This window comes from Pelobates fuscus, chromosome 5, assembly GCF_036172605.1.
Source record: "Pelobates fuscus isolate aPelFus1 chromosome 5, aPelFus1.pri, whole genome shotgun sequence".
Lineage (NCBI taxonomy): Eukaryota > Metazoa > Chordata > Amphibia > Anura > Pelobatidae > Pelobates > Pelobates fuscus.
The window spans coordinates 14,697,686-14,769,774 of record NC_086321.1 but is presented as its reverse complement, the minus strand read 5'-3'; the positions used below and the strand labels follow the sequence as shown (position 1 = coordinate 14,769,774).

At 40.7% G+C, this 72,089-nt stretch overlaps 1 protein-coding gene across 1 annotated transcript; it reads right to left on the bottom strand.

The window, feature by feature from the left end:
- Positions 1-25,743: 25,743 nt before the first annotated feature.
- Positions 25,744-51,543, bottom strand: TBCA (tubulin folding cofactor A). The gene is made up of 4 exons (XM_063456713.1): positions 51,394-51,543; positions 33,446-33,551; positions 26,922-27,008; positions 25,744-26,010 (listed from the first exon to the last, which is right to left on the bottom strand). Exons 1-4 carry the CDS (start codon positions 51,444-51,446, stop codon positions 25,930-25,932), a joined length of 327 nt encoding a protein of 108 aa, XP_063312783.1. The 5' UTR covers positions 51,447-51,543; the 3' UTR covers positions 25,744-25,929.
- Between the last annotated feature and the right edge of the window lie 20,546 nt (positions 51,544-72,089).

Sequence of the window (72,089 nt, the reverse complement as noted above, 5' to 3'; positions counted from 1 at the left end):
ACAAAGAACTGAGATCTTTGTATCTTCTTACATAGATTAATAAATTCATCCTGATGCCGTTCAGAGTTTAGCAAATGTCTGAATCCCTGTGCATTACATGCAAATACAGTGTTAAAATGTGTTAAAAATACCCAAACTGGATGAATTCCCTCCGTCAGCTATGCTACCAGTTCAGGTACGCTGGCTTTAAATTCAAAATTCACTTTGTATTCTCACAGTAGAAAACAAACAAACCTGCAAATCAAATGTTGGCTGATCTAATTTGTATCCAATTAAGCTTAGTAAATAACACAATGTAAATTCAGACATAATCTTAACATTCTATCAATATTATAGTGAACTACCCCACGATATCATAAAAAAATTCACAATTAATCCAAGACTTCAAATGAGCTCAAACAGTTACCAAGTCATTCACTAAAGTGAAAGATGTTGCGAATTCTGATCAAATTCAAAGTAAAAATAGACCAGCTGAACTGGATGAAGTCAGCTATGCTTCCAGTTTCCAATCTAAATAATTGCAATTTTACAGAAACTGCCATGATTACCTTGCAGGACTAAGACTGCCTCAAGTGGCTGTCAATCAGACAGCCACTGGAGACACTTCCTGGATCCTAACTGACTACAGGTCTGCTAACTGACAGTCACCATGAGGATCAGTATCAGTGGAATCCCGATATATACTTACATAGCTAAAAAGAGACTTGCGTCCATCAAGTTCAGCCTTCCTTACATATGTTTTTGCTGTTGGTCCAAAGGAAGGCAGAAAACCCCGCCTGAAGGGCTTCCAATTTTGCAACAAACTAGGAAAAAAATTCCTTCTTGACCCTAAAATGGCAGTCATTGGATCAAGCAGCTATTACCCCATTAATTAGAGATTATATCCCTGTATTAACAGATTTACATTCTTTAACGTTTCTTCATAACTAAAATGCTCCATTTCTTTTGATCAATTTTGTAGCTCGTCTCTGCACTTTTTCTAATGCCATGATATCCTTCTTTAGAACAGGTGCCCAAAATTGCACAGCATATTCAAGGTGTGGTCTTACCAGCGATTTATAAAGAGGCAAAATTATATTTTCATCTCGAGAATTTATGCCCCTATTTATACATGACAAAATCTTACTGGCCTTAGCAACAGCAGATTGACATTGCATATTGCTACCTAATTTTTTGTCTATAACAATTCCCAAATCCTTCTCGTGTGTGGTTATCCCTAGTTCACTACCATTTAGGGTGTAAATTGTTTGTGCATTCTTGACCCCGAAGTGCATAACGTTGCATTTCTCTACATTAAATTTCATCTGCCATTTTAGTGCCCAGTCCCCCAATCTATCCAAATCCCTCTGCAGCAAGGCAATATCCTGCTCACATTTTATTACTTTACAAAGTTTTGTGTCATCTGCAAACACTGATACATGGCTTTCAATGCCCATTTCAAGATCATTTATAAATATGTTAAATAGAAGCGGTCCCAAAACAGAACCCTGAGGGACACCACTTACAACTTTTGTCCAGCCTGAAAATTTACCATTAATGACAGCTCGTTGTACTCTATCCTTAAGCCAATGTTCTACCTAAGAACAAGAGTATTCATCTAGACCAATTTCTTTTAGTTTGAAGACTAACCTAACGTATCAAATGTCTTGACAAAATCCAAGTAGATCACATCCACTGCAACACCCTGATCTATACTTCTACTTACTTCTCCGTAGAACGCAATCAGGTTAGTTTGGCATGATCTATGTTTCATAAAAGCATGCTGATTTTTGCTAATAACAAAGTTCTTCCCAATTAATTCCTAAATATTATCTCTTAATAGCCCTTCAAATATTTTCTCAGTCACAGAAGTTAAGCTCACAGGTCTATAATTTCCAGGCAAGGATTTTTAACCCTTTTTAAATATAGGAACAACATCTGCCTTCCTCCAATCCTCCGGTACAATACCTGAAAGAAAAGAATCTTGAAAGATTAAATACAGAGGTTCAATTATTTACCCACTTAGCTCCTTAAGAACTCATGGGTGAATACTGTCATGCCCGGAGCTTTATTTACATTAATTTTTGAATCAATGCCTACCTATGTGGAGGGCCTAATGCGTTCGCAATGCTCACCATGCATGCACATTAGGTCCCCGTCAGATGACATCAGAAGAGGTGGAGTGTGATCCAGATCTGAGGGAGATTGGGGCTGGTTATGGGGTAGTAAATGAAGGGTTATTTAACCCTTTATATGCCACGTGGGAGGAGGTGTGAGGGAGGGGGACCAAAGGACACTATAGTGTTAGGAGTACAGATTTGAATTCCTAACACTATAGATCCTCTTTAAATTATGAACTCTAAAGTTACACAATTCTGCTTTGACTTAAAGCAGTCAGATTCTTTATGGAACATTGTTTGCTCTTCTCAACTGTTAATTAATTTGTGAAGAATAGTCTAATTATTAAGTTCTTGTAAAAATTAAAAACTAAATGACATTTTAAATATTTCGATTTCTAAAAAATATTATATTAGGCATATGACTCATTTGACATGATTTGAAAAATAATTACTATTGCGCAAAACATTTTAGCTAATGTAATGCGTTCTATATTAAAAAGTTCATTTTGGTACGTCTATCACGGTTTGCACTAATCATGCCAGCACAGAATGTTTTATCCTCCCTTGTTCAAAGATGAATTTTAAAAAAGTATATAGATTACTATGTTTTAATCCGTCAGATGGAATATGTTTTTAACGGTTTTTCAAAAAATAGTTTTTAGGTTTTTGCAGTAAAACCTTGCTTTAAAAAAAAATAAAATGTTTTATCATAGAATCCACCAGACAAGGGATTAAGAAATCGTACAATTAGATCCCAAGTGTAGGAGTGGACTGAAAGAGCATGAAATTAGGGACAGGATTCTAGGATGTATCCAGTAGCACAGGAACAAAAACAAAAGAAACGGACCATCACATCCAATAAGGCTTTAGCAATCGTAGTCACCTGACCATGTTTCAATTGTATTATTGATAAGGTTGAAAGAAAAATAAAATGTCATCATATCTAACCCTTCTAAACAGTCAAACCCACAGGACAAATATTGCTTTTCCAAATGCAATATCTCAAAAAAGTAAAAAAAAACATGTATCAATCCATAATCAGACTTTCCTGTATCTGTATGTTAACAGCAAACTCAACATCTAAACCGCTCCAATGATTTACTATAACAATTCGATGACTGACAGGCAGGTTGGAGCATGCCACACAACCGTCCCGATTTCAGGAGGATAGTCCGTGTTTTTTGGGCCGTGTCCCATCATCCTGACTTTATTCACTGAAACAGAGCTCCCTGCATGTTCTGTGAACTGAAACAAAGCTCCCTGCATGGTCCTTACAGTAAAACAGAGCTCCCTGCCGTTGGTTCGCCAGCATACTTTATTGTAGTCTTGGATGCATTCACAGGCTGATATGTCAATTCTATAGGTAGGTCCAAATGTTTTTGCAGTTGACATATGAATAGTTTTTCAACAGAAAAATACTATGGTTTGCATTTAAACACAAAATAAGTAGGCTAGTGTATTTCTACTCTATTTAGGAACTTAAATAAAGCCTCATTACCCTCATTTATACCCCAAGAATGATTACTAGCTTGTATGGAAACCATTTCACTACCAGGAACCCATTCCACCCATTTAATGTCTGCAAATGTCTTGAACACAGCCTCCTCTCCTGTCTAACAGTAAAGGAAGCTTCAAAGAGCATATCATTCCTACAGGGAGGGGGAGGAGTGAATAAGATTTCTCATATTTCTCTTATGATTACAGAGATTGCTATGAAAGGTTTTAAAAACCTACATTATGTTGCCATTTTCAGTAAGTTATACTGAGCAATGCCCTCAAGGTCCTAAGAAATACTTACAACAAGTTACTTGACCATTTTTATTTATCTATGTTTGTCAAGGCTACTGTGAAAAAATATATTTTTGCTTAAGCTTTTCATTCCCTCTATAGCCCAATTAAGGAACAGATAAATCAACCATAAAAATGGTGTACATTTGCATAATTGTATTTATATTTGTCCGAACAGCAATTTGTAATCAACATTGCTGTATTATCATACATTTACGTGTTGACTGTGCATCCCATGTTTAAAATAAATGTTATGATATATGATATAAGAATTTTTTTTTCCAAACAAAAATGACTTGGTAGTAAAAGGGTGTAAGACTGCTTTATGGAGATTGGTAAGCTTTAGCCAACTAAGAGTGGTAATCCCTAGAGTAGACTTATAAGAGACAGGTAATAAATGGTTGGTGGATGGGGTGGGGGGAGGAGCTGATAGGCATTTGTCCCCAATCCACATAACTCTCTCAACCAAAAGCTTTAGATTTGTATGAAGCAGTTGCCTCACTCTGCAGGCAGACAAAAAGAAAGAAAATAGTATTTTATTTTAATATTTACTTGCTTATTTTTTCACATGTTTTCCACACCACCTCCAGGAGGGACATTAACCTGACCAATCAGTGTCCTATCCCTAGGAATGCTGGAAACGTGCATTTGGCATGCCTGACAGATTTACACATGTGCAGTTGCAAGATCTCTTCACCTTGCAACATCCTGACAGTGGGAAAAGAGAGGGAGTCTGATCGGTATGATGAGGCAGGGCAGGCACCAGTGTCGGGTTTCTCTCTCCTGCGGTTGCACAATGATGCCCTGTTTCTTTCATTAGTGGACTGGTCTGAAACTGATAATGAGTGAAAAAGGAGGGGACGTGGCTTTACTAAATGAATGAAACAGCTGTCCTGCAGTTGCCCAGCAAGCTTGTAAGAATATAAATATTCGCCAAAACGGCGTTCCAGTTTTTACCTCTTTAAATACAGATGCACCCCCATCTCATAATTGCTGAAATTGTGGTGGTCCAACCACTTGAATAAGTAAGTTAAACCTGTAGACAGCAATATCGAGATAAGATATACAATTTCTTCACTTCCTTTGTTCTCCCACGTGTGGGTATAAAAATCTTGCAGCATCCTTCAGAATACAGGGTTTGCCGATCACAGATGTAGCAGCAGCTTATGAGTTTCGTACCTCAGTATTTTACCAGACTACTGGTTAAGCGGAAGAAACTCCCCTAGCTGAGAGGCGTGCCCAACAATGCAATTTGACCAAGTTTATAGTACGTTTACAAACAATTATCACATACTTTTCAAAGTTTTTCTTTCTTTTTTTTTTTTGGTTCGTATATTTAATTTAAAAGTGTTTGCTTGCTGGTTTAAAAAATATTTACCACGTGATGCATGTCTCTTTAGAATAAGAGGAGATGGGTTGGGATGTTTTAACTTAGCACTGCAGGATTAGGGCAGGGGGCAGGATATGTGCATATCTTTGCAAGTTCAGCACTTTATAGGTTTGTGCACGGGTTGGTGGCCAATAACCTTGATATTGTCCAGTCCAGGACTTGCTGTCAGGGTACCTGTGGTCTCTACCTCCGAAAGAGGTAGAGACTTAGCTGTTCCTCCATCCAGACGGTCTGATGGCTCCCTTCCCCGCGGTCTATCCGGTCATGCTAGGCCGGCCGCGAGGGAGTGACTGCCTTTTACAGCATCTAGGCAGGAAGTAGTCATCAGGACACTCCCCCAGAACAACCTGTCAGTCAATGGCTGCAGGACCAATCAGGACGCCTTGGGGGCGTGGTTACTGCTCTGAACAGGGTATTTAACAGAGCTTCTTTCATTAGCTCATTGCCCTGTCGTGGTTCTAGCTTGTTCTAGTCACTCAGTGCTTGTGTATTCTATTATCCCTTTTGGTTTTGACCCGGCTTGTTTACCTTACTCTGCTTATCTCTGTTACCCTTGATTCGGCTTGTCTCTCGCTTACCTGTCTTCTGTTACCCTCGACCTCGGCTTGTCTTTGACCATTCTATACTGTACTACTTACGTTAGTCCGGCCATTCTAAGGTCCGGTATACGTATCTGGCTACTGTTTGTACTCTGCGTGTTGGATCCCTGTCCCGATCCTGACATTACGACAGGGCCAATGGATCCTGCAAGTACAAACAGTCAGCTGGCTGCTCCTGATCCTAGGTTTGAAGCCATGGATCACAGAATGGATCAGATGGCGCTTGCGCTACAGGCTCTATTAGCTTGTGCCAATAAACCACCAGAGGAGATACGTAATACCCCTGTTTCTCCTGTCGGTTCAGGTCTAGAGGTAGCCACAGTGGGTGCTTCTTCTCACATTACCCCCCCAGTACGCTATGGTGGGGCTCCTGAGAAGTGTCGTGGTTTTTTAAACCAAATTAGTATCCACTTTGAATTGCAACCTCGCTCTTATCCTACAGATAGGGCAAAAGTAGGATTTATTATCACCCTACTCATTGAGAAAGCTCTGAGATGGGCCAACCCACTATGGGAGAACGATAATCCATTAGTTTATAACTATAACGCATTTGTAGCTGCTTTTAGAAGAACATTTGACCCTCCAGGTAGAAAGGTTAATGCAGCCAGATTACTGTTGCGCCTGAGACAGGAGAACCGAACACTGGTGGATTATGCACTAGAGTTCAGGTCTCTGGCGGCAGAAATCAAGTGGAATGAGCAGGCGTATATGGATGTATTTTTGAATGGCCTATCTGATGTAATCCTTGATGAGGTTGCTACCAGAGAACTCCCTGAGAATTTAGAGGATTTAATTTCGTTCATCTCTCGTATAGATGAACGTCTAAGAGAGAGACAGAACACTCGAGAGGGGAACCAGAGACCTTCTTTTAGGTTAGCTCCCGCTGTTCCAAGTCCTGACTCCACGATATCTTTGCTTACTGAACCTATGCAGAAAGGGTATACCCGCCTCTCTGAGGAGGAAAGACAGCACAGGAGAAGAGAGGGTTTGTGTATGTATTGTGGAGCCAAGGGTCATTTACTCTCGAACTGTTCTAACCGCCCGGGAAACGCTCGCACCTAAGTCTCTCTAGAGGACAGGCCTTGGGTGTTTCTATTTTGTCCTCTACTCCTGATTATAAAGATCACAGGCTTCTGCTACCAGTTTCCTTAACTTGGGGGAAGGAAGTAGTAAGGGCTATGGCATTGATAGATTCCGGTGCTGCTGAGAATTTTATCGACCAAGCCTTTGCTAGTAAGAACAATTTCCCATCCCAGCTAAGGGAGACACCTTTGGCCGTTGAGGCCATAGATGGTAGACCACTACTAGACCCTGTTATCTTTCGTGAGACCATACCCATTAATTTAAATGTGGGTATCCTACACGTGGAGAATTTATCTCTTCTGCTCATTTCGTCTCCTTCCGTTCCCATAGTTCTGGGGTACCCATGGTTGAAAAAACATAACCCTATTATCGATTGGGAGTTAGGAGAGATACTCTCGTGGGGCCAGGGCTGCCAAGATCGGTGTTTGTGCAAGGTTTCTCCATTAGCTAATATTAACATACCGGAGAATCCTACTCAGTCCACAGAAAGACAAATACCAGACCTTTACCTAGACTTAAGGGCAGTGTTTGACAAGAAGAATGCCGATTCTTTGCCTCCACACAGGTCATTTGACTGTAAGATTAAGCTTCTACCCGGCACTATGCCTCCGAGGGGCCATGTATATCCTTTGTCTGTTCAGGAAAACTCGGTTCTAGAGGAGTATATTCGGGAGAATTTAGAAAAGGGATTCATCAGGAGGTCTTCTTCTCCGGCCGGGGCTGGGTTCTTTTTCATTAAGAAGAAGGATGGCACGCTGAGACCTTGTATCGATTACCGAGGCTTGAATAAAATAACTGTCAGAAATGCCTATCCTATCCCACTGATTACCGAGTTATTTGATCGTCTTAAGGGCTCCAAAATCTTCACCAAGTTAGATCTCAGAGGGGCTTACAATTTGGTGAGAATCCAGCAAGGTCACGAGTGGATGACGGCATTCAATACCCGGTATGGCCATTACGAATACACTGTTATGCCATTTGGACTATGCAATGCTCCTGCAGTATTTCAAGATTTGATTAATGAGGTACTTAGGGAGTTTCAGCATGATTGTGTTATTGTTTACCTGGACGACATACTAATACACTCTAAGGAGATTGAGACTCACCATAGACAGGTCAGAAAGGTATTACACAAGCTGCTGCAACATGGTCTATATTGCAAATTGGAGAAGTGCAGTTTTGATCAGTCTCAGGTAGACTTTCTTGGATACGTGATTTCTGGGGAGGGTTTTAAAATGGATCCTGTAAAACTTCAATCTATTTTAGACTGGCCCTTGCCCAAAGGACTCAAGGCTATCCAAAGGTTTATTGGTTTTTCCAACTACTATAGGCGCTTCATTAAAGGATACTCCTCTATCATTGCGCCTATTACCAATATGACCAAACAAGGGGCTGATACCAAGTTCTGGTCTAAGGAAGCTCTGGGTGCTTTCAAGACTCTCAAGGAACTTTTTGCCTCGGCTCCCATTCTAGTCCATCCTGATACGACTCTGCCTTTCTTGCTCGAGGTCGATGCCTCTGAGACAGCAGTTGGGGCTGTTCTGTCTCAAAGGTTAGGGGTGGATAAACCGTTACACCCTTGTGGTTTCTTCTCTAAGAAATTTTCTGGGCCTGAGAGCAGATATGACATCGGGGAAAGGGAACTGTTAGCAGTCATTAAAGCCTTAAAGGAGTGGAGACATTTGTTGGAGGGGACCCTACACCCTATTACGATTTTGACGGACCACAAAAACTTGTCCTATATTGGGGAGGCTAAGCGCTTATCCTCTAGACAAGCTCGTTGGTCCTTATTCCTGACTCACTTCAATTATGTACTGACTTACAGACCTGGTTCTAAAAACTCTAAAGCCGATGCATTATCTCGCCAATATGAACCTTCTACTGTACCTGAACCAGTTCTTTCTTCTATAGTTCCGAAATGCAATATCATTGCTAATACGAATCTCAGGATTCATTCTCCATTACTGGCCGAGATCATTAAGTTGCAACATCTAGCACCTAAACAGACTCCTGCGGGCCGTCATTTCGTTCCTCCTGCTCTTCAACTGGAACTTTTACAGTGTTTACATAATAGCAAGATGGCGGGACATCCTGGTATCCGCAAAACTTACGCGTTGATCTCTAAGGACTTCTGGTGGCCTGCTTTACGGAGGGACATTGAGGAGTTCATCGCTGCATGTGAAGTTTGTACTAAAACCAAACAACCCCATACGCTTCCATGTGGATTCCTGCAACCCTTGGAGGTTCCAGAAAAACCATGGTCCTGTTTGGCCATGGACTTTATTGTCGATCTACCTATCTCTAAAAGACAGACTGTTATCCTCACCGTGGTTGACAGGTTTACTAAGATGGCACACTTCATTCCCCTGCCTAAACTCCCGTCTTCTCCCGAATTGGCAGAGATATTCGCTAAGGAGATTTTTCGCCTACATGGGATACCCTCTCAAATTGTATCGGACAGAGGCTCCCAATTTGTTTCCCGCTTTTGGAGGTCCTTCTGCTCTCAACTTGGTATTAAATTAAACTTTTCTTCTGCCTATCATCCTCAGTCTAACGGAGCTGCTGAACGTACCAACCAGAAAATTGAACAATATTTACGATGCTTTGTTTCTGAACACCAGGATGATTGGGTCGGTTTGATTCCTTGGGCGGAGTTTGCACACAACAATCTCGTTTGCGATTCTACTCATTCAAGCCCCTTCTTCATGAATTATGGTTTTCATCCGTCTATTCTTCCTTCGGATTCCCCTTCCCAGGGGGTGCCGTCGGTTGATGTTCATGTTGCCAATTTGAGGAAGTTGTGGGATCAAACTCGACAAATCCTTGTGCACAACTCTATGTTGGTCAAGAAACACGCTGATAAACGTAGAAGGGCGGCTCCGGTCTTTGTTCCAGGTGATAGGGTATGGCTGAGCACGAGGAACATCCGTTTAAAAGTGCCCTCCATGAAGTTCGCTCCTCGTTATATTGGACCCTACAGGGTGCTGACCCGTATCAATCCAGTTGCGTATCGTTTAGCTCTTCCTAATACCTTACGCATCCCGAACTCGTTTCACGTTTCATTGCTGAAACCACTCATATGTAACAGATTTTCCTCCACAATAGCCCCTCCTCGCCCCGTTCAGGTGGAGGGTCAGGAGGAGTATGAGGTTAACTCTATTATTGATTCTCGAATCTCCCGGGGGAGAGTACAATATCTGGTTGATTGGAAGGGATATGGTCCTGAGGAGAGGAGTTGGGTACCTCAGGAGGATGTTCATGCTCCCCGTCTCCGCAGGGCGTATCACTCTCGCTTCCCATCTCGTCCCGGTTCATTCCGCCCGGTGGGCGTATCTGAGAGGGGGGGTACTGTCAGGGTACCTGTGGTCTCTACCTCCGAAAGAGGTAGAGACTTAGCTGTTCCTCCATCCAGACGGTCTGATGGCTCCCTTCCCCGCGGTCTATCCGGTCATGCTAGGCCGGCCGCGAGGGAGTGACTGCCTTTTACAGCATCTAGGCAGGAAGTAGTCATCAGGACACTCCCCCAGAACAACCTGTCAGTCAATGGCTGCAGGACCAATCAGGACGCCTTGGGGGCGTGGTTACTGCTCTGAACAGGGTATTTAACAGAGCTTCTTTCATTAGCTCATTGCCCTGTCGTGGTTCTAGCTTGTTCTAGTCACTCAGTGCTTGTGTATTCTATTATCCCTTTTGGTTTTGACCCGGCTTGTTTACCTTACTCTGCTTATCTCTGTTACCCTTGATTCGGCTTGTCTCTCGCTTACCTGTCTTCTGTTACCCTCGACCTCGGCTTGTCTTTGACCATTCTATACTGTACTACTTACGTTAGTCCGGCCATTCTAAGGTCCGGTATACGTATCTGGCTACTGTTTGTACTCTGCGTGTTGGATCCCTGTCCCGATCCTGACACTTGCCCAGTATGATATTTCTGGTAGTTTTTAATTTACGGGGCCAATCACTCTTCCGGACTATGATAAGTATGTATGATGCCCCTGATGCAAAATGCATGTCGGCTGTCAGTCGTGGGAACAAAGTCATGGGTAGCAATCCGCATCATGCAGATGCAGTTGTTGGGAATGGTCCATCATAATGATGTTGCAAGGTGTCTCTTTAACTCCAGCAGGTTGTCCAACCATATTTAACATGTCCAACATGAGTTGGGGGTATATACACTGAGATCTGTGAGATTCGTGGGCAAAAACGGCCAAATGTTGTCAGCTCTCCAAAGGAAGGCACAATGCATAAAGGAGGTCAGCAGGAAAAAATATTTACTAATTAATTATAATACGTAATACATAATTGAACACTTGAGGTACTTATTTACGTATTTCGCATACATTTATCTGACATGCCTTTATGGTACTCCAAATAACTTCCCATTTTTTTTTTTGTTAATTAAATTCTAGAATCTTAATTGTAGTAATGGCCACATTGCAAAGGCAGTTTTTTTTTTAGTAATGGGCAATCCTAGAGCCCACGCCATCTATATAATATAAAAATGACCTGCATAAGCTAACACAACATTGCTACTTCATAGGGATGTGCATGGGCAAAAAATTTGGTTCGGTTTGGCACTTCCCAAATTTGGGACTTTGGCAATTCGGCACTTCCGTAATTCTGGACTTCGGGAATCCTGGACTTCGCAATTCTATAACCCTACCCCTAACCCATAACCCTACCTCTACCCCTAACCCTTACCCTAACCCTACCCCTAACACTACCCCTACCCCTAACTCTAACCCTTACCCCAACCTTCCTCTAACCTTACCCCTAACCAAACCTCTACCCCTAACCCTGTGCCTAACCCTACCTCTACCCCTAACCCTACTCCTAACCCTACCCGGGTTAGAGGAAGGTTGGAGTAAGGGTTACGGTTAGGTGTAGCGTTAGGGGTCGATCTAGGGGTAGGGTTAGATTCCTGTCATCATTCCCTTTAAATTTACCTCCCTCTCTTGTTTTGTCACTTTTCAGAAAACCGAAGCACTTCGGCACTTCCGCAATTTGGCAATTTGGCAATTTGGTTCAGATCGGCACTTCGGGACTTCGGCAATTCGGGACTTCGGTTCAGTTCGGCACTTCCAAAATTCGGCACTTCCATAGAAACCTAGAAACATAGAATGTGACGGCAGATAAGAACCATTCGGCCCATCTTTCTAAATACTTTCATTAGACCAGTCTGCCCAATTTTCTAAATACTTTCATTAGTCCCTGGCCTTATCTTATAGTTAGGATAGCCTTATGCCTATCCCATGCATACTTAAACTCCTTTACTGTGTTAACCTCTACCACTTCAGCTGGAAGGCTTTTCCATGCATCCACTACCCTCTCAGTAAAGTATGTCCTCTTGTTGTGGTAGTTTTTCTTCTTTTAAATATAGTCTCCTCCTTTACTGTGTTGATTCCCTTTATGTATTTAAATGTTTCTATCATATCCCCCCTGTCTCGTCTTTCCTCCAAGCTTTACATGTTAAGATCCTTTAACCTTTCCTGGTAAGTTTTATCTTGCAATCCATGAACCAGTTTATTAGCCCTTCTCTGAACTCTCTCTAAGGTATCAATATCCTTCTGAAGATACGGTCTCCAGTACTGCGTACAATACTCCAAGTGAGGTCTCACCAGTGTTCTGTACAATGGCATGAGCACTTCCCTCTTTCTACTGCTAATACCTCTCCCTATACAACCAAGCATTCTGCTAGCCTTTCCTGCTGCTCTATTACATTGTCTGCCTACCTTTAAGTCCTCAGAAATAATCACCCCTAAATCCCTTTCCTCAGATGTTGAGGTTAGGACTCTATCAAATATTCTGTACTCTGCCCTTGGGTTTTTACGTCCAAGATGCATTATCTTGCACTTATCCACATTAAATGTCAGCTGCCACAACTCTGACCATTTTTCTAGTTTACCTAAATCATTTGCCATTTGGCTTATCCCTCCTGGAACATCAAGCCTGTTACATATCTTAGTATCATCCGCAAAAAGACACACCTTACCATCAAAACCTTCTGCAATATCACTAATAAAAATATTAAAGAGAATGGGTCCAAGTACAGATGACCGAGGTACCCCACTGGTGACAAGCCCAAGCTTCGAAATTCCAAAATTCGGCACTTCGGAAATTCGGCAATTCGTCCATTCTGAAGCATCCGAATGTCCGAATTGCTGAAATTCGTCCAAATTTAAATTCGTGCCGAAACAAATTGCACATGTCTACTACTTCATGTCCTTCTCCTCTGTTACCCTCGAGTCGTTTCGGACGCTTGCAGTTCCCCCCTTTTCATGATGTTACATCTTGCTTCACTCTTGCAATGTCAGTGCAGATAAGATCATTTTGTGTAAGTGCATCATGGTATCTGGGAGTAGCCAGAATGTTCCAGTTTCCAAAACAGTACTTAAATCCCTGTGCAGCTTAGAATTGTGTCCACTGACGGTTCGAAAAACATGAAAGGGTATTTATTACTGTTTTCTTCTTTTTTTTTTTATTGCCTAATATTTGACGTTCTTGTTCCTCCCCTGATCCATGTTTCAAGTTTGGAGAATAACCTTTGCTGGATATATGCTACATTTGCCTGTTTGTAGGTTTTTGTCTTTCCTAGCTTATGAGGCATTGCATCCACTCCAGCCTAAATCGAAAATAAGCACCGGTAATACTGTATGTCACTCTTCCCTCTCTAGCTGCGCCATTCTTTATGGTAAAGGGATACTATAGGCACTAAACAACTTTAGCTTAATAAAGCAATTTTGATGCATAGCTCATGCATCTGCAGTTTTACTGCTCAATTCTCTGCCATTTAGGAGTCCAATCACATCTTCCCTGGCTGTGACTCTCACAGCCTGCATGAAAAAATGGTTTCATTTTCAATCAGACCTTAACTTTCTTTAACTTTGTACTCTGTAAATTAAATTTCAATCACACACAGGTGCCTTCTACAAGGTCTAGTAGGCTATTAACAGTGCAGGAGAAAATACATTCTAAAATGAACATAATGTGCAATAAACAAAGTTTAAACATTAGATGTCACTTAACAGGAAGTGTTTAGAAAAGCTATGGAAGTCACATGCAGGAAGGTGTGGCTAGGGTTGCATAAAAAAAGTTATTTAACTCCTAAATGGCAGTGAGCAGTGAGACTGCTTCATTAAGCTAAAGTTGTTTTGGTGACTGTAGTGTCCCATTAAGATCTTACTTATACTTAAAGGAATATACATTTAGGGGATAATAATAAATAAATAAAGGAAGCCTATACGACTTGCAAAGGGTTGTGATAATGCAGCAGACAATAATGTGAACCCAACAAATGTGAAATGTGTGTACGGGAGTGCTGCAGTTGTCAAGGTGGGAGATATATTCCTTGTGAACAGATCTGCCTTTTTTCTATGAAGTCACGTTTATCACATAAACCACATTCATGCTACATCACTGATGAGTCTAACGCTAGTTCCATTAAAAGGACGATTATTTCACTCCAACACATCGCTGATAAAATACAGTGTGCGTGTGACTTCGCATATGCGAAAGGTGAAATTCTGATAACATTTTCCAAACATATGGCATTTTTATTCCCGCCAAAGGCTTGCGTAAATTATAAATGCTTTAAAAAACTATTCTAAGTAAGAGAAATTGCCACACTTAACTTATTTACTGCATAATTACGTTTTTACACCTTCACCTTGTTTGTTGCAAAAATTTAATGCCTGCATTTTAAATGTTCAAACAATTCAATTTCAGAAATCCCTTGTAAAGCTACACACTCAGTAACATCTAAATTATTTATTGCAGACCACAGCCAACCATCTCTCTGAATATTTAAAAATTCTCGCCCTCAGACGCCAAAAAATTACAGGAATCATTTATATGTTTATTGTGCCATCTGTCAGCAGAAACCTTGTTTGCATTTGGACCGTAATCAACTTTTAAACCAGATTTTTCTTGCCTGCACTTTTAATGTACAGAGGAGAAATCTCTAAATCAGGGATAGCTTACAGTTTTGTGACATCAAAGGTTCTTGTGTGATTTTGATTGACTAAGGTTAAAAAATGCCAAAAAAAAAAAAGACCCCCACACAGTTGTGTGTATAAAATATATAATGCTCGGAGTATACTATACACTAACAGGCAATGGGATAAAGCTTAACAGCTTGTTATATTCACTTATCTCAAAATTCTAAGTCTAAAGGTTCACCGAGACAGGCACCTCTTGCTCGCTGTCTCTTGAAAGTGTGTCCGAGGTAGCTCACGGTCACGGTCAAGGCCTATGAAACAGTTGGATGGCCGCAGAGTCTCTCATTCAATAAGAATCTGTCAGGTATTTTAGTTCTGAGCTGTGCTTGTGGGTGAGAACAGGCTGCAATGCTACTTTCATCCCGGCAATGACACAAATGAGCTCTTCTATGTAATAACTACCCAAAGGCAAGCTGTATCAGCTGGTTAGAGCAATATTAATGTCACCGATTTAGACCTCGTTTCATATCCGAGTCAGACTTCCTTACCAGTGAGTGTCTTTGGGCAAGACATATAACAATATAAACCTGCCTACCTCCAGTTCGTTGTAGATTTGAGGAAGGCCTTTGAATATTCCCTCTGTATAATTATAAAGTTTTGTAGAATATGTTGGCGTCATTAATAATATATACAGTTGTGCTCAAAAGTTTGCAAATTTGTGAAATATATTGTTTTTATTGAAGGATCATATGAAGCCATGTATTATCACATTATCACATAGTTGTTTGGCAACTTTTGAAATCATAACAGAATCACCCAAATGGCCCTGATCAAAAGTTTACATACCCTTGATGTTTGGCCTTGTTACAGACACACAAGGTGACACACACAGGTTAAAATGGCAATTAAAGGTTAACTTCCCACACCTGTGACTTTTTAAATTGCATTTAGTGATTGTGTGTAAATAGTCAATGAGTTTGTTAGCTCTCACGTGGATGCACTGAACAGGTTAGATACTGAGCCATGGGGAGCAGAAAAGAACTGTCAAAAGACCTGCATTACAAGGTAGTAGAACTTTATAAAGATGGAAAAGATATCCAAAGTCTTGAAAATGCCAGTCAGTGCTGTTCAATCACTTATTAAGAAGTGGAAAATTTGGGGATCTCTTGACACCAAGCCAAGGTCAGGTAGACCAAGAAAGATTTTAGCCATAACTGCCAGAAGAATTGTTAGGGACACAAAGAAAAACCACACAGGTGACCTCAGGAGAAATACAGGCTGCTCTGGAAAAAGACGGTGTGGTTGTTTCAAGGAGCACAATACGACGATACTGGGACAAAAATTAGCTGCATGGTTGAGTTGCCAGAAAGAAGCATTTACTGCGCCAATGGCAAAAGAAAAAGCCCGGTTACAATATGCCTGACAACACCTTGACACGCCTGAAAGCTTCTGGCACACTGTAATTTGGAGTGACGAGACCAAAATAGAGCTTTATGGTCATAATCATATGCGCTATGTTTGGAGAAGGGTCAACAAGGCCTATAGTGAAAAGAATACCATCCCCACTGTGAAGCATGGTGGTGGCTCACTGTTGTTTAGGGATGTGTGAGCTCTAAAGGCACAGGGAATCTTGTGAAAAGTCATGGCAAGATGAATGCAGCATGTTATCTGAATATACTGGCAGACAATTTGCATTCCTCTGCACGAAGGCTGCACATGGCTGCACCTCTTGGACTTCCCAGCATGACAATGACCCTAAGCACAAGGCCAAGTTGACCCTCCAGTGGTTTCAGCAAAAACAAAAATGGTGAAGGTTCTGTATTGGCCATCACAGTCTTCTGACCTTAATATCATCGAGCCACTCTGGGGAGATCTCAAACGTGTGGTTCGTGACCTGGAGGAATTCTGCCAAGACGAATGGACAGCTATACCACCTGCAATAATTAGGGTCCTCATAGACAACTATTACAAAAGACTTCCCGCTGTCATTGATGCTAAAGGGGGCAATACACAGTATTAATAACTAAGGGTATGCAGACTTTTGAACAGGGGTCATTTCATTTTTTTTCTTTGTTGCCATGTTTTGTTTTCTGATTGTGCCATTCTGTTATAACCTACAGTTGGATATGAATTCCATAAGAAATAACAGAAATGTGTTTTGCCTGCTCACTCATGTTTTCTTTAAAAATGGTACATATATTACCAATTCTCCAAGGGCATGTAAGGTCAGTAGATAGAGCATTTTGGAATATTGATGAAGTAGACATCTTGTAAAAATTTATATTTCGCCCTCCTCTAAATAATATGCATGAAATTCTCATTTGTCTCATATAAGCCAACGTTAGTAGATTATATAATATTTATATATATATATATATATATATATATATATATATATATATATATATATATTCAGATCTCACATTCTAGGAGTAGCTTTTTTTGGTAAATTTAAAAGTTTTAATCCCACTAAACGGCACATTCTCACAAACTGGCAAAAACAAAGAAAAAAAACTTAACAGTTCTACCAAAATACTCAAATCAGAAAAGTAGCCAAGATTAAGAAATATTTGTTTTATATTGACAACCAGTTTTAACTTGCTTTTCACTGTGTCACCATATATTTTTTAGAGAATAAGCTAAGTTAATTAGAAATCGTGATAACTGAAATAATCCCATTTTATCTCTTAGAAACCTAATCCCGTTGTTTGCAATCTAGACTTAGTCAACAGTGGGAAGCTTTCTTATTTAGTATTAGCAGTTTTTTGGCAAAACAATCTGAAGTGTGAGACTAAGTTCAAAATTGATGTCATAGAGGGCCCTTGTCCTTAAAGGAACACTCCAGACACCTAAACTACTTCCGCTTGCTAAAGTGCTTTATATGTGAATAGTGTGTCCTCTTTTTTTAATTTTATGAAATAATTTCACTATAAATTGGCCCTTTCATAAATTTACCTTGTTAATCAGACAATGGGTCCTGTTACTTCCTGGTTTATTTAGCTCAATAGAGATAAACTCAAGAGGCAGCAATTGCCCAGAGAACCTGCCTTGCGAAGACCTCTCATTGAGCTGCATTAGGAAGTCTGTGATTGGACAGCCACAGAAAGTGTGGGCGGGGTTAGAAGGGGAGGGCTCTGCAGCTTTCGCAAACTGTTTTTAGATATACCCCAATTTAAAAAAAATAATTAAAATCATGTATTTTTTTTATTGGGAGTACATGAACTTAACAATTATTTTTATGTATTTATTTTTTATTTAGGCAGTGTGATGTCCTTTATCATATCACGTGGGTTGATGCAAGGGTGATGTTTATAATTCAGTTTGCTAGCAACTTTCTGTAACTTTAATTTTATACTTAAGTATTTAACTCATGTGGTCATCAGAAATTGTTTATATGGGTCCCTGTTTCATAAAAAAAAAAAAACCAAAAAAACATGTTTACCCATTTTATCTGCACTGGAATTCTGGGAGCTAATCATCATATCAGATTATGACATCATATGCCTTCTGTCTTTACAAGTTATAATTATTACACTCCCTACAGCTTGCTTAGATGAAAATAATATTGTTAGCAATATTGATTTCCACTGTTTAAAGAAGAAACTTTTTTTTATTTTTTTATTATTATTAAAAAGCTATATGATTTTTAAGAAAAAAAGAGAATAACTATATTAAATACAAAATACAATCAGGACACATCAGAAACAGTAAATAATAACTAATACGGTCATTAATTAATAATCTTGGATAAGCTTTTCAAAACTATTTAATATTTTTGGACAAACTTCTTTAATTACTTCTTAAAAATATTACATCATTTTAAACTTTTTATCCAAAAAATTGAAATCGAGGCCATTGTGAATAGAGTAGATGTTGGAAGCAAATGTGGAAAAATATTACGTGACAGTAACACTTCCATAATGTAAAGCATTTAATGTTTAATGCTGTGATATTACTTCCCTATATTTCCAACTAGCTTATATTTGCTTTTAATACGTTTTTATTTTTATTTTTAATTTAACGCTTAACTTTTTAAACCCATTTATTCTGCCACCACTCCTGCTGCTATTTCCTCGCCTCTTCTTCTAACAGTTTAAAAAAACCACAACGTATCAGCACAGCTGGAGAAACAGAATCCTATAAAGTTAAGCGTATCATTAGATAAGATACATAACTTTATTTAGTTGTTAAACTAGTTATAAAACACCTATACTTATATATATTTATTTTTTTATTTAAAATTGAATTAACGTTTATTTGAATGTAATGGGAGTAAATTCACTCAAAGTTCAGTAAGTGATGATCTGTAGCACTTTTAAAACATATACAATATTTAACAACAGGATGGAAATCAGTTCTGATATTGGAACAGCATGAGGAGATTTTATGCGATGATGAAACAATATGTGAGCTTCTCTGCTTCAAACTCAGCCACATTTCATTTCTGCAGTTTCAAGAATAATATAATTCACTGAACCAATTTATTCTTTCATAAAATGTTACTGATTATTGAAGAATGATGGCACACCAAGACGGACGCTACTTCACAAACCTAAGAAGTAAATTCCCATTATTCTGGGTTCCATCATCTCGTCCAGACAAGTTTCCGCTTTGCGAAAACACGAAGTAACATTTTATGTGACAAAGGGATGCCTCTCGATCACTGGTTTATCTGCGTACAGACATTCAGTAAGAGCCACTGATGCACACACGATTATAAAAATACCCATTTTCTAAACTGAGGGCTGCTTTAAGTGAACATCAATTTTTACATTTATGAAATCTGCTATTTGGATATATGTCCCATGAGAGGTGATGGATACTGGAGGTATAAATGTATTGCTGAGATCACAGCCCCCTCTCATGTGTTTGTCTCCTGAGTGAGGAATAAAGCTCAGGGCTGGACCCAAACCACACAGCATTGCTAACAATGAGCATGCGGTTTGTTCCAACATTCCTTCCTCTTGCAGGTTACGAAATAAATGACTAGACCGAGAAGTGACTTTTGGAAGAGGATTGATATTCATATGTGATAACCCGTTGGGGTTTTTGTTGCAGCGGAACAGAACTCCCTTATACAGACAACCCTCAGGGGCACCTGAAGGTGAGAACATGGCCCTGAAAGGTCAGTGGTGGCATGGGGCTTTTCATAAGAAAAAGAGTCAAGAGACAAAAGGTGAAGTCAGGTGGTCCAAGGTCAGGGCAGGCAGCGAGAAGGCAGGAGAAAGCCAGAGGCAGGATTAATCTTTGTTGCAGCTATCATCTATTGGATTCAGTCTAAGTCTAAACCAGCTTGCTGCCCTGATATCCATGTCCCGGGGCTTGCCGACTTAGGACTTTACAAATGATTTAATACTGTTAAAAAAGCATCTTAAATGATTTATCTACAAAAATTCCCATAGACTTTATTGGTGTCTTCTGCAGATAAATCCTTCGGAAACATTTTCTAACAGTATTTAATTTGAAAAACTTATGGTTAGTGATTAGAGATAAATTGAACAGAATCATTAAACACAGTACAGAGTCATTGTTAAAAAAATAAGATTAAAAAATAAATACAATATTGAAATGGATACAAAGATGATGAATTGTTAAGGGAACTCTAATAAAAATATAAAAAGTATAAGAATATAATGAACTATATTTATGTATTTCTCAGCCCTATGACATGGTAGCATTACTAAAGGGTATCTCTACTCTTAAGTGTCCCAGTAATGCTCTTAAAGGAACACTCCAGACACCTAAGGTAATTTAGCTTGCTCAAGTGCTGTATGTGTGAAAAGTGTGTCCTCATTTTTTTCATTTTCCAAAAAGAACAGATTTTAAAAGAAATTGGCACTTTTATAAATTGAACTTTTTTTTTTAAAATCTTTTTTGTATCATGCACAATTCCCACATGCATGGAAATGACACCTCCAAACACAATCAGTTAACACACAAATTATTGTATTGATCTTGTACATATTGAATATATCATTCAAATATTCACATAAAAGGTTGGAAAAAGTAGGTGAACTAGGTTGGAAAAAGTAGGCTAGTGACTTCAACAAAAGCGATTTAGATTTGAAATTGGCAAACCTGGTGTCTACGTAACAAAACGAGATTGGAGATAGGCTAGAGCTACTTCGATTTAAAAAAAATTAAAAAAATTAAACATTTTGAGTTTGCCATTCACAAAAGGCATCTGTTGTGAACCATACCTCACAAAAAAACAACAACAATCTTTCAGAAGACCTGTGGTCAAGATTTGTTGCATTGCTAAAGCTGGAGAGGTTTACAAAGTTATCTCAAAGAGCTTAAATATTCACCTGTCCACTGGTAGACAAACAGTCTATAAATGAATAAGTACTGTTTCTACTTTTGCGGCAAGTGGCCATCCAGCCAAGATGACTCAAGAGGCACATTGCACAATTCTCAATGAGGTATAAAAAGAACCCTGGTGTGGCAGCTTAAAGAAAACTTGAAAAAAATATTGGAACCGGTTAACATCTTTTTGAGTCAAAAATATGGCAAACATTGAACAGGCATGGTGTCCATGGCTGGACATCATGAAGAAAGCCACTGGTGTCCAAAAAAAAAAAAAAAAACATTGCTGCACACCAGACATTTGTCAAGTGGGATGCCACCTTGATACCCCATAACACTACTGGGAAAATGTTTAGTGGACTGATAAAACTGAGATTGAGTTCCAGAACTATGTATGGTGTATAAAGGACGCGGCATACCAACTTAAAATCATCATCCCAACGATTAAATACGGTGGAGACAGCATCATGATTTGTGGCTGCTTTAAGGTCTTCAACATTTGCCATCACCAAGGTAAAAATTAATTCCCAAGCTTATCAAGATATCCTACAACATAATTTCAAGGTGGCCGTGTACCTGCTGAAGCTCATTAGATTTTGAGTGATGCAAAGTAAAACCAATACAGAATGGCCTACAATTATTTAAAAAAAAATTAAATCTGCTTTTTGGAGTGTCCCAGTCAGAACTCAGACCTTAACCCTATGGAGAGATAGTAGAATGACCACAAGAGAGCTGCTCACATCAGACATCCTAAGAATATGACTACTTTACAGAATGGCTTTAGCTTAGTCAGAGTGGTCCAAACTTCCTGCTGAACGTTGTGGAGGTCGAATACAAAGCAATCAGAAATGCTTAGTTGAGGATATTGCCAAATTACGATTAACTAGCTATTAAATCTAAGTGTTCACTTACTTTTCCATAGCACTGTGAAGGGTTAATACAGACAAACGATTAGAATAGTTTGTGTGTTAGCTAAAGCACTGTTTGTCTATACTCGTGACTTTTTCTTGCCAGTGTTTTTTTTTTTTTATTTTATATATGTACAATACACACACAATAAAAGCCCTGGACGGTTCCAGTATTAAATGTGCAAACTTGTTAAGGAGTTGGATAGACAGAATCTTTAAAATGGATACTGCATATCCAAAACCAGTCACAACAAACATGTCAAAAAGAAAATACAGAAAATATAAAAGTAGGGATATTAATTCTAAATGAATATATCAGTAAAGCAATAGGAGGTTAAGATAAAAACACACAGCTTCTGTAGAACCATGACTGATTTTGTAGCTGTGGAAACCGTTGGAACAAGTGGAAAAAGAATGTAGGAAAGATGACCTACGCGCACGGTTTACAAAATGTGTGGACATTCTTGTCTAGCTATTCATTTTGGCAGCATATAGTTGTTGAACAGTCTATACATTGTGCAATTGGCTGTTTCATTGATCTTCTGGCAGAAGTAATCAACAACTCCGGTGAACGGATGGCGTTTTTTTTATTATTTGTACATAGCACAATACGTATCAACTAATCTGTCAATGGGGATGACTGTACATGAAAGACAACCATAGTCTGGGCTTCCAAGTATTATAAAATCAGCGTTGCTATTGATGAGAACCCTTGTATGAGATGCTTGTTGGGAAACACTGTTAAAAAAAACATTAATTACCAGCTCCCATGAGAGGATTGAAAAAAAATGAATATTTATGATAAATGTTCTTATCCAATCTAACATTGAAATGTTCTAAAGACAGATTATCATCAACTTTCTTAGCTGCAAATATTGGGTTTTAGAAGGGCACCCGCCATGATACAACTCTGGACTGGTGGTATTGTGTTTATTTATAATAACACTATGCTTGTTTCCCCCCTTTAAAATATATATTTACCTTAAAGCATGAAAACTAAATGAAACTAGGTATTAAGCGCTTCTACCGAGGCTTCATCAAATACCAATTATTCCACGTGGTCCCAGGCATGGCTTTCCAAATCTACTGTATAGGTTTTTTTTTTTATTTGAAAAACTAGCTTAACTACATTTATTTTGGATTATTTGAATAAATGCCCAAGCCTTTTTTACCTGCAGTAATGTTATGCTTTGAAATGTTTGGGCTAAAATCTTCTTGTTTAATGTGCTATGTTTCTCCGTAGAAGAGGACATTTTATTTTCCTTTTAGGGTCTGATGAGAGACCGACCACAACAATGAGTTTTAATCTGCGGATTCAGAAGGATTAGTTTGTAGAGCTCCTCTTATCTCACTGTCCAAGAAAACACTTTTGGAAAAGGCAAATGTGAAACCGTGAAAACAGAACCTTTCCCATGGAAGCTATCAACATTCCTGCAACTGAGTGAACGCTGCCTTTCCCTTACCAATAGGTGGGCGCTGGCAGAATGCAGTTTTGCTTCAGTATTTTTCTAAAAGATGCAATATAGTCAATAAATAGGACTCTGAAAGAGCTCTTGGGAAGGTTGCCACACAGATCATGTGCAATGTGAGACATATGGAGATCTCTGTGGCACATAGTTTCTTTATAGAAAGTAAATTAATTAGGATGCTGTTCAGGTAAGGAGTGAGTGAATTACCAAAGATGAAAATCCAAACTATAAAAGCACCCCGCCCCTTAAGCACACGAGAAGCTGAACCAAGTCAAAATGGAAACCTCACTTACTGAAAGCGGTGGTCCAGAAAGGCAAAATGAGGTTCAATGGATGGATCAGAATAAGCATTTATGGATATCATAAATTCCCTCAGGCATGGCATTAAAAATGGGTCGTGGATGGGTATTCCAGCATGACAATGACTCAAAACACACAGCCAAGGCAACAGAGGAGTGGCTCAAAAAGAAGCACGTTAAGGTCCTGGAGTGGCCTAGCCAGTCTCCAGACCTTAATCCCATAGAAAATCTGTGGAGGGAGCTGAAGGTTCGAGTTCCCAAACGTCAGCTTCAAAACCTTAATGACTTTGAGAGGATCTGCAAAGAGGAGTGGGACTAAATCCCTCCTGAGATGTGTGCAAACCTGGTGGCCAACTACAAGAAACGTCTGACCTCTGTGATTGCCAACAAGGGTTTTGCAACCAAGTAGTAAGTCGAAGGGGTCGAATACTTACTTCACTCATTGACATGCAAATCAATGTATAATGTTTTTGACATGCATTTTTCTGGATATTTTTTGGTTATTCTGTCTGTCACTGTTAAAATACACCTAACATTAAAATTATAGACTGATCATTTCTGTCAGTGGGCAAACGTTCAAAATCAGCAGGGGATCAAATACTTTTTTCCCTCACTGTAGACAGTCAGTTGACGGACTTTCAGGGAGTTTATAACCCTTAGAAATAATCCTGAAGGAGAGCATAGACATGCTCAGTTGAAAAAAAGCAAAGTATGAGTCCTCAGGGTGCTGTATCCCACCATCCCCTTAAAAAAAATAATAAATAAATAAAAAAAGTATACTGAATCTAGAGTCCCTAAACTGGCAAAACATCAATTTTTGAACCAGTGGTAGAGAAATAAAGTAGAAGCCCTCCTTATACGATGATATCCAAACAACCTAAATCTCATGGCCCAGAAAGCAGCACCAAAGAGCGTCGTTATAATGCACTTAAGAGGCATGATTTAAAAAAATAAATAAATAAAAAAATAGATACAGAAAGCTATTGGTATTAATAAGTAACCAGCAGCTGGGGCAGAGTAAAAAGGAGCCAGGAAAAAATGACCATAAAAGAAACGACTGGATACCATGACAAGTGGTAAAACACCATGGATCTTGGCTATCAATGCCTGCAAGGAAGTGACAGGATATATACAAGTGTCACAATGGCATCAGAGAACATGCGCGCACACACATCAAAAAGGAATTTTAGCACACACTGGTCATGATGCTAGATGCAATGGCATGGGGACATTGGATAAGAAAACAACAGTTGTTCCATTTTTAATTAAGAGGGATAAGCAGGGAAACACACTTGTGTTTCTATAAGAGTAGACTCTGAAAATAGCTGAGGAAGCCAAAGGCAGCACATGAATAGAAAGCAGAGAACAGTCTGTTCTAAGAGAATAGTTTTTTTCAGTTATTCAAACAGTACGAAAGGGGGGGCAGGTTTTTGAATAATTAAGCTACATTAATAAACATGTGGAAAGAACTATAAAGTTGGAGTCCATAATGCTGAGCACTGCTTTATTACGGACTTCATAAGCTGATATGAAGAAATTAAAGACTGACAAATGTATCCATTGCTTGGCTTTGTAAGTGAATACAGAGCATTGTGTGTTGTTCGGCAAGAACTGATCCACAACTGAGCTATAGAAAAAAGTAAACTTTTCGTATTGACTGTTTGGAATCTTGTACCATTAAAGATAGTCACTAAATGGTTTTTTTTCACACCTGGCGACCATACATTATTTTTCCTGATACCCTCAAACAAAATGTTTATAACAAATTCCACCAAAACAAAATCTGTATATAATGTGGAAAATCTGTATATAATGTGGAATTAAAGTTTTTTTTATTTGGTTATGAAGAGTAAATACACAGCTATTCATGCATTTCATAACATAACTTTATTTTCTAAATGAAAAACGGCACAAATGTTTGCTTTAAACATAACTCTGCAAGTTTAACCTTCGAGGATTTGTTTGGATGTGTCTTTCAATTTTCAGTAAGGTTAGTGGAATGGTGTCAATGGTTATTAAATAAAAAAAAAAAAAAAAAAGAATTTCAACTGTGCTCATGCTTCTAACTTCACTAACTCCAACACTGAGCGTGCATCTTTAAATTCTTCAGTCTCTTCCAAGTCTTTTTCATTATCCTAAAATAAGAAAAATAAATATTACATTTTTTTGTGAATACACCAACACAAAAATGTGGAGCTCTGAGCTAAATCATATGGTCAATTTATATTATTTTATGTTGTTATGTTCTGGTATTTTGTGGTAGTCACTAGACTGTCTTAGCCACTGGGATGGTGGTGCTTTCAGTTTTTTGTAATGGTGAATGTCCATGGACAGGCATCCCATTTAGGCTTTAATAGTGACATGAATTATAAATTCATACATTCCATTCCAAAATAAAACATTTTATTTAATGTTTTTTTGGGGCTCAAATTTCTTACTATTGCAGAGTTAATATATATAAAAAAAAAAGAAGAAGAAGAAGAAGAAGGGACTCTCCTCTAGTCTTCAATTATTTAAGAAGTGCCTTAAAATCCATTTCTTTAGGGAAGCTTATGGCCTCCCAGAGTAACCTCTACATACTTGTCTCTTGCTCTCTCCTAAATGGCAGCACTCTACTCTCTCCTCCAGCTCTGCTTCCCTCCTACCTTATTTGATTCATATTTCCTGTCCTGCTGTGTCTTACACCCCACCTCCTATAGACTGTACGCTCGTTTGAGCAGGCTTCTCTTTAATCTATCGTTCCTGTAAGTTTTCTTGTAATTGTCCTAGCGCTACGAAATCTGTTGGCGCTATATAAATGGCAATAATAAATAAAAAAGTAAAAAAGTAAGACATGCCTCATAATAGCTCCCCACTCTTTAAAAAAATAAAATAAAAAAAAGGCAAAATAAGCATAAGAATACTAGTATACTACAAGCAGGAGGAGAATGCATTCCAAAATTAACTACAGTATAAAGTGCGAGTTACAAGAGAAACGAAAACATTCTGCAAACTCATAGACCACCAGGCTACTAGCCTACAAGAAATTCACATACTCAGTACTTACCAAGAGCTGCACGAGATCTGTGTGAGCTGCCTCTAATCTACGCTGGCAGTCTGGGATCATCATACGCGATTCCTGCAGCACTTCAATCTGGAACACAATATTGATGTATTAGGTACATAGCGATAGTATATCCTGGAGAGCACATAAAAATACATTACTACCCCTATAATAGGAGACATATACAGTACAATTTAATTATGGATAGACATAAAAAATAATAAAATTACTTTAATACACTACATCATCAACAGCAAAAAACAAATGTGAGGAAGGCTGAACTTGATGGACACAATTCTCTTTTCAACTATGTCTCTATATGTAACTATGTCACTATATGTAACTATGTCACTATATGTAACTATGTCACAATGTGTAATAATTTTTTTCACTCCCCCACCTCCTGTGACATATCCACTTTCATGGTGATGAGAGAGGGGAAGATGTACTGACCTAAAACGTGATATCCTCCTGTAGCTATGTTCTAGTCTCCAGGAGCCTTGTCATTTTTCTACACTCAAGAAAGTGTTAGAATAAAACAAAATGGTGGGTATTAAAGATCCCCTAACACCACCTGCACTGGCAATGAAAGGCATCTATCTACTAGGCATCAGGGCTGCCATTAGACATTTTGATGAACCTAACCCAATTCAAGGTCCACCCCCGAGTCAGTCAACAAAATGATTTTATCCCCCCCCCCCCCCCCCATACCTCTTATATGTGGTCAGGAAGGGGGGACATTACACATTGGTGGTCCAGTGCTGTGGTATGACTGGGCCCCTGTTCACCAATACCCTTCAGTTAACCCTTGGTGAATGGGTTACTGACTTCTGCAATACAGATCATAAACTAGTGTCATGTCCATCAACTATAGTCTGAACACTCACCACCATATGCAGTGAAAGAGGTTCCTGTAGAAAGCAATCATTTAGAACTGTTATATCAGAGTAAGTCAAATAATGAAATTAATCTAAAAAACAACATAAAATGGAGTACACTATAAAAATGGAAATGTAGTGAGGGCAAGGCAGTCTAAATTAACATGTCTACTGGGTGACTAAGTTCTGTGAAAAAAATAAATAAATAAATAAACAAACAAAAAAAAACACGATACTTTGTTTTTATGCTAAAACTTTTAGTTGTTTAAAGAATCTCCAACCTACACGAGGAATGCACATACCGTACTTATGACTGATCTGGGCTACGAAAGTAGCGGACACGTCATTAGCTGCAGTTTGTGGTTACCAAATCCACAGTGTGCCAATCTCATTCCTTGCTTCTTTCACCTAATACATACTAAGAGCACCACTTTGTCTTTAGCATATTACGGTATTGCTAAACAAGAACATACTTGCACCTTCCTATACCATGATTCTGGAAAACTAAATGCAAACATGATCTTGATTTGGGTAAGATACCGAGAAAACTGCCTTGAGGTAAATTGTTCTTTCAAAGGTACAGTTTTCAATACTTTAATTGCACCTGTCCTGCTTGTGTTTGGAAAGATCCTGTCTGTTATGTCTGTAGAACTAATGTCAGACAATGGACGCCTATTTATATGTATATATGCAAATATATAAATTAACCATAATGCATAGCATGAGTAAAACAATGTATCAAATAAATCACTGCTATGAAATGACAAGCTCACAGATTACCGGAGAAAATGGCATTTTATTTTCCATGTCACAGTCTGAAATAGCAGCTTTTATGCAGTCTTTGTTAAAAAGTTTACTTAAAATAAAAAGCTTTCCATTGCTTTTTAAGAAGCACATTTAACCAGAACGGGATCAGCTGGCTGCACAGAACTCCCCTGCAACATTTGAGTAATAAAGAAATACTGTGCTAAGATAATATCACATTGAGATAATTACTGCATGGAAAAAAGTGTTATTGAGTATATTGATCACATTGTGAGCCTCAGCAGGAGGTTTTAAGGGAAAGAGAAAGGTAAAGAAAATGAAAAAACAGAAAACAGCAGGTTTTTATTTTGATGCTTATCATGCATAAAAAGTTATTACTTATCCCCACACTTCATTCTGAAAAAGATGGTATTCCCACCATGTGGTTTGGAGTAAAATTACTAAACTGGCACCCCACTGAATCAACATTTTTTACTGCCTACACACTGTTAAATATTGTCTTGTAAAATTCTTAGGTTACAAAAAAAATAAAAAAAAAGAGGAAAAACACTAGACAGTATATCAAATCTCATGAAACAAGTCTTCGGGAAAAAAAAGTTGCTTATATACAGTTAACAAGGGAAATGAAAAACAATGCATTCATCTGTCCCAGAGATGAAAACACAAAAAATGACACATGCTATTGCAATTTATAATTCTGTTACGATGAAACAGTAGTATATTTAAAAAAGTATTTGTATTATGAGTTACATTATGGTTAATTGACACAATGTCTATTTGTTACGTTTGCATATTTAAGGAAACATTATGGCCCAAGCAATACACTATATTTGAACATTACATGGCCAAAAGACAAGAAGGCTGAAGTTACTAGTAAACATTATGAGTATGGAGAGGTATCCAACACAACTGTCATATAGAGGAGAAATAATCATGGTCAAAAATGCAGGGGCGGCTCTAGACTTTGCGAGGTCTTGCGAAACTCAAACATGAGGCCCCCACTAACACCATTAGTGAAAACAAAAAGTAGGGGTTGCCTTGTGTGAATAAGAAGCTGTAGATATATTGAAAGGCGGGCTTGCAGAGTTAGATACAGAGAGCTAGTCTCTGTATTCATCTTCAGAGGCTTGCATTGTCGCGGCATCCTGTGCTGATCCGTTGTGAGCCGTCTGACTGTAGTTATGCCATAATTTGCAATAAACACATTTAAATTGCAATTATGCTAATCGTTTATACAAAACTGCGGGGTACGGTTGTATAGCCTGGTCGTCATGTATACATAAGTGCCAGTGTGAAGGGGTTATTGGAAACAAAAATTAATATTTTGGTTGGGCTTTTAAAAATAATTTTCCAAATAATAATTTCAGATAAGAAAACAATGTCAGACATTTTCCCCACATATTCCATAATCATTTATATGTATATTATCCTATATGTGTTTCCCCATGTATTTTATATGTATGTATGCATAGAATATATACGTTGCTTGCAACTTTACCTTTGCATTACCCATACCATACCAACCTCCCTCACATTGCTAATACATGCAAACAAAATACATATACACACTGATACATGTACATGCATACACACACACACACACACACACACACACACACACACACACACACAAACTGATGCACAGAGACACAATTATTGACTAATACAGACATACAGTCACAATGTGTATTTATCCGCCTGTGTGTATTTCTGAGTGTGTCTGGCATTGTCTACCTGTAAATGTGCTTGAGAGTGTGTATCTGACAGTGAGTATTCTTGTATGTGAATGTATGTTTCTGTGAGTCAAGGGGTAACTGTGGCAGGATGAGTGTGACAGGGCAAAGTGGTGAATGAGACAGGGTTGGGGGGTTAGTGGGACAGAATGAAGGAGGGCAAGTGTGACACGGTTGGAGGAGGGGATGTTACAGGGTGCGGGGAGGTATGTGTGACAGAATTTAATTGTTAATGTGACAGGGTGAATATGGCATGGTTGGGGATGTGAGTATCAAAGAGTTGGGGTGAATGTGGCATTGTTGGTGGAGTGAGTGCGATAGGGAAAGGGGAGGTGAATGTGACAGGTTTAAGAGGGTTAATTGAGAGGGTGAGTGTGACAGGATTATAGGTGTTAATGGGACAGGGTAAGTGTGGCATGGTTGGGGTGACAGAGTGAGGGAAGGAGGGTAGAAGGGCGTGACTGTGAGGGCAGTAAGGGCGTGACTGTGAGGGCAGTAAGGGGGTGACTGTGAGGGCAGTAAGGGGGTGACTGTGAGGGCAGTAAGGGGGTGACTGTGAGGGCAGTAAGGGGGTGACTGTGAGGGCAGTAAGGGGGTGACTGTGAGGGCAGTAAGGGGGTGACTGTGAGGGCAGTAAGGGGGTGACTGTGAGGGCAGTAAGGGGGTGACTGTGAGGGCAGTAAGGGGGTGACTGTGAGGGCAGTAAGGGGGTGACTGTGAGGGCAGTAAGGGGGTGACTGTGAGGGCAGTAAGGGGGTGACTGTGAGGGCAGTAAGGGGGTGACTGTGAGGGCAGTAAGGGGTGACTGTGAGGGCAGTAGGGGGTGACTGTGAGGGCAGTAGGGGGTGACTGTGAGGGCAGTAGGGGGTGACTGTGAGGGCAGTAGGGGGTGACTGTGAGGGCAGTGAGGGTAGAAGTGCAAGACATATGGCAGTGAGGGGGTGACAAATGGCAGTGAGGGTAGTAGGGGGTGACAGATGGCAGTGAGGGAAGGGGTGATATTTGGCGAGAGAAATACCCTTTTCCCTGGTGGTCCAGTGTCCTGGCTCCCTGGTGGTCCAGTGGGCTCCCTATCCGGTCTGCAGCTCTGCCAGGTGTGAGCTGCAGACCACGTGATATGAGTCTCGCGATCTCCAGAAGTCAGAGCGTTGACATGGTAACAAATTGGCTGGGGACAGCGAGACACTTCAATATGCAGCTCACACCTGGCGGAGCTGCAGACTGAAGGCTGGCTCTCTGGGCAGATGGGAGGGGCCTCGCACCCAGCAGCATTATGGGCAAGCTGCTGGGCCCCCCGGTCATGGACAGAGAGCAGACAAGTCACTTTGCCCTAAGGCGATTTAGGAGGCCTAATAAGAGAGCCTCCTCTGCAAAAATGGAAGAAGCTAAAAAATGGTACCCTCCTGATGATTATGTAAAGAAAAAAATGTGTGTCAAGAAAGGCACAAGTATCAAACAGAGCACACATTGAAGCCCCTTCAGCTTTTTTTTTTTTTTTTTAAATTTTGTAAAAAAAAAAAATTGAGTGTCCGATTAGTATGTGGGTGATGGGTACCGTTGATCCATTACGGCAATCCTCTCTCCCACTTTGCCTGTCAGCCTATGCCTTGTATGGGTAAGGAGCAGGTCTGCACCGGCGGGCTGTGAGTCTGGTAGTTCTGGCCTCTTGTGGATAAGCCCTCGCTGTCAGGTTGGTGGAAGGTCGGGCTGATGTGCGTCCGCACGATTACTTGCCGGTTCCTTTGGGCCGTCGGCTTGCTCCTATTGCCGCCTGGAAGGTCTTCGGTCTCCCGCCGCCTGTTAACGTCCTGCTGCTTTCGACCTTTTGGGCGACTCGGTGCTCAAGGTGCCCGTGCCTTCACCCGTTTGACCCTGCTTGGGTGAGTATGTGGCTTGGTGACAGGCACTGCCTTTGGGTTCTTCGGGAACATAAGAGCTTCCAGCTTGTCCCAGAAAGCTTGGAAGGCCCTGTCCAGCCGGTGCTCTATTTCTGGCTGCTCGCTGTGGGAGCACGTGGAGTGGCCCTTTAAATGCACGCGTCCCTGAAAGGCTGAGGGATATGCAGGAGAGAGATCACAGGTTTTTCTATGGTATCAACAAACATTTTACTGGTTTTCTTCACAGTGGTCCAAACATATGTATTTTATTGCATTTAAAGTAGTTCTGTCTCTTCAAACATGTATAATCTGAATGTTTTAATTTCTGATATATTTCTCTTTAAAAAGATAAGATAAGGTAGGGAATACTTTGTCTTATGTATTTTCCCTATGCTTGACAGTCTTGACAAAAGGTGGAGCTTAACCCCTTAAGGACACATGACATGTGTGTCATGTCATGATTCCCTTTTATTCGAGAAGTTTGGTCCTTAAGGGGTTAAGACAATCTCCACTATATTGACATATGAAATGGAGCTTGCCTTATAGGAACAATGTAGGCACTAAAACAACTTCAGCTTAATGAAGCAGTTTTGGTGTATAGATTATTTTCCTGCAGTCTTACTATAGCTTATTGTATTTGTTCTGGTAGATATAGCATGTCCCTGCAGGGTTTGTGTAGTACACACTGTCTTTTCAGAGAAAAGGCAGAGTTTACATTACAGCCTAGGGATACAGATGACCACTCTTGAGATGGCTGCTAGAGGTGCTTCCTGAGGCAATGCTGCACAGTCTGACTGACATTCAGTGTCTCCACCCTCTGCATGGAGACACTGAACTTTCCTCCTAGACACGCATTGATTTAAGGCATCTCTATGAGGAGATGCCGATTGTCCAGAGGACATTTGGCTCTGCCCGCTGGTTGAGATCATCAGAATTGACAATCTCAGCCAATCCACTGCTTTCGTATGGGAAAGCATTGTGAATGGCTGAGATCATCACTTCTAATGATGTCAGTCAAAGAGGCAGATCAGGGGCAAAGCCAGCAGGGGAGGGGGGGAAATAGTGTTTTTAACACTATGGGGTCAGGAATACAGGTTTGTGTTACTGACCCTCTAGCGTTATGTTTAGATGCAGGCTGTGTGAGTCACAGCCAGGGGAGGTGTGGCTAGGGCTGTATGAACAGAAACAAAAGTGATATAAAATTGTATATTGCAAATGAGTCATGTGTTGTCAAATAAAAAGGGGAACAAAATAATAAAAATATCACAACTTGCCTGTTTCCTAATTACATATTCATCTCCTCCCTCGCTTTTCATTTTTTCAACTTTCTCTTCTTGTTGTATAGCTTCTTTTTCATACATAGCTTTTTCTTTTGTCAATCTGTTAAAAGAAAATAAAATAAATAAAAAATAATAAATACTGACAGTTGCTTTCCTTATCCTAATTTAAATGGGTCCCATTAGAATCATGGCCAATACATCTCATCAGAGTGGCTTTGTAACCATGGATTTTAGCTTTCCCTGGTTTAACGTCAAAAGGCTTAGTTTGTCATATACCTGGCCTACCTACCCTCCTCCTATGCAGCATTAAACTTAATGTGTTATCAAAGTCAATTTGGGTTAACCTGACAGTGGAGACTGGCTGAGTGTGCTAGGCTTGCGTTTTACTCACACAGATAAATTTGGCATTTTCAATGCTGTCAAGGAGGATATGGTCTCTGGGCAACAAAAAATAACCCTGGTTTATGTTCTATTGTTTTTACATTAAACTGCTGGACAACGCCAGGATAATCTGGGTAACAATCAATTTGTTACCATGAGCTAAAGAAGGCAGCATTATACATACATTAAATGCTACTCAGACCTTTAAAGTTACTCACCAATGCAAGTCATAGCAATCCAACCAGGGGTGAATTTCTACTTGCCAATGGGAAGTGAAATTTTTGAGCCCTGACAATTATTTATGTTGCGCCAACATTGTAAACAGCACTGTACAATGGGAAACAAGGCAAACATACAAGACATACAGGAGCCATAGGCAAAGTGGGACCCGTCCAAATAAGCTCATATATTAAACACACACAGTTATAAATCATGCTTTCCTTGTATTACGTGTCACATAATCTAGCTTTTAAAGTCTGTAAGAAAGGTACTTTTTTTATTTTACACAGACACTTTTACATCAAAGGAGCCAGAAAGTAACAGGGTTTATTCACTAAAGAGAGTATTCAAAGTGAATAACTCACTGTGAATTGAAAGTAGCCGGACTGAAAACGAAGCTGAGCATGTTTCCAGATCCATTATTTTGAATTCTCATTTAGTGAATTAATATGTGAAACTAATTAATGTAAAACTACTTCTGTTTACCGTATCCCTCTCAGCTCTTCTGTGTACACATATGGTCATTTGTTACACAAGATAAATATACACACATTGCATATTGCATGGGGAGAAGAGAGTGCAAGCTATAATTATGATGCGCTGTATATATTTGATAACAAAAAAAGAAAGGTGACAAAGCTCCCCCACTTTATATACTTTAAAGTAGAAAGCCATCAGTATCATCAGGGGGACTCTTTCAGAACACGGGCACAAAGCACACCAGACATAGGCTTCCTGATATATATTTCTAGTAAGGTGACAGCTGAAAAATATACTACCATTTCTGCAGAAAAGGGCCAATTGTATGAGGTAACAGCTCAGTCTCCTTTATTACTACTGTGAAATTGCTTGTCACATCCAAACCTTATCTTTAGCATCTGTCATATACAAGGTAATCCTAATTTCTACTCGGAGCTGGGAGTATTCTCCGTCAAGTCTATTTTGTTCCTTCACAATGAAAAAATGGAGGAACCATTAGCCTATCACTTTATCTCAGTCGTCATGGCATTTTCATGAGAAATGAAAAAAAAAATATCTTACACAGCAATCAGATAAGACTTCATTTGTCAGGTATATAAAACACACTAAACAGTCAGCCTCGGTTTGTTTCTTCAAGCATTTACATAAAATAAATAGATTTAAAAAAATAAAAAAGTACATACTGTGCTGTGTCTGATGTAAACTGAAGGTGCTACAGGCACCCCGGCCTGGCCCATTATTGCTGTAAAAGCAAACTTCTCATATCCACATTAGCAATGTCAATTTCAGACATATTTTGGAAGGCAATTATTGGCTGAGAGTCAGCTGGCCTGCTCACCTTGTCACTGCCACCCAAACATTCATTCACAACACATCGAGTGAGGGGCTGGGTTTATAAAACCTCCCTCAAAAAGATTTGATCCAGAAACGGATTGTTTTCCTGGCACTGGAGTTTCCCTTTAACAATCTCAGCCAATCCAATGCTTAACCATACAAAAGCATTGTTATTAGCTGAAATCATTAATTCTGATGGTGTCAGCCGAAGAAGGGGATTTGGGCCAGATGTGAAGAAATCCGAGTCGCTGAAAAGAGGTGAGTACATCACCTTTCTAACCCGTGGTAAGTAGGGCTGACCACCTAAACGGTGGTTTTAGAACTATATTGTCAGGAATATACATTTATTTTACTGACACTATTGTGCCCCTTTAATGTCCATATAAGGTGCTGCTAGTATGACCTTGTCCACTGCCATTGTGGAACTGTCCAAGTCTTAGGAATCTAGAGGAGAGAGTTACTTTATAATTCCATCCAGAACGTTATCCCTGACTGTCCCAATACATCGGGGTAAGTATTAAATTATAAAGGGTTGAGGTTAAACTCCGGAGACGAAGAAGAAGGTGGTCAAGTGAAGAGGAAAACTAGCAAGTTCTTTCCTTTTAGAAGACAAGAGATACATATGGTGCTAAGGAAGTTGGGGATTGTGTAATGTTTGTGGCTGAAGACTAGTGATTCATTTTGGATTGCCCACAGGTGACTCCCAAATTTAGGGACCCGTTCTGTATTTGATTCACAAACCATATTACTGACATCTTTGTATTTTGTAGGCCTTGTCTCTATTAGTATCAGGGCTCGAAATCTGTGTGACAGATCATCCTCTTTACTGTTCTTACTACCGTATTATGTATACATGATTGAAATAAAACAATAACTCCGTTGCGTAGTAATATCCAAAAAGTGCCTAATAAAAGTGATTTACTTCTATCTTCCAATATCTTAATTACATTTGCTGTTTCGCCACAATTCCTAACCAAAAATCATGTCTGACACGTTTTTGATAAATGTGGGACCTCCTGCTGATGGGAAGTACAGGGAGGCATGTGTCAGGACATAGAGCTTGGTCCAAATCAGGCCAATTATATGTTGAATCATTTATATTTGTCTCTCTACATTTAGCACTTTCACCCAAAATAACACTTGTTGTGCCTTGATAAATTTCCCTTAGAATGTTAAGTGAAAGGAGACAATAAACATACATTTCAACTGTCACACAACCTACTACCAGTATCCAGTAGGTGGAACTTGTCCAAAGTTATATATTTATTTTACTTTGAAGACACCAAATGGACTTAGAAACAAATTAATATGCCCTGGATTAAATTCTAAATATTACCCAAAACAGTCTTTTGTAAATATCGAAACTCCAGGATTATATTTTAATCTTTCACACTTGCAATTTTAGATTTAGCAAGCTACCTTGTTTAATTAGAACTAAACAAAGACTCAATCTCTGTATGTATACCTGCATGGCTTAAAATGTAGAAAATAAATATTACAATACGGAAGATAATTAGAACGTGTTTTATCAATGTACACATTGCCAGTCACCTTTTAAAACAATATATTTATACCATACTAATAATAGACTTTTTTCAAATTCCACTGCACAAGTTCATTGAAATTCAAATGTATGCTCTGTACTTTGGTTGACATTATAAACAGTTTTTATTTTTAAAAATCAGCCATTTGTAATGCAGCTGCATGCTTATTAGCTGCGAACCGTAGCAGTTTAGCTCATTTCTGCTCATTCTACTAATCTACTGTCTTTACTCCATTTGCCATTTTTGCTGCTGCTCCTTTACTAAATACAACACTGCCCCTTCTAAGATTAATTGATCATCAATTTTATCCTAATTTGGACCAAGTCAGGTGGTAAATGGACCATTTTTGCTTGATTGTTAGTGAAATGTGTGCAAGCAGATTGATAAATTTTGATTATTTATCAATTACTACCAAATGAACTAAATCTATTGAATAAATTCTAACCTGATTGCTATAATAGAGTTTGAAAATATCGCTATTGATAATGATTCTCGCTAATAGTCTTTTCCGGCTGCAGTTCTTGGGTTGTCGGCAAGACAACAAAGAATTCATTTTTCATAACATCAGCAGCGTATGCCTCAGCAATCCTTCATTAATCAGTAACATTATGGGGCCGCTCCTCAGTAATGTGTGTTGCTTTGCTCAGAAAGCCTAAAACACTTTGTCATATTTTATGTCAATTACCAGTAATTTTAATATCCTTCCATCACGGCATCTTGTAATAGTTAACATATGCTACAGTAAGTGTCTTAAGACTCCTTGAGATGAGTTATACTGCAGATATGGTTCAGATTCACAATTCTTTTCCTGGTATGCAAATAACAAAAAATAAAATACAAAAAAATAGATAGACTAATGAGAAAAATGTCCCTTGATCTTAATTTCTGATCACACAGGCTAAGTCAGTTAGAGACAGGGTGGAGCCGAGCTTGTTTTAAACGAATCTGCCACTGTGTTTTCCCAAAGTTAATGGAAAAGCCGCTCTCTGGAAAATGGAAAAAAGAATTAGACCCGACACACATTCAACAACCCTAATACTGTATTTTTGAGGCATGTAGCCGGTGCCAGTTCAAATGACAAAACCAAATTACTGTTGTCATTTTATTAAGGGTATGCGCTGTGCAAGGAGCTAACTCAAATGTGCAAAACGGTATAAAAGCCATGCACAGTGTTTTTAACTTCCAAAGAGGAGAAGGAAAGCCAGGGCAATGCTTCATTTTACTTTAGTCGCTGACTGTAGGTCTGGCCCAAGGTCACACTTTAGTAAATGTGCACCAGGCACTGTTGCGGAATTATAAATGATATAGAATAGAGGCCACTGTTCAGTGAATTTCTATTTCAGTAACAGAATATGCTGCCACTGACTCAAACGGATTTCTTTATTACAGACAAGAAATTAATCATAATCTGGCTTTTCAGGTTTGAATAGGCAGGTAGTTAAGCTGTAAACTGGTTGTGTAAAACCAAAAGATCAGCTCGCTGCATATAAATTAATGAAGATTCCCTCATTTTCATTAGACCAAATGACCTAATCTTAGAACTTCAGTGCAATCATTTGACGGAAATATCTTGAGAGTTTATATTATTGTAAGTATTGAATGGGGTCTACAATTGCAAATCCAAAAAGAGTACAATCAAAGTGTGCATTCATTTGTACCGTTCATTTAAATTCTTTGATGTGGATAACTCAGGGGAGATGAAGTCGCAATCTCCAAGAACAAATAAATCGTATACTACGGTGACTTCTTATCCAATTATACTTTTCTCTTCCGCACAGAGAAAAAAATAATCACAACACACATTTATCTATTATTAACCAGAAAGCACGATTATGTAATACACAAATCAATAATGCTAGTTTAGACGTCCAAGCTGTGTAAAATAAAAACATTAAAGAAGAACCATTGAACTGTTATTCTGAGGTAAACAGAATATCATCAAAATTATAAATATTCCAACCATCGTCGCAATTACGCCCAATGATGCAGTTTGAGCCAAACAACTTCTACCTTAATGCCACTCATGCACAGCAGCATGGGGTACCAGTACTTCTAGAATGCCAGGATTTCCTATTACAAGTTTGTACTTGAATTAAGCAAGAATTAAAAAAGGACAGGGCAATATTAAACCAAATGCAACTCAATTAACTTTTTGCTGGTTATATGGTTGTGGACAAAACCCCATAAACTCTTGGCTATGGAATTCTCATAGGAATAATGTACAGTCATCCAGTTGGGTGAATAGATTTAGATTATTGTCCTGTTTCACTAAAGCGATGTGTCAATAAAAATAAAGTTGGGGGTAGTTAGCAGTATATATTGCATGGTTACATATCTTATTACAAGAATGCAATGTTAATAACATATCTTTAACCCTTTAAGGACCAAACTTCTGGAATAAAAGGGAATCATGACATGTCACACATGGCATGTGTCCTTAAGGGGTTAAACTACGTCCTGTTTTCCATGTATGTGGCCAAAGTGGAGCAGACAACAAAAACAGTTACTAATGAAACACCCGTGACTCATTTCTCACAATAACATGGGGCTTGGCCTTAGGCAGTACAGTAGCACAGTAATAATTCATTAGCCAGTCAGGTAGCATTTTACCATACAGCCACATTTCCTCCAATAATTCCCATTTGTGAGCAGCAGATGCCCTTCATCACATTACACAGTGAAGGAGAAATGAAAGTGGCTGTGCCACAGATGTCAAATGTATAAGTGTAGGGAACAGGGAAGAAGGATATACTGAGGCAATCACTATTTCAGTTTTATTTTTTCATTGGATGGTCATAGTAGTTTAGGAATGTACTTGTTATGTGACGGTGTATCCTGGTCTAAGGATGCCTTCTTGTAGTTCAATCTGCAATTAGGATGTGAGGATTGAGGAGACAGGGCTAAAATGCAGCATGTAGCAAATGTTTATTATGAAATCTATATGAGCTTGATCATGCAAATATACAGCTAATTAATCTAAAAAAAACACCAAAACACATAAAACATGGGTTGGTGTCTTAGAGTGTCTGTTTAAACTTTGCTTTGCATATAAAGTATGATTCATGATAATGTGACTATGTGGAGATTTGTTAACGTATTATCTGTTATGATTATTTAAAAAAAAAAAAAACAAAAAAAAAAAAAAAAAAGCTCAAACATAAAAGCTGCTGCATTTGAAATTTTAAATAAAATTCTGGGGAGAAACACCATCCGTTAAAATAAGCCATGTAATTTCTGAAGTGTCTCTAATAACATCTCTCAGGGCTAATGACCTTAAGAAGTGTTCATCCATTAAAGGGACACTATAGGTACCAAGACAATGTTAGCTTAACCCCTTAAGGACCAAACTTCTGGAATAAAAGGGAATCTTGACATGTCACACGTCATGTGTCCTTAAGGGGTTAATGAAGCAGTTTTGGTGTATAGAACATGCCTCTGCAGTCTCACTGCTCAATACTCTGCCATTTAGGAGTTGAATCATGTTGTTTGTACAACCCTAGTCACACCTCCCTGCAAGTGACTTACACAGTCTTCCTAAACACATCCTAGATATTTTAGGTTGCCTTATTGCACTTTGTTTGATTTAGAATTTCTTGTCTCCTGCTCTGTTGATAGCCTTCTAGACCTTGCAGGAGCCTCCTGTGTGTGTCATAAGTTAAATTTACAGAGCAGTAGATAAAGGCAGCAAATGCAGGAGAGAAACTGTCAGGAAACAGGGGCATGAAGGTGTACAGAGGGTTAAATTGCAGAAACATAGGCTTGCTGAAGAAGGGTTAAAATCAAGTTTTTGTTATTACCTAAAAGGTAAAATGGGCACTATCCGAATGCTGAATGGGGTTGCCTTTTGTCATTATGGTGTAATGTGAGCAGATGCCTGGCTCTAACAACTGGACTAATTTGCCAAGTCTCTACATTGAATACAAGTGGCTGGCTCAAGTGCCGAGAATGTGGGTTTAGAAGAGTTGAGGTTAAATTAACAGGCAAGAGGCAGAATTGTAATTTATCATAAAGGTGCTATACCTGTGACTGCTTGTGGTGTGGGAGTTGGCTCTTGTGAATTATATTTTATTGGTGCAATAGTTTTTGATGCTATGTGCAATATTGTCGTTTATATTTTAAGGTTCTTAAACAAATACATTTGTTATGCCTTTTACTCATAAGTGTTGATCACCATTGATTTTTGTTCCTAGTCTGTGTTTGCTTTTGTAACTTTGCCATGTTCCAACGACGACATGAAACTCCATAGTAATACAGCACAGCCGGCAATATAGATTGTAGCATGGTCCTCTCAACAGTGACAAGCAGGTATACTGCAGTACCCCTGACTTGACAAACCTTTGCTAGTGTGCCAGCAGAGGCGACTCTACATGCCTGTGGAGGCACATTTACCATAAATTCACCAACAAGACAGACAGTGGCTTGTTCTTCCATCTTTTGGTCACTTTCAGAGCAGCACCGCTACTGCTTGTGACCTCCTAGAAGTCTATGCACAGGGAGGGTCAACCTCCACCCCTCATTTTACAGTTTCCATCCGAATCAATAAAATAATTAAACAAGAAATGTCTAAGTTCAACACAAAGGGTAAAATCAAATTTTTTTTTTACTCATCTGTAAATTTTTAAACTGCCATTTCAAAAACACAATAGCCAAATGTATCAAAAGTTTTCCTAATACAGAAGTATGATACAACTTGCTGTATTCTACAAATCAATAACTTGGGATTAATTACAGAAAATGTAAAAATTGTTGTAACTTTTTTTTTTGGTTTAAGTATCCATGGACACCCTGCCGTGTCTCTCTCTAATTATCACTTACAGACAAAATGTTTAACATTGACATTAAAAGTGCCCTCACACGAAGTCGAATGCCTAGCAGATAGTGAACCACCTGAAACGGACGCACTTTATTAAAAACGTGCCATTCCACAACGCATACTGCTCAACCAATTTGTTAATCTACTAAAAAAACTGATTCCAGCAAAATGTGTTAAGCATGATATTTTCTTTATGAACACATGCTGATTTTCTTATTATACACTTCTAAATCGTCCAAAATTATCAGACAAACCACCACACCTATGTTATTTACATTTACATCACTAACTTCAATGTGTCAATGATAAATTAAGTTTAATAATGTGATCAGAAAACTAAACACTTAAAACTAATTAAACATTTGTGCATTTAGGCTTATAAAAGGACAAGGGAACACCAATAAGAAAGGGAAAAAAACGTTTGACATACACCTTCTACACAATGAATACCTACCTTTTATTTTCTATTTTGATTTGCTTAAAGAAAGACACGGTTTTCTGTCTCTCAAGCTGATGGGCCAATCCAATGTGTTAGGTCTACAGTGAGGGGGAAAAAAGTATTTGATCCCCTGCTAATATTGACAGTTTGCCCACCGACAAAGAAATGATCAGTCTATAATTTTAATGGTAGGTGTATTTTAACAGTGAGACAGAATAACACAAACAAAAATCCAGAAAATGCATCTCAAAAAAGTTATACATTGATTTGCATGTCTATGAGTGAAATAAGTATTTGACCCCTTCGACTCAGCACTTGGTGGCAAAACCCTTGTTGGCAATCAAAGAGGTCAGACGTTTCTTGTAGTTGTCCACCAGGTTTGCACACATCTCAGGAGGGTTTTTTTCCCACTACTCTTTGCAGATCCTCTCCAAGTCATTAAGGTTTCGAGGCGGACATTTGGCAACTCGAGCCTTCAGCTTCCTCCACAGATTTTCTATGGGATTAAGGTCTGGAGACTGGCTAGGCCACTCCAGGACCTTAATGTGCTTCTTATTGAACCACTCCTTTGTTGGCTTGGCTGTGTTTTGGGTCATTGTCATGCTGGAATACCCATCCTGGCTGAGGGAAGGTGGTTCTCACCCAAGATTTGACGGTACATGGCCCGGTCCATCGTCCCTTTGATGCGGTGCATATGTCCTGTCCCCTTAGCAAAAAAACACCCCCAAAACATAATATTCCCAGCTTCATGTCTGATGGTGTTCTTGGAGTCATAGGCAGCATTCCTCCTCTTCCAAACAAGGCGACTTGAGTTAATGCCAAAGAGCTCGATTTTGGACTCATCTGACTACAACACTTTCAGCCTGTTCTACTCTGAACCGTTCAGATGTTCATTGGCAAACTTCAGATGGGCCTGTACATGTGCTTTCTTGAGCAGGGGCACCTTGCAGGCGCTGCAGGATTTCAGTCCTTAACGGCGTAGTGTGTTACCAACTGTTTAATTGGGGACAATGGTTTTGGCTACCTTGAGATCATTAACAAGATCCTCCCGTGTAGTTCTGGGCTGGTTCCTCACCATTCTCATGATTATTGAAACTCCAGGAGGTGAGATCTTGCATTGAGTACCAGACCGATGGAGACCGACAGTTATTTTGTGTTTATTCCATTTGCGAATAATCGCACCAACTGTTGTCACCTTTTCACCAAGCTGCTTGGTGATGGTCTTGTAGTCCATTCCAGCCTTGTGTAGGTCTACAATCTTGTCCCTGACATCCTTGGACAGCTCTTTGGTCTTAGCCATGGTGGAGAGTTTGGAATCTGATAGATTGATGGCTTCTGTGGACAGGTGTCTTTTCTACAGTTAACGAGCGGAGATTAGGAGCACTCCTTTTAAGAGAGTGCTCTAATCTCAGCACGTTACCTGTATAAAAGACACATGGGAGACAGAAATCTTGCAGCTTGATAGGTGATCAAACACTTATTTCACTAATTGACATGAAAATCAATGTATAACGTTGACATGCGTTTTTCTGGATATTGTTTTTTGTTATTCTGTCTCTTACTGTTAAAATACACCTACCATTAAAATTATAGACTGATCATTTCTTTGTCAATGGACAAATGTTCAAAATCAGCAGGGGATCGAATACTTTTTTCCTTCACTGAAAGTCCCGAGCAGTGGTTATCACACATTTTCATTGTCTGGTGCCCTCTGATATCATTCGTTCACTGAATGGGCCTGGTGACTAAAAGCTATCATGTTCACTCTGTATGATGGCTGTGTCCAAAGTGAATCCCTGCCAGTAACATGGAAGCATGTTAGGACTAACTAGGGTGCCTACACAATAAAGAGTTGATGGCCTTGCACTATGTGCACCAAACAAAAGACATCAATATAAAATTATATTTCTATATATTCACCCACCAAAAATGTGCAGGTTTCTGTGAAAATTCAATAAAGGAGTATCAACTGAAAAAATAAGTTAAATGTTACTACAGTTTACAGCAACCATTTGCATCCAATGTTCTTATGTTAAACGTGGTCTAAAATAATTATTAAAATATTGATATAAGGCTACTCCAGCCACCACAAACCACAATGCAGCACTTACTAGTTGACCTCAAAGCTATGCCTGTGCTAAACTGGTAAATAAACCTAGCAATAACATTAAACTAGGCATATGTTAATAGTTTGGATACATTTAAAATGTCATTATCGATAAAGGAGTACGGTATTGTGTAAAATTCTTTTTAGCTCATTAATACATATTGTACACTATTTAGAATATGTGCATATCTTGGAATTCAGAAACGTGATATCTGCAAATTACATAGATACAATTGAACAACTATAACAGTGAGCAATTCGCGATTTTGGAAAGGGGAAAAACGGTTCTTTGAGAAAAGGAATAATAAAAAAAAAAAATCTATACTCGATCCCCATAGGTTCAGATGTAAAATTCTTTAATCAAGGCTTGTAGATTTGTAATTATGGAATGTCAGCTGCATTTAAACAAGAGTGTTAAAAGATTGTTAAAGTTAAACTAACACAATTGCAATGTGAATTGTCTTAGTCTCATTCTAATCTACTGGTGTCACTTTCATTTAACCAGACGGAAACAATGGGGCAGTGTCAGTGCTGTTTTTGCATGCCCCTAGCCCTCTTTATTCACTTTAAATTGCAAGTCATTATTAGTTTCAAATTGATAGAAAAAGACATATTTAAGGATGTTTTATGCAATTAAAGCCTCGCTTAAGAAGCCGCTATGAGCACCATGTATTTAAAGAAAGGTTCAATCATCCTACACTTAAACTAGGAAATCATTTGATGTCTAAAATAACTTAATTTATTTTCTTTTTAATCAGGTTTGCTTAAAAGCATATAGTCCGCTGATAAAAGTGCTACATGTTACACTGCTTGGCATTTTAACACATATCAAAATGTTTTATCTTGATGGTCTGGTATGGAAAAATAGCATAAAATAAGTTTGCCAAACTGTTTTGCTGGTCTTTTGTTATATCTTACAAGGCTTGACAATTGTCTGGTACTATAGCTGTTGTAAAATGTTACATTTCTTAAAACCTATGGAACCATTTGAATGTAACACTTGCCAGCCATCTTAAAGGAACACTACATGGTTATATAAGAGTTAAAAAGGTATTACTTACCTTTCATCTCACCCCACACTGCTCTCTTTGCAGCTGGTCCAAACATGATGATCTTAGCCAATCCAATGCTTTTCTGCAGGAAAAGGCACTGCAAATCGCTGCCCCAATCAGATGGTCTCTATGAGACCACTTTATTGAAATAGCAGAGTTTTACTTTGTAATTCAGAGGAAGCGCCTCTAGTGGCTGTCAAAGACACAGCCTCTAGAGACATTTAAAGGGAAATACAGTGCCCCTCTCCCTCCCAACCCCCCAATCCCCAGTTGCTGAAGGGGTGAAAACCCCTTCAGTAACTTACCTGAGGCAGCGACGACGTCCCACGTCGCTGCTTCTCCCTCCACCGCCGCTCCTCCTAGTGATTGCCTCGGCCGGTGGGAGAGACTGATTCCGCCCACCAGCCGGGGAGTAGACAGTCACTAGAAGTGGAGTTAACCCTGCAAGGTAATTATTGCAGTTTATAAAAAAACTGCAATAATTACAGTTGCAGGGTTAAGAGTAGTGGGAGTTGGCACCCAGACCACTCCAATGGGCAGAAGTGGTCTGGGTGCCTGTAGTGTCCCTTTAAGCTCACTGAAGTGGTCTGGGTGCAATGTTCCATCTCCCTTAACCCTGCAGTTGTAATTATTGCAGTTTCTGAGAAACTGCAATTACCTCTCAAGGTTAACTCCACCTCTAGTGGCTTTCTACCAGGGAGCCACTAGAGGGCTTCCTGGTTTGACACATACCTTTGGTATCTGACGCTGGACATCCTCATGCCAGAGGTGGAGTTAAACCTCTGACAGCAATATAAACAATCTCAGTATGTGCAGAGTTTAATATTGAAAAATTGTACATATATACTCCAAGCACCATGACCACTTCACAAATCACTGAAGTGATCATGATACTTTGAGTAACCCTTTAAGATAAGGTGTACATAGGTTTACAGAATAACAATGGGACCAAGGTCTTTTTCTGAATTTTGTATGTTTATTTTCATATATTCCTTACACTATAGTTTTAGAAACAATGTTTAGATGTCCAGCGCCCCCCCCCCCCCCCCCCCCCCATTGAATCAATGTATCAATATGGGGAGCGTTCAGAGTCCGCATGCAAAGCATGGAAACGCTGATGCAGGAAGCATCTCTCGTGGACATCCGAGTGACTGCCGCTAGAGTTCTTCCTAGGATGTAATGTAGTGCTTACATTAAAAAGCCTGCAGAGACATACTATATACATCAGAACAACTAAATTTATCTGTAGTTGTTCTCGTGACTACAGTGTCCCTTTAAGAGTTAAATAGCTTGAATTAACATGAAAAAATAGTTTAATTTTTAACCAGTACAGCGAGTTCACTTTAGAAGTGTTTATCTCCTGCTCTCTTAATTGAACCTTAATCACACACACAGGCTATAGAAGGCTATTAACAGAGAAGGAGATAGGGCATTAAATTAAAAAAGAACATGCAAAGTTTAAACATCAGATCACTTTACAGGAAGTGTGTAGGTATCTGTAACTGTGTAAATCGCATGTAGGTAGGTAGGTATGACTAGGGCTGTACAAACAAAGTGATTTAACACCTAAATGGCAGATAAGTTATTTTGGTGACTATAGTGTCCCTTTAAACCTATGTTTCTGTACCAATGTCATATAAAGATAAACTAAAAATAAAATGTCACCTATTTATATCTACCAATCTAGCAAGCAAACCCAATGGATAAAACAGCAAGCAAGAAATTTAAGAGATGAATTGGTATTCCCTATATAAAAGGCCTCTATTATATATACAATGTACATGCGTAGTTTTAATTCCTGCATGAGGTAATATATTTGTCCTGTAAAGATATATGACACCACCATCGGCATTAGGACTTTGGTCACCAAGGTTATTTATTAGTATTAATTATTTTTTTATATAGCGCCAGCAAATTCCATAGCGCTGTACAATAGATACACTAGAGCTCTTTGATCAGACAGTCCTGAGCTATGCATGGTCCTACAGGGATTGAAACAGCAACATACAGTAACCCTTAATGCCAGGAGGTGCTCATTTGGGGAGGCTGTAATGATTGTCTTGTCTGGAGTAACCCCTTAAGTCATTCTCCTCATCCCATCAGGTCAGGGCTGGCTCTGGGTGCTGAGAGGGGAGCACGGTGTCCGCGAGGGGAGCACGGTGGCCGCGAGGGGAGCACGGTGGCCGCGAGGGGAGCACGGTGGCCGCGAGGGGAGCACGGTGGCCGCGAGGGGAGCACGGTGGCCGCGAGGGGAGCACGGTGGCCGCGAGGGGAGCACGGTGGCCGCGAGGGGAGCACGGTGGCCGCGAGGGGAGCACGGTGGCCGCGAGGGGAGCACGGTGGCCGCGAGGGGAGCACGGTGGCCGCGAGGGGAGCACGGTGGCCGCGAGGGGAGCACGGTGGCCGCGAGGGGCGCACGGTGGCCGCGAGGGGAGCACGGTGGCCGCGAGGGGAGCACGGTGGCCGCGAGGGGAGCACGGTGGCCGCGAGGGGAGCACGGTGGCCGCGAGGGGAGCACGGTGGCCGCGAGGGGAGCACGGTGGCCGCGAGGGGAGCACGGTGGCCGCGAGGGGAGCACGGTGGCCGCGAGGGGAGCACGGTGGCCGCGAGGGGAGCACGGTGGCCGCGAGGGGAGCACGGTGGCCGCGAGGGGAGCACGGTGGCCGCGAGGGGAGCACGGTGGCCGCGAGGGGAGCACGGTGGCCGCGAGGGGAGCACGGTGGCCGCGAGGGGAGCACGGTGGCCGCGAGGGGAGCACGGTGGCCGCGAGGGGAGCACGGTGGCCGCGAGGGGAGCACGGTGGCCGCGAGGGGAGCACGGTGGCCGCGAGGGGAGCACGGTGGCCGCGAGGGGAGCACGGTGGCCGCGAGGGGAGCACGGTGGCCGCGAGGGGAGCACGGTGGCCGCGAGGGGAGCACGGTGGCCGCGAGGGGAGCACGGTGGCCGCGAGGGGAGCACGGTGGCCGCGAGGGGAGCACGGTGGCCGCGAGGGGAGCACGGTGGCCGCGAGGGGCGCACGGTGGCCGCGAGGGGAGCACGGTGGCCGCGAGGGGCGAGGGGAGCACGGTGGCCGCGAGGGGCGAGGGGCGAGGGGAGCACGGTGGCCGCGAGGGGAGCACGGTGGCCGCGAGGGGAGCACGGTGGCCGCGAGGGGCGCACGGTGGCCGCGAGGGGCGCACGGTGGCCGCGAGGGGCGAGGGGAGCACGGTGGCCGCGAGGGGCGCACGGTGGCCGCGAGGGGCGCACGGTGGCCGCGAGGGGAGCACGGTGGCCGCGAGGGGCGCACGGTGGCCGCGAGGGGCGCACGGTGGCCGCGAGGGGCGCACGGTGGCCGCGAGGGGAGCACGGTGGCCGCGAGGGGAGCACGGTGGCCGCGAGGGGCGCACGGTGGCCGCGAGGGGCGAGGGGAGCACGGTGGCCGCGAGGGGCGAGGGGAGCACGGTGGCCGCGAGGGGCGAGGGGAGCACGGTGGCCGCGAGGGGCGAGGGGAGCACGGTGGCCGCGAGGGGCGAGGGGAGCACGGTGGCCGCGAGGGGCGAGGGGAGCACGGTGGCCGCGAGGGGCGAGGGGCGCACGGTGTCCGCGAGGGGCGAGGGGAGCACGGTGGCCGCGAGGGGCGCACGGTGGCCGCGAGGGGCGCACGGTGGCCGCGAGGGGCGCACGGTGGCCGCGAGGGGCGCACGGTGGCCGCGAGGGGCGCACGGTGGCCGCGAGGGGCGAGGGGAGCACGGTGGCCGCGAGGGGCGAGGGGAGCACGGTGGCCGCGAGGGGCGAGGGGAGCACGGTGGCCGCGAGGGGCGAGGGGAGCACGGTGGCCGCGAGGGGCGAGGGGAGCACGGTGGCCGCGAGGGGCGCACGGTGGCCGCGAGGGGCGAGGGGCGCACGGTGGCCGCGAGGGGCGCACGGTGGCCGCGAGGGGCGCACGGTGGCCGCGAGGGGCGCACGGTGGCCGCGAGGGGCGAGGGGAGCACGGTGGCCGCGAGGGGCGCACGGTGGCCGCGAGGGGCGCACGGTGGCCGCGAGGGGAGCACGGTGGCCGCGAGGGGAGCACGGTGGCCGCGAGGGGAGCACGGTGGCCGCGAGGGGCGAGGGGAGCACGGTGGCCGCGAGGGGCGAGGGGAGCACGGTGGCCGCGAGGGGCGAGGGGAGCACGGTGGCCGCGAGGGGCGAGGGGAGCACGGTGGCCGCGAGGGGCGAGGGGAGCACGGTGGCCGCGAGGGGCGCACGGTGGCCGCGAGGGGAGCACGGTGGCCGCGAGGGGCGAGGGGAGCACGGTGGCCGCGAGGGGCGCACGGTGTCCGCGAGGGGCGAGGGGAGCACGGTGTCCGCGAGGGGAGCACGGTGTCCGCGAGGGGCGAGGGGAGCACGGTGTCCGCGAGGGGCGAGGGGAGCACGGTGTCCGCGAGGGGCGAGGGGAGCACGGTGTCCGCGAGGGGCGAGGGGAGCACGGTGTCCGCGAGGGGAGCACGGTGTCCGCGAGGGGCGAGGGGAGCACGGTGTCCGCGAGGGGAGCACGGTGTCCGCGAGGGGAGCACGGTGTCCGCGAGGGGAGAGGGGAGCACGGTGTCAGGGAGGGGAGCACGGTGTCAGGGAGGGGAGAACGGAGTGAGTGAAGGGGAGAGGGGAGCACGGTGTCAGGGAGGGGAGCACGGTGTCAGTGAGGGAAGAGGGGAGCACGGTGTCAGTGAGGGAAGAGGGGAGCACGGTGTCAGTGAGGGGAGCAGTGTCAGTGAGGGGAGAGGGGAGCACGGTGTCAGTGAGGGGAGAGGGGAGCACGGTGTCAGTGAGGGGAGAGGGGAGCACGGTGTCAGTGAGGGGAGAGGGGAGCACGGTGTCAGTGAGGGGAGAGGGGAGCACGGTGTCAGTGAGGGGAGAGGGGAGCACGGTGTCAGTGAGGGGAGCACGGTGTCAGTGAGGGGAGAGGGGAGCACGGTGTCAGTGAGGGGAGAGGGGAGCACGGTGTCAGTGAGGGGAGAGGGGAGCACGGTGTCAGTGAGGGGAGAGGGGAGCACGGTGTCAGTGAGGGGAGAGGGGAGCACGGTGTCAGTGAGGGGAGAGGGGAGCACGGAGTCAGTGAGGGGAGAGGGGAGCACGGAGTCAGTGAGGGGAGAGGGGAGCATGGTTTCCGTGAGGGGAGAGGGCAGCTCTGTGTCTGTAAGTGGATCTCTGTGTCAGCGAGTGGAGCTCTGCCAGTCAATGAAGAGCTCTCTGAGGGGAGCTCTGTGACTGGAGCTCTGTAAATGAGTGGAGCTCTGTGTCAGTGAGTGCTCTGTCAGTCAGTGAGGAGCTCTGTGAGTGGAGCTCTGACAGTGGAGCTCTGTGTCAGTCAGTGGAGCTCTGTGTCAGTCAGTGGAGCTCTGTATCAGTCAGTGGAGCTCTGTATCAGTCAGTGGAGCTCTGTGATGGAGCTCTGTATCAGTCAGTGGATCTCTGAGTCAGTCAGTCAGTGGAGCTCTGAGTCAGTCAGTCAGTGGAGCTCTGTGAGTCAGTCAGTGGAGCTCTGTGAGTCAGTCAGTGGAGCTCTGTGAGTCAGTCAGTGGAGCTCTGTGAGTCAGTCAGTGGAGCTCTGTGATTGAGCTCAGTCAGTGGAGCTCTGTGATTGAGCTCAGTCAGTGGAGCTCTGTGATTGAGCTCAGTCAGTGGAGCTCTGTGATTGAGCTCAGTCAGTGGAGCTCTGTGATTGAGCTCAGTCAGTGGAGCTCTGTGATTGAGCTCAGTCAGTGGAGCTCTGTGATTGAGCTCAGTCAGTGGAGCTCTGTGATTGAGCTCAGTCAGTGGAGCTCTGTGATTGAGCTCAGTCAGTGGAGCTCTGTGTCAGTCAATGGAGCTCTGTGAGTCAGTTAGTGAGGAGCTCTGTGTCAGTCAGTGAGTGGAGCTCTGTGAATCAGTGAGGAGCTATGTGATGGAGCTCTGTTTATGGAGCTCTGTATCAGTCAGTGGAGCTCTGTGAGTCAGTCAGTGGAGCTCTGTTTATGGAGCTCTGTGAGTGAGGCCCGCCATGGCGGCCAGGCCGCTGACACAGCAGTTCCCTCCCAGGCCGCGCCCTCGGTTCCCGCCCGGGCCGCTCGCTCACCGTTTAACCACTCCGGTCTTGATTTTGATCTGCCTGATACGAGGATCCGCCATGTTACCGGGAGAACGGAGCGCGAGCACAGACTGAACGGAGGGAAATCACGGGGTGCAGCGCGCGTGAACAGGTTACCATGGAGACGGCCTACCATGTCACGAGCCCAGGGGGCGGAGAGCGCACGCGCCAACACGGGAATGGGCGGGGTGACGTCATCCACTGCTCAGCCCAGCTCATATCCTTAATATATAATATACTATAATAATATAATATAATAATATAATATAATATAATAATATAATATACTATAATAATATAATATAATAATATACTATAATAATATAATATAATAATATACTAATATAATATATAATATACTATAATAATATAATATACTATAATAATATATTATATAATATACCGGTACTATAATAATATAATACTATAATAATATACATCATTAACCCCTTAAAGGGACACTATAGTCACCTGAACAACTACAGCTTAATGTATTTGTTCAGGTGAGATATATAGCTCCCTGCAGGCAATCTAATGTAAACACTGTATTTTCAGAGAAAATACAGTGTTTACATTGATTGATAGGAATACCTCCAGTGGCCGTCACTCAGACGGCCACCAGAGGGACTTCCTATCATGTAGGGCCCTAAAAAGGCCTTGTAGGGGGGCGGGGCCGGAACACCATGCTGACCGGTCGCATGCCGGAGAGGCTCCGGAGCAACCTGGCCTCCTAGGCAAAACTCATAGCCCTGACACTCGTTAAAAGCCCAGGAGACTTACCCACTGCTGTGGACAAGGTGGCTGACCCCGAGATCGGGAGCCTTGGGTCCCCAGAGGGCGGCACAGGGCTTCGGGGGCTGCGGCCTACTCGGGGAGGGAGCGGGTTGGACGGCCGCTGGCCTGTCTCCCTCCCCGGACACCACAAGCCGACTTCATGAAACGCCTGCCGGCCCTGTTCCCTCCCCCATGGACCGGGGGGGTTATCCCGGTCCCTACAACGGAGGGCCCGGGACGTTTGGAGCGTGAGTGGTGGGGAGTGGTAATCCGTGAGTGGTAATCCAGAGGCCTACCTTCTAAGATGGTGGTGCTGCACTCAGCTCCAACAGCTCCTGCCCAATGAAGCTCCAGAGTTGCGCAACTACAAAGCAGGTCCAGGGGTGAGTCGGCCACCTACCCCCGCTGGGAAGACCTTGGCACGGAGAGTGGCCTTAGCCTAAACTGACATCACACCAGCCAAGCAGCGCAACGCCTCTCAAATAAGAAAGGGGAAGCTCAGCTACTACACAGAGTAACCCCTGAAATTGTGGTGGAATCTCGGTAAAAATAAATTTAGTAGGCCGAGATTACCACGTGGCATGTGTACGTGCATATGCTGACGTATCGGTCGGTTGGTTGCACGAGGCAAGATACGATCAGTAGTGTACGGAGCATGTGCAAGAATACCAGATGTAGTATTCCCCTCCTCCATTGTGCTGGACAAGCCATGCGGTCAAGCAGGAAGTTAATTCTTATTTGTATTGATTGGTTAAGAGAATGTGCGGGTGGAGCTTAATATGGGAGGAGTTATGTGCCTATATAAGGAGCCTGCACTATTGTCCGGGGCTCAGAACTTGTTGTATTCTGGTGACATTAGTCCCTCTGAGTCCCAATCGGTGAACCGAATAAAGAATCTCTTCCTTCCTGAAGAAACCTGTGTCCATCTCTCTGTGCTTGGCTTCCGTCAGTTTCTCCGGTATCATTTGGTGCATTGGCCGGGAAACTCATCGTTCAACGGTAGCTGAGAAGCAGAGGCGTGAGACGGTCTATCTTTGCCCACATTATCTACGGCTGCACCCCTGAACTTCTGCGTGGACCTCCCTTCGTCTCGGTGCCACTGGTCTGTTGTCCAGGAGATCATCGGCCTCGACGTAGTAAGTGCTGGGGTGTCCCCGTCGATGAGTGTGAACTCAGGTTCAGGAACGAGGAGGTAAGACGACCGCTGTTTTAGACGGCGGTCCCACTAGGGGTATACCGATTGTGCGGTAGGCCCATAAGGGGTTATTTGTGTACGGAATCTGCCCCCTCTGTCGGAGGGAAGCAGCGAAGGCGCACCGCTCAATTGAACGCTCTTTAGTAAGACCGTTTAATTTGGTTTGGTGTCAGGCGGGGTTCTGTGTAAATAGCCCTAGCCGGACACCGGTGTCTTGTCTAGACTAGCGTTCTAGGGTGTACAATTTGTTCGCTAGGTCGGAGGGACCGGGAGACTAAGCGGCGTCTGTGTAAATTCGGTCCGCTAGCTCTCAACCTATCTTGGCTAAGTGGGAAGGCGTGTAAATTTGGAACCCACTAGACTTTTGATAGAGTAGATAGACTAAAAGGGTTCTGTTGTAAATTCCGCCCTCTAGTTCGCTATATGTGGTGCTTGGGCAGTGTGGCTAACCAAAACGGATGTAGATAGTTTTAGGTAGTCCATCAAGGTACTGGCCAATAGATTAGTTGGGAATTGTATATGTGTTAAAGATTGTTTAGTAACGTGTATATCTTGTTAGATAGCGTGAGCTCTGCCGTCTTGCGAGAGTGTTAATAGTGTGTAGCTGTATTATAGTGCACGGTACCATAACCCTGTATATTTACTGACACTGTATATAAATACTAATAATTGTCGTCTATATTGCATGTCTAACACCATAACCACTATTAATTGTACTGTGACCTTAAATTGTACTTTGACCTATGCTAACCGTACTGTAACTACTGTTTGTAAAGACGATGTTACTGGGGTATGTTATAGACGGGTAATTTATATATAGGGATTATAGCGTGGGTGACGGTATAGTTTCGCCAAAGGGCATAGTATCAGTTACTTAGTGACTGGTGTAACAGCTGTGTGTGTACGGGAATTCCCTGAGTGTTTTTATTGTGTACGTTTCACTTGGTAACTGTACCACGTGGTGCTGTTACCGAGGGAACGGGTGTGACCGTTGAATAGAGTGTGTGTATAGTATTCGTTGGAAACGACGCTCCATTGCTAAGTATGGGCGCGTCGGACTCGACGATTTTGGATCCCTTAGGATGCATGTTGAAGAATTTAAAAAAAGGGATTTACAAAATGTGATTTTGGGGTTAAAATGTCTCCTGCACGTTTGATCACTTTGTGTACTAGGGAATGGCCTACTTTGGTTGCTGCATGGCCGCCACGTGGCAGTTTAGATCCAAATCTGGTACAGCGTGTACACGTGGCTGTATCAGGTAGGCCTGAACTTTACGGACAGTTTCCATACATTGATTGTTGGAGGCAGGCCGTAAACAACTCCCCAAGATGGATCCGGGTATGCCACGAGGAGCAATGTCGCCTCATGGTGGCCAGGACTCGTTTGTCCACTAGGGCCATGGTTACGCCCATTTTGGACACGCCCCCTGAGTCCGAGATCCCTATGCCGCCCCCTTACTTCGCCTCAAGGGGAAGTGATACAGGAAGTTCTACACCCCTTTCCCCGTTGTCCCCATCCGCTTCCTCCTCTAGCTCAGAGACCATCCCCCTCATTACTAAACCTCCCCTTCCGGTACCAACCCCCGTTAAACCCACATATCCTGATTTGGCACCATATCAAGCTTCCGGTCAGGCTTCCTCTAACCCGGCTCGGAATATTTTATTCACTGACCTTCCCCACAATAAAGCTTCCACATCCCCATGCCTTACTACCCCTCGACTGGAACCCCTAACCGATGCCCCTCAACGAAGCCCTGTACTAACCCGACAACTGACCGGTACCCAAAAACCTAAACATTATCAGATGCCACTTCGTTTGACTCCCGGGTCAGCATACCTTAATGATGTAGGTTAAATGGTGTATGCAGACTCAGTCTTCGTATATGTCCCATTCACAACTACCGATCTCTTGAATTGGAAAACCCATAATTCCTCGTATACTGACAAACCACAAGCCATGACCGACCTGTTCACCTCGATAGTCCAGACGCATAATCCTACTTGGGCTGATTGCCAGCAATTACTAATGACATTGTTTAACAACGAGGAGAGGACTAGGATAAACCAAGCGGCCATTAAAGCGCTGGAAGAAGAAGCTCGCACATTAAATCAAGCTAATCCAGCAGCATGGGCCGCAACTCATTATCCTAATGCTGATCCCGAATGGGATGTTAATGGCGCAGACATGGTTCATTTAAAAGCCTATAGAGACGCTATAATTGTTGGCATAAAAGCCGGAGGGAAGAAAGCCATAAATATGTCTAAGACGGCTGAGGTGATACAGAAAGGTGATGAAGCTCCCAGTGTCTTTTATGACAGATTATTGGAGGCATACCGTTTGTATACCCCCTTTAATCCGGAAGCCCCTGAGAATTCCCGAATGATAAACTCTGCCTTTGTCAGCCAAGCCTACGGAGATATTAAGCGCAAGCTACAAAAGTTAGAAGGGTTCGTAGGAATGTCCATCACCCAACTAATGGAGGTAACTAATAAGGTTTATATGAATAGGGAATCAGAGAGTAAGAAAGAGGAAGAGCGCAAGATGCGTAAAAAGGTGGATATGCTAGCGGTAGCGATCGCAGGCGTAGATAGACGGGGCCCGGATAGAGGCTATAGCAAGTGGAATAGGGAACCCCTGAGTAGGAATCAGTGTGCATACTGCAGAGAAGAAGGGCATTGGAGAAGCGAGTGTCCAAAAAGAGAGCAGTACGAGAGAGACCCACCCAGGGCAGGATATGGAAACTTTAGAGGTAGAGCGAGAGGTAGAGGAGGTCCCAGAGGGAGTAATGGTAATGACAGAGGTAGTGTTAGGGAAGACAGATATTATCCCGCAGCGCAAAGGTCCCGCGATAGAGAAGATAGGGACTCCCCCTTGGCCGAGCGGAGCCTATGGTCGAAGTATCAAAAGGGGGAAAAAGGAGTGCATTCATGATTGATACTGGTGCTGAACATTCGGTGGTGACTGACCTAGTTGCTCCTCCATCTGGAAGAACTATCACCGTAATAGGAGCAACTGGAAGAAGTGCTGCAAAACCGGTTCTTAAAAGTCGACAATGTACATTGGGAGGCCACGTAGTGAAACACCTATTCCTTTATATGCCTGAATGTCCAGTCCAATTGCTAGGACGTGATTTGCTATCAGAACTACGAGCGCAGATAACGTTCCTACCAAATGGAACAACATCCTTAAAGTTTAATGGACCTTCAGGTATTATGGCATTATCTGTACCAAAGGAAGAAGAGTGGCGACTTTATACAGCGTTGACTAGCCAAAACCCTAAGAGTGATGAATCCTTATTCAACATACCAGGAGTTTGGGCAGAGAACAACCCACCAGGACTGGCCCGCAATATTCCACCCATTCAAATTGAACTAAAACTTGGGGTTTATCCAGTGAGCCTACGGCAATATCATATCCCGCAGAAGGATAAGAAGAATATTCAATCTTATCTGGATAAGTTCATACGCAATAAAAGTGGCCGAAGTGACTCAGTGGATTCATCACTCCAGGGTTAAACCAGCAGCAGTAGATTCTTGGCAAGCTACAACAAATCCAGAGAATCCCTGCAAGATCCGGTTAAAGCGCACGACTCAGTCGGAGTGACGAGGAAACCTTGCGGATTACAAATTTTATTGTTTCAGAGATTGGTAAGTGAGTGTTTAGACGGCCATAATAACGCCTGTCCGCTCACCAACGTGTTATTAAAAGCCAGGAAAGTCTCGAAGGGACCCCTGTGAAGACGAGCAGAACTCCATTCCCTGCAGCCCTTACAGCCTGGAAGCTGAGGTGCCATCGCACGGACGAAGACAGGAGGCAGCCGACGAAAGATGTGCTAATGATAATGTTTATTTATATGTCTTTTTATATTCAGGAAGGTAGAGGTACCGACACTCCTAGCTGTGAGGTTTGCATTAAGACTACAAGAACAGGTAATCATATTTCCCAGACCCTAATTTGGCATTCGCAATATGAGTGTAAAGGTGATGTGTCTAGGTGTAGATACTTAAATATAGAGTATAGTGTATGCCATTTAGGAGTAGGAGAACCTAGGTGCTTCAATCCGGAGTATCAACCCCGTACAATTTGGTTGACCCTCAGGAATGGAGATCCTCAGGGGACCCTAATAAATAAAACAGTGTTAGAATCCGTACATTCTTCGGGTGTTCCGCTATTTGATGCATGTAAAGCGATATCAAGTGGTAGAAAGCCGTGGATTGTATGTGGGGATCTTAGATGGGAGAGAACGTATGGGTCTAATGATAAATATATTTGTCCCAGTAGTAAAAATAAGTATGTGAGTCCAAGATGCCCAAATAGGGAATAGAATTTTTGCCCATATTGGTCTTGTGTGGGGTGGGCAACTTGGGGACAGACAGCAGACAAGGATATGATTGTTACTAAGTTGCCTACCACCCCATACTGTAAGTCTATGGAATGCAATCCAGTCCATATTCTTATAAATAATCCTGATCAATTCTTAGATAGATATGGTAACTTATTTGGGTTTCAAATATATGGGACGGGTTTAGACCCTGGGACAATATTGTTTATAGGGATAGAGACCGATACTGTAACCTCCCAAACTCATCAGGTATTCCATTCCTTTTATGAAGAGATGAGTGTAGATAATAAGATTCCCCATAACGCTAAAAACCTGTTCATAGATTTAGCTGAGAGTATTGCTGGTAGTCTTAATGTAACCAACTGCTATGTGTGTGGAGGTACTAACATGGAAGACCAATGACCTTGGGAAGCAAAGGAGGTAATGTCCGGTTCTGAGGCAGTTGAACAACTAATATCTTCACAAGCAGATTATCAGATGAGTGTTAGAGGTAAATCTGAGTGGAGATTGAAAACCTCCATCATAGGTTATGTTTGCATAGCAAGGAAAGGAATGATGTTTAATACTTCTGTAGGAGAATTAACTTGTCTAGGGCAAAAAGCGTATGATGAAGATACAAAGAATACAACCTGGTGGTCGGCTTCAAATGTCTCAGAACCATCTAACCCGTTTGCAAGATATGCCAATTTAAAGGACGTATGGTTTGACTTATCCATCACATCTAGTTGGAAAGCCCCAGCAAATTTGTACTGGATCTGTGGTAAGAAGGCCTATTCGGAGTTGCCACAGGACTGGGAAGGGGCATGTGTGTTGGGTATGCTCAAACCATCCTTCTTCTTGTTACCTATTGAAACAGGTTAGACTTTGGGAGTTAAAATCTATGATGTGAATCATAGGAAGAAAAGGGGACCCATAGAGATAGGCGCCTGAGAAGATGATGAATGGCATCCTCAGCGTATTATAGACTATTATGGGCCAGCCACTTGGGCAGAGGATGGTACTTTCGGATATAGAACCCCAATTTATATGCTCAACCGCATTATAAGGTTACAGGCGGTGGTTGAGATAATTACTAATGAGACCTCACAAGCGCTCAATCTTCTAGCGAAGCATAATACCAGGATGAGAACAGCAGTGTACCAAAATAGATTAGCCTTGGATTACCTATTGGCAGTAGAGGGAGGTGTATGTGGGAAGTTTAACCTGAGCAATTGCTGTCTTCAAATAGATGACGAAGGGCAAGCAATAGCTGAGCTTACTAGCCATATGGTTAAACTAGCGCATGTGCCTACTCAGGTATGGAAAGGGTATAATCCAAGTACCGTATATACTCGAGTATAAGCCGAGTTTTTCAGCACATTTTTTGTGCTGAAAAAACCCAACTCGGCTTATACTCGAGTCAATAGTCTGTATTATGGCAATTTGCATTGCCATAATACAGACTGGGGCTGTGGGGGCTGTGAGAGAGCGTTACTTACCTCTCCTGCAGCTCCTGTCAGCTCTCTCCTCCTCCGCGCCGTCCGTTCAGCACCTCGGTCAGCTCCCAGTGTAAGTCTCGCGAGAGCCGCGGCTCTCGCGAGACTTACAGTGGGAGCTGACAGAAGAGCTGAATGGACGGCGCGGAGGAGGAGAGAGCTGACAGGAGCTGCAGGAGAGGTAAGTAACGCTCTCTCACAGCCCGCACAGCCCCCCCCACTGAACTACCAATGCCACTGGACCACCAGGGAAGGAGAGCCCCCCTCCCTGCCATGTATCAAGCAGGGAGGGGGGACGAAAAAAAAATCTAAATAATAAAATATTAATAAGTAAAATAATAATATTACAAATAAATAAAATAATAAAAAATAACAATACAAAATATAAAAATAATAAAAAATAATAATAATTAAATAAAATAAAATAATAAAATAAAAGATATTAAAATAATTAAAAAAATTAATAATAAAATTGCCCACCCCCCACCAAGGCTCTGCAACACACACACACACACACACACTGCACACATACTCATACACACATTCATACACACACTGCACACATACACACACTGATCACACACACTGCACACACACACTGCACTCATACACGCACTCATACACACATACACACACTGCACTCATATACACACGCTGCACTCAAACACACACTGCATTCATGCACACACACTGCACTCATATACACACACTGCACACACACACTGCATTCATACACACTGCACTCATATACACACGCTGCATTCATACACACATGCTGCACTCATACACACACGCTGCACTCATACACACACGCTGCACTCATACACACACGCTGCACTCATACACACACGCTGCACTCATACACACACACTGCACTCATACACACACACTGCATTCATACACACACACTGCATTCATTATATACACACACTGTAAATAAATATTCAATTAATATAATTTTTTTAGGATCTAATTTTATTTAGAAATTGACCAGTAGCTGCTGCATTTCCCACCCTAGTCTTATACTCGAGTCAATAAGTTCTCCCAGTTTTTTGGGGTAAAATTAGGGGCCTCGGCTTATATTCGGGTCGGCTTATACTCGGGTATATACAGTAGTTGGTTTGGTAACTGGTATGAGCAGTTTGGAGGGCTTAAGGCATTGGTAGGCGGAGTCATGCTGATTTTAATGTTGTGTCTACTCCTGTCATGTCTTATTCCTTTGGTAGTTAGGTCTGTGCAAAGCCTGATAGAAAATATAGCAGAGAGAAAGGCTGCAGCGCAGATAATGGCCATATATAAATATGAGGCTCTAAATCAGGGAGAACCAATGCAGGAAGAGGAGTGTTGAGGGATTCACATCATAGAAAAGTCTGGTCTGATTCATGGTAACCTGAGGTGTATGCAAACCAAGGTTAAAGGACCACTCTAGGCACCCAGACCACTTCAGCTAAATGAAGTGGTCTGGGTGCCAGGTCCTTCTAGGGTTAACCCATTTTTTCATAAACATAGCAGTTTCAGAGAAACTGCTATGTTTGTGAATGGGTTAAGCCTTCCCCTATTTCCTCTAGTGGCTGTCTCACTGACAGCCGCTAGAGGCGCTTGCGTGATTCTCACTGTGAAAATCACAGTGAGAGCACGCAAGCGTCCATAGGAAAGCATTATGAATGCTTTCCTATGTGACAGGCTGAATGCGCGCGCAGCTCTTGCCGCGCGTGCGCATTCAGCCGACGGGGAGGAGAAGAGGAGGATCGGAGGAGGAGAGCTCTCCGCCCACCGCTGGAAAAAGGTAAGTTTTTACCCCTTTCCCCTTTCCAGAGCCGGGCGGGAGTGGGACCCTGAGGGTGGGGGCACCCTCAGGGCACTCTAGTGCCAGGAAAACGAGTATGTTTTGCTGGCACTAGAGTGGTCCTTTAAGTGATGCCTCAAGTAATTGTGAAATATTAGAGGCATCAAAGGGGGGAATGTGGTGGAATCTCGGTAAAAATAAATTTAGTAGGCCGAGATTACCACGTGGCATGTGTACGTGCATATGCTGACGTATCGGTCGGTTGGTTGCACGAGGCAAGATACGATCAGTAGTGTACGGAGCATGTGCAAGAATACCAGATGTAGTATTCCCCTCCTCCATTGTGCTGGACAAGCCATGCGGTCAAGCAGGAAGTTAATTCTTATTTGTATTGATTGGTTAAGAGAATGTGCGGGTGGAGCTTAATATGGGAGGAGTTATGTGCCTATATAAGGAGCCTGCACTATTGTCCGGGGCTCAGAACTTGTTGTATTTTGGTGACATTAGTCCCTCTGAGTCCCGATCAGTGAACCGAATAAAGAATCTCTTCCTTCCTGAAGAAACCTGTGTCCATCTCTCTGTGCTTGGCTTCCGTCAGTTTCTCCGGTATCAAAATCACTGCAGAGACCAGCGAGGCCACATTATTTTAACACCTCAAAACCTGTGGTACTGCCTATAAACCGGCTCAAACCTCCCAGAGACTCACTCCAGGCAAGTATGTCACCAGAGAGGCACATATGACAAGGGCTACACAAGTGGCAGCTGCGCTTGGGACACCACTCAAGACTATTGATCCAAACCATTTCAGATATCATCTGCAGCCACTTCTGGTGTTCTCACCCACCCACCTCACTCGCAGGACCTCACACAATCGTATACATCCTCACAGCAGCTGGCCTGAACCAGCGGACCTCACGACAATTATGTTGTGGACTGTGTACTAGGCGAACAGCGATCACCTCAATGGAACCGGAGGGACACCAAAGGACATAATCTGAGAGACCAGCCTGATTCCCCGCAAGCCAAGAACGCCCTAGCTAGGACTCTTGTTAAAGCGACATTGCAGATGACTAGGAATTGGATGACCTCATAATCTCACAACCTGTATATATATTGCCTGTACTACCAACATATTAGGCTGGTCGCCCTGTACTCTCCTACTTGACACACCACAACCTCTCACGGGCTCCACCGCCCGGAAGCCTCCATCCACAATCTATATAGAATACTCTTGCCTGCTGTAGGCTTTTCCACGGTAACAACTATCTACTTAACGCTAGCTGCACAGCCTGCACACTCACTAAGCCCAACACTACTATCTAAGCATGAACACGTAGACTAACTACACTATTCATCACATAGCGCTGTAACCCTCCCTGCTACACCATAGGTTAAAAAAAAAAAAAGGAAGCGCTAGATAACCGGTATATCTACGTTGTTTTCCATCATATTTCTATTTCTCATAGCAAAGTCAATGGCTACGCTCAATTAACATGCAAGCACACACACTGACTTGCAACATGCTACTGTTACTCATCTTTAACCCTAAAAAATGTGCACAGTCTCTCAAGCCATGCAACTGTAAATCTATGTATCTGAAAACTATGGTAATCGCTGTTGTGGCATTACTAAACTAAATGTTATCTATATCTATATCTATGCACGAAAAAAAAAGAATAAAAAAAAAAAAGGCCTTCTACACGTCAGACGTATTAAAATACGTCTGACGTGTGCAGGAGAGAGAAGGCACTGTCAGAGAGGAGAGGGGGCAGGCAAAGACCGCGAGCTGAGCTGTCAGTCAGCTCGCGGCCGCGCACACCGCGCGCATGCGTAGTAGTGCGCTCAGGACTTCAGAGGGCGGCATGAATGCCGCCCTCTGAAGTATGTGCGCATGTGTGGCGAAGCCGCGCATGCGCACAAGGGAGCAATGACGCTTCCAAATGGAAGCGTCAGATTGCTCCCTGCTCGCACCCGTAATTTTGACGAAATAGGGGGCGCGGCTTCACAAGGCTCCCGGCGCTGGAATGAGGTGAGTAAAAGACTCTGCCTGGAGAGTCCCTTTAAGGACTGAGCCAAATGTACAAGTTGTGAACAAAACAAAATGTAAACAAAACCTGGCATTTGCGCTAAATGTCTGTCCAACCGTAATTCACCTCTTTCATATTAAATGCACCCCCCCTTATTATATATCAGTTTTTCAGGGGAAACAGGGCTTTCATTTAATATCAAATATTTAGCTATGAAACATAATTTAATATGAAAAAAATGGGAGAAAATAAGAAATGTTGTTCTACATGACATTTTAACTGTCAATGTCATAATACTGTTTGCTTTTACTGCAATAAAATACACATATTTGTATTCAGCAAAGTCTCACGTGTAAAACAGTACCTCTTATGTACAGGTTTTATGGTGTTTTGGGAAGTTACAGGGTCAAATATAGCACGTTACATTTAAAATTGAAATTCGCCAGATTGGTTACGTTGCCTTTGAGACTGTATAGTAGCCCCATTGTTTGTGACTAAGTGGCTACTAAAAAAGACTGGACATACCCCATTTGCAATACCTTGGGTTGTCTACTATTGCAAATGGTATGCCATCATAGGGGTAATTTTCATTTTCGGGCTACCATAGGGTCACAAAGGCAACGTAAGCAATCTGGCGAATTTTAATGTGAAAACAATGAAACACAAGCCTTATATTTGACGCTGTAACTTTTGAAAACACTATAAAACCTGTACATGAGGGGTACTGTTGTACTCGGGAGACTTCGCTGAACACAAATATTTGTGTTTCAAAACAGTAAAAAGTATTGCAGCAATAATATTGTCCGTGTAAGTGCTGTTTGTACGTGAAAAATGCAAAAAACTTCACTTTTACTGGCGATATGATCGTTGTAATACATTTTACTGTTTTGAAACACTCATATTTGTGTTCAGCGAAGTCTCCCGAGTAAAACAGTACCCCCCCATGTACAGGTTTTATGGTGTCTTGGAAAGTTATAGGGTTAAATATAGTGCTAGCCGGCGACCGGGTAAGTAAAAAAAACACGGAGGGCGTACAATTACGCCCGGACGGCGTTTAGAGCCGCTTAAAAAAGGACGTAATTGTACGCCCTCCGGTCTTAAAGGGTTAATACTGTTATATATAATAATATAAACACAATATGGGCCCTGTAATAATATACATCATTAGTACTGTTATATATAATAATATAAAAACAATATGGGCCTCTATAATAATATACATCATTAGTACTGTTGTATATAATAATATAAACACAATATGGGCCTCTGTAATAATATACATCATTAATACTGTTATATATAATAATATAAACACAATATGGGCCCTGTAATAATATACATCATTAGTACTGTTATATATAATAATATAAAAACAATATGGGCCTCTATAATAATATACATCATTAGTACTGTTATATATAATAATATAAACACAATATGGGCCTCTGTAATAATATACATCATTAATACTGTTATATATAATAATATAAACACAATATGGGCCCCTACAATAATATACATAATTAGTACTGTTATATATAATAATATAAACACAATATGGGCCCCTACAATAATATACATCATTAGTACTGTTATATATAATAACATAAACACAATATGGGCCCCTATAATAATATACATCATTAATACTGTTATATATAATAATATAAACACAATATGGGCCTCTATAATAATATACATCATTAATACTGTTATATATAATAACATAAACACAATATGGGCCCCTATAATAATATACATCATTAATACTGTTATATATAATAATATCAACACAATATGGGCCCCTGTAATAATATACATCATTAATACTGTTATATATAATAATATAAACACAATATGGGCCCCTGTAATAATATACATCATTAATACTGCTATATATAATAATATAAACACAATATGGGCCCCTATAATAATATACATCATTAATACTGTTATATATAATAATATAAACACAATATGGGCCTCTATAATAATATACATCATTAGTACTGTTATATATAATAACATAAACACAATATGGGCCCCTATAATAATATACATCATTAAAACTGTTATATATAATAATATAAACACAATATGGGCCCCTAGAATAATATACATCATTAGTACTGTTATATATAATAATATAAACACAATATGGGCCCCTACAATAATATACATCATTAGTACTGTTATATATAATAACATAAACACAATATGGGCCCCTATAATAATATACATCATTAGTACTGTTATATATAATAACATAAACACAATATGGGCCCCTATAATAATATACATCATTAATACTGTTATATATAATAATATAAACACAATATGGGCCCCTACAATAATATACATCATTAGTACTGTTATATATAATAACATAAACACAATATGGGCCCCTATAATAATATACATCATTAATACTGTTATATATTATAATATAAACACAATATGGGCCCCTAGAATAATATACATCATTAGTACTGTTATATATAATAATATAAACACAATATGGGCCCCTACAATAATATACATCATTAATACTGTTATATATAATAATATAAACACAATATGGGCCTCTATAATAATAATATACATCATTAGTACTGTTATATATAATAATATAAACACAATATGGGCCCCTACAATAATATACATCATTAATACTGTTATATATAATAATATAAACACAATATGGGCCCCTACAATAATATACATCATTAATACTGTTATATATAATAATATAAACACAATATAGGCCCCTGTAATAATATACATCATTAGTACTGTTATATATAATAATATAAACACAATATGGGCCCCTGTAATAATATACATCATTAATACTGTTATATATAATAATATAAACACAATATGGGCCCCTATAATAATATACATCATTAGTACTGTTATATATAATAATATAAACACAATATGGGCCCCTGTAATAATATACATCATTAGTACTGTTATCTATAATAATATAAACACAATATGGGCCCCTGTAATAATATACATCATTAATACTGTTATATATAATAATTTAAACACAATATGGGCCCCTACAATAATATACATCATTAGTACTGTTATATATAATAATATAAACACAATATGGGCCCTGTAATAATATACATCATTAGTACTGTTATATATAATAATATAAACACAATATGGGCCCCTGTAATAATATACATCATTAGTACTGTTATATATAATAATATAAACACAATATGGGCCCCTGTAATAATATACATCATTAATACTGTTATATATAATAATATAAACACAATATGGGCCCCTGTAATAATATACATCATTAATACTGTTATATATAATAATATAAACACAATATGGGCCCCTACAATAATATACATCATTAATACTGTTATATATAATAATATAAACACAATATGGGCCTCTATAATAATAATATACATCATTAGTACTGTTATATATAATAATATAAACACAATATGGGCCCCTACAATAATATACATCATTAATACTGTTATATATAATAATATAAACACAATATGGGCCCTGTAATAATATACATCATTAGTACTGTTATATATAATAATATAAACTCAATATGGGCCCCTATAATAATATACATCATTAGTACTGTTATATATAATAATATAAACACAATATGGGCCCCTGTAATAATATACATCATTAATACTGTTATATATAATAATATAAACACAATATGGGCCCCTACAATAATATACATCATTAGTACTGTTATATATAATAATATAAACACAATATGGGCCCCTGTAATAATATACATCATTAATACTGTTATATATAATAATATAAACACAATATGGGCCTCTGTAATAATATACATCATTAGTACTGTTATATATAATAATTTAAACACAATATGGGCCCCTACAATAATATACATCATTAGTACTGTTATATATAATAATATAAACACAATATGGGCCCTGTAATAATATACATCATTAGTACTGTTATATATAATAATATAAACACAATATGGGCCCCTGTAATAATATACATCATTAATACTGTTATATATAATAATAAAAACATAATATGGGCCCCTGTAATAATATACATAATTAATACTGTTATATATAATAATATAAACACAATATGGGCCCCTGTAATAATATACATCATTAATACTGTTATATATAATAATATAAACACAATATGGGCCCCTATAATAATATACATCATTAATACTGTTATATATAATAATATAAACACAATATGGGCCTCTATAATAATATACATCATTAATACTGTTATATATAATAATATAAACACAATATGGGCCCCTGTAATAATATACATAATTAGTACTGTTATATATAATAATATAAACACAATATGGGCCTCTGTAATAATATACATCATTAATACTGTTATATATAATAATATAAACACAATATGGGCCCCTGTAATAATATTCATCATTAATACTGTTATATATAATAATATAAACACAATATGGGCCCCTGTAATAATATACATCATTAGTACTGTTATCTATAATAATATAAACACAATATGGGCCCCTGTAATAATATACATCATTAATACTGTTATATATAATAATTTAAACACAATATGGGCCCCTACAATAATATACATCATTAGTACTGTTATATATAATAATATAAACACAATATGGGCCCTGTAATAATATACATCATTAGTACTGTTATATATAATAATATAAACACAATATGGGCTTCTGTAATAATATACATCATTAATACTGTTATATATAATAATATAAACACAATATGGGCCCCTGTAATAATATACATCATTAATACTGTTATATATAATAATATAAAAACAATATGGGCCCCTACAATAATATACATCATTAGTACTGTTATATATAATAATATAAACACAATATGGGCCTCTGTAATAATATACATCATTAATACTGTTATATATAATAATATAAACACAATATGGGCCTCTGTAATAATATACATCATTAATACTGTTATATATAATAATATAAACACAATATGGGCCCCTACAATAATATACATCATTAGTACTGTTATATATAATAATATAAACACAATATGGGCCCCTGTAATAATATACATCATTAGTACTGTTATATATAATAATATAAACACAATATGGGCCCCTGTAATAATATACATCATTAATACTGTTATATATAATAATATAAACACAATATGGGCCCCTACAATAATATACATCATTAGTACTGTTATATATAATAATATAAACACAATATGGGCCCCTGTAATAATATACATCATTAGTACTGTTATATATAATAATATAAACACAATATGGGCCCCTGTAATAATATACATCATTAGTACTGTTATATATAATAATATAAACACAATATGGGCCCCTGTAATAATATACATCATTAATACTGTTATATATAATAATATAAACACAATATGGGCCCCTGTAATAATATACATCATTAATACTGTTATATATAATAATATAAACACAATATGGGCCCCTGTAATAATATACATCATTAATACTGTTATATATAATAATATAAACACAATATGGGCCCCTACAATAATATACATCATTAGTACTGTTATATATAATAATATAAACACAATATGGGCCCTGTAATAATATACATCATTAGTACTGTTATATATAATAATATAAACTCAATATGGGCCCCTATAATAATATACATCATTAGTACTGTTATATATAATAATATAAACACAATATGGGCCCCTGTAATAATATACATCATTAGTACTGTTATATATAATAATATAAACACAATATGGGCCCCTATAATAATATACATCATTAGTACTGTTATATATAATAATATAAACACAATATAGGCCCCTGTAATAATATACATCATTTGTACTGTTATATATAATAATATAAACACAATATGGGCCTCTGTAATAATATACATCATTAGTACTGTTATATATAATAATATAAACACAATATGGGCCCCTGTAATAATATACATCATTAATACTGTTATATATAATAATATAAACACAATATGGGCCCCTATAATAATATACATCATTAGTACTGTTATATATAATAATATAAACACAATATGGGCCCCTGTAATAATATACATCATTAGTACTGTTATCTATAATAATATAAACACAATATGGGCCCCTGTAATAATATACATCATTAATACTGTTATATATAATAATTTAAACACAATATGGGCCCCTACAATAATATACATCATTAGTACTGTTATATATAATAATATAAACACAATATGGGCCCTGTAATAATATACATCATTAGTACTGTTATATATAATAATATAAACACAATAAGGGCCTCTGTAATAATATACATCATTAATACTGTTATATATAATAATATAAACACAATATGGGCCCCTGTAATAATATACATCATTAATACTGTTATATATAATAATATAAACACAATATGGGCCCCTACAATAATATACATCATTAGTACTGTTATATATAATAATATAAACACAATATGGGCCTCTGTAATAATATACATCATTAATACTGTTATATATAATAATATACATCATTAGTTATATAATAATATACATCATTAGTACTGTTATATATAATAATATAAACACAATATGGGTCCCTGTAATAATATACATCATTAATACTGTTATATATAATAATATAAACACAATATGGGCCTCTGTAATAATATACATCATTAATACTGTTATATATAATAATATAAACACAATATGGGCCCTGTAATAATATACATCATTAATACTGTTATATATAATAATATAAACATAATATGGGCCTCTATAATAATATACATCATTAATACTGTTATATATAATAATATAAACACAATATGGGCCCCTGTAATAATATACATCATTAATACTGTCATATATAATAATATAAACACAATATGGGCCCCTGTAATAATATACATCATTAATACTGTTATATATAATAATATAAACACAATATGGGCCCCTGTAATAATATACATCATTAATACTGTTATATATAATAATATAAACACAATATGGGCCCCTGTAATAATATACATCATTAATACTGCTATATATAATAATATAAACACAATATGGGCCCCTATAATAATATACATCATTAATACTGTTATATATAATAATATAAACACAATATGGGCCCCTGTAATAATATACATAATTAGTACTGTTATATATAATAATATAAACACAATATGGGCCCCTATAATAATATACATCATTAGTACTGTTATATATAATAATATAAACACAATATAGGCCCCTGTAATAATATACATCATTTGTACTGTTATATATAGTAATATAAACACAATATGGGCCCTGTAATAATATACATCATTAGTACTGTTATATATAATAATATAAACACAATATGGGCCTCTATAATAATAATATACATCATTAGTACTGTTATATATAATAATATAAACATAATATGGGCCTCTATAATAATATACATCATTAATACTGTTATATATAATAATATAAACACAATATGGGCCCCTACAATAATATACATCATTAGTACTGTTATATATAATAATATAAACATAATATGGGCCCCTGTAATAACATACATCATTAATACTGTTATATACTACCATAATATCACTGTATAAATATAATATGGCCCCCTATAGCTGGTCATTTATAATAATGTGGATAATAACGTGATAGTATCAGTGGCAACGAATGGTACTGGCCAGCAATATGTACAAATCACCTACTATCCCAAGACGTCTAGTATAAGCAAAATTTCATGACAGGTGTATAGTCGCCATATGGGCAGTCGTAACCTAGGACAAAACCCCACATCCCTAACCCAATAAGACACTGACACTAGGGTATATGGGTAAAATTGTCCACAGCTTTTATTAACCATTATAACCATTTGTTTAATAATAAGTTATCATCAATAATAACAATCATAAATATAATAATAATTTAACATATAAATATGGGTCATTGCCCCCATACTCCGCCCTCGCAACCGCATCCTTCTTTTAATATAACGGGCAATGACCCCCAACATACCAAACATAAATATATCTTTAACAATTTTCAACCTTATTCCAACATAACCATTTAAGTGCCAACCATAAATAACCACGGTAGGGGTATACCCGGATACCCCTACCCCACCAGGTTCTGAGCCACCTCCAGGACTCGAAACCTACCAACCACCAGTGACCACAATTTCCATGTCCGTGACGTTCCTCATGGGAGCCTATTTCCTCCTCCTCGGCTCCCTAACCCGCCGCTGTGACAAAACGGGAAACCATTAGTGATCTTAAAAAACAAAAAAAACAAAAAACCCAAGGGAGGGTGGGCGGGACAAACTCGGCTAGGTAAGAAATTAAATGTGCTCTGCCTAAAATGGCTGCCTATTTAAGTAGACCAGCCCTATTACCCACAACCACCCAGTCCTGCCGGCTCCTCCTAAGCCCGCCTCCTAACCCCTGTCAAGGCCCTCCTCCGCTAAGCTGCGCTTTGGCTCCTTGGGGCTACATGACAGGTGTATAGTCGCCATATGGGCAGTCGTAACCTAGGACAAAACCCCACATCCCTAACCCAATAAGACACTGACACTAGGGTATATGGGTAAAATTGTCCACAGCTTTTATTAACCATTATAACCATTTGTTTAATAATAAGTTATCATCAATAATAACAATCATAAATATAATAATAATTTAACATATAAATATGGGTCATTGCCCCCATACTCCGCCCTCGCAACCGCATCCTTCTTTTAATATAACGGGCAATGACCCCCAACATACCAAACATAAATATATCTTTAACAATTTTCAACCTTATTCCAACATAACCATTTAAGTGCCAACCATAAATAACCACGGTAGGGGTATACCCGGATACCCCTACCCCACCAGGTTCTGAGCCACCTCCAGGACTCGAAACCTACCAACCACCAGTGACCACAATTTCCATGTCCGTGACGTTCCTCATGGGAGCCTATTTCCTCCTCCTCGGCTCCCTAACCCGCCACGGGCTCAGACCTTGAC

Excerpts from the sequence above, each read along its gene's own strand:
- TBCA (XM_063456713.1), bottom strand. The coding sequence starts at position 51,446 with ATGGCGGATCCTCGTATCAGGCAGATCAAAATCAAGACCGGAGTGGTT. Across the intron at positions 27,009-33,445 it reads AATATGTAATTAGGAAACAG|ATTGAAGTGCTGCAGGAATC; the intron begins GCAAGTTGTGAT and ends ATTGTGTTCCAG. Across the intron at positions 26,011-26,921 it reads CAGATCTCGTGCAGCTCTTG|GATAATGAAAAAGACTTGGA; the intron begins GTAAGTACTGAG and ends TTCTTATTTTAG.